Raw genomic sequence first — 72089 nt, forward strand, 5'->3', positions numbered from 1 at the left:
TACAGCCCTGCAGAAGGCCACATCTCCTCCAAAGCAAATCACGGTTCAGCCTTTGAATTTGGAGCCTACTGTATCTCCAGAGCCCATTCCAGAAGTCCAACATACTACAGCCCTGCAGGAGACCACACCTCCTCCAAAGCGAGTTACAGTTAAACCTTTGGATCTAGAACTTACTGTATCCCCAGAACCCACTGTGGAGGTCACACATTCTACAGCCCTGCAGAAGGCCACATCTCCTCCAAAGCGAGTTACAGTTCAACCTTTGGACCTAGAGCTTACTGTGTCCCCAGAACCCCCTGTGGAGGTCACACATTCTACAGCCCTGCAGAAGGCCACACCTCCTCCAAAGCGAGTTACAGTTAAACCTTTGGACCTAGAGCTTACTGTGTCCCCAGAACCCACTGTGGAGGTCACACATTCTACAGCCCTGCAGAAGACCACACCTCCTCCAAAGCGAGTTACAGTTAAACCTTTGGACCTAGAGCTTGCAGTAACTCAGCAGCCAGGGTCATCTGAGGCGGTTGTTTTTCCCCCAGCGACTCAGCGATTATTGGTGCCTTCTGTAAATTACACCCCTGAAAGGGTTCAGAAAGCTCTAACAGAGCAACAGGAACAGAAGGCCATCACGCATCCCCCCCTAGAAAGGACAGAAATGTCTCTAGATGAGCTACAGGAACAGAATGCTGTTATACATTACACCCCAAAAAGGGCACCAATGCCTTTCACTGTGCAGTGGGAACAGAACGCCACCAACGGAATGAGCATATGCGAGCTCTGTGTCTGCCAAGACGAAACGCTGTCCTGTACTGGCCTCCGCCCAGAGAAGAGGCTCCACAGAGTGCCTGTGCCAGAGCCCAACGAGTACAATGGCACCTTCACGGTCTTGTAAGCATTGCCTTCCTCATTTGTCCTCTGCACTCTGCTTAACATGACAGCCTTTTCCTTCAGGCCTTCCTGGGCTCCCTCATCTTCCCAAGCCATGTTGAACGACTTTGGTTTTGACCTTTTCTTTGTCAACTTTTCCTTATCCTCGTTCTTCTCCTTACTATTGTGCCCACTTCCCCAGGCTTTTGCTTGTGATTGCCCTTATTATTTTTCCTTACCAATTCTTCTTTAGCCCCATCATTTCATGCCTCAACCTCTGCTCTATTCCCAGTTTTGCTCCACCCTCTTTGTAGGATTGTCATAGAGAGATAGTATTTTTGGTAATGATACAACAAAGTGGTTAAAGAGAGAGCTCCTGGAGCCAAAATGCCTGGGTTTGAACCCAGCTCTGTGACTCAGTTTCCTGATCTGTAAAATTACTATCCCATAGGATTATTGTGAAATTTCAATAAGTTCACACATGCTAAGCATTTATATCAGCACCTAGCATATATGACTGTTACCTATTATTATTTCCTTCAGGTCCAGACTTGATCTTTGTCCCTGGCTTTTCCATATATAGCACGTGTTGTATGCCCAGTCCAGGGCTAGGCACTGTAGGAGCCACAGAATCTCAGACATTAGCTTGGGAAGATAACAACGATAGATAGGAGAAAAAGAGTATACGTGAAAAGGGAAGTGGTGCATAACTATGTACTAAAAGAGATGCAGACCACAGGTGCCATAATTCACCAGAATCCGTAACCACCTGCCTGTGGAGGACAGAGAAAGCTGCATGGGCAAGATAAAACTTTAGCCGAAAGAGTGACCGAAACCAAAACCTGCTGCCATTGAGTCAATTCCGACTCGTAGAGATCCTGTAGGACAAAGTAGAACTGCCCTATAGGATTTCCAAGGAGTGGCTGGTGGATTCGAACCTCTGACCTTTTGGTTAGCATGCAAGCTCTTAACGACTGCGCCACCAGGGCTCCAAAAAGTGCTAAATAGAGAAAAATAGGGAATACAGCCTAGGGAAAGGTGTGGATGCAGGAATGGTCAGGACTTAATAGACCAGCCTGGCTGCAAAGAATTGGGTTAGGAAGCAATGCAAGATGAGATTGTGAAAAACCCTTGACTATCAGCTATAGAAGTTTGGAAGTTACACTGTGAGATATGGAGAGCCATTGAAAGTTTTCAAGCAAGAGGGATAAATGATTAAAACAGGAAAATTATTTTAGAATCCATATGTAGGGCCGCCTGGAAAAGAAAGCTTGATTCAGGGAGACCAAATAGAAAGGTCTATGGGCTGAATGAGAGCAGTTGTGATAGGAATGGAAGGAGAATCCTGGGAGCACTTCAAAAAAAGGACAGGATTTGATGATGGACTAGAGAGTTGGGGAAGCAGTGTACAGGAAAGAGAAAAACTCAAATACGACTCCAAAGTTTCTGCCCTGCATGATTAGCAAACTGATGGTGGTAGAACACACAGATGGAGATCCACCAGTCAGGAAGGAGAGCCAATCTGGGAAGATGAGTTCAGTTTCAGCCATCTTTTGTTGGTGAGCATAAAGCAATCAGGAAGTTTCTGGTGGAGTGGAAATGTCCGCCAGGCAGATGGGCAGGCAACTTAACTGTTTTGACTTAATTTCAAATATCACCTATTTGACTTTATAAACTGAGTAGTTAAGCTGTTGCTGAGGGAAAAGGACAGAGTTGAAGGAAAGAGGTCAAAGTTATTTACAGAGTTAGTGGTTGAAACCACACCGCGGGAATTTAACAACTGATTTTAAATGCATGTCATTCGTGGATACATTTCCACAGTATAATAATTTTAAAAAGTGTCACAGAAGAATATGGCATAAAATGTGAAAGTCCCCTCCCCTTCCCCTTCCCACCCTCCTCCCTATCACCTGCAAAATAACCCTGTCACCATTGAGTATGCGCCCTTCCTTCCAGTCTCTTCCCTTTGCGTTTACATACATATACGTGTTTACATACATATTCCTGTTTTTTCTAACAAGGTAGGACTGTACTTCTTGCTCAGCAGTGATCCGCAGTTTTTCGTTAAGCAGTATGCCTGAGAGATCTTTCCACTCCAGTCCATTGGTCCTTCTAGTTTCTAATGGCCTTTATCCTTCCACCATCTGGAGAGGTTTCAACAGCAGGCCCTCCGCCCAAGCTGTGGCATTGCCGGGCACGCATTATCTGTGTACATATTTGCTGATAAGGATAAAGGAGGAGAATTGGGCAGATAGGAAGTTCAGGTTCTGAGCAGTTGGCCTTATCATTTGTGCCACTGCCCCCCACAGTCTGTCTGAATTGAACCAATTTGGCAGCTGACAGCCATGGAAGTTAGAAAACTGGTGTTTCTCTGCATCTGAATATTTCCGGTAAGGTTGCCATGATTCTTTAGAGTTACTCTGTTCATTCGTATTCCTACATATTCAAAAATATGAACTGTGTTTCTTCACAGAAATTTCCAAGGAAACTCCATTTCTTATATTGAGGAAAATATTTGGAAGGCATAACCGTTGGACTGAGAAACTGTGAGTATATCTTCTCCAAATACAAATACAGAAAGCTAAGTGCATTATAAGATCCTTCTTGGTCCAGAATTTTGACGTCAATACCTCTGAGAAAAGATATTTTCCTCTCTCCATATCCGAAACTGACTTCCTTTGATTACCTCTGTGGTGATTTTTAAAATTAAAATTGGTGGATTCTCTTTAAAACAAGTAAGATGCAATTTAAATTTATCTTTCATTTGATAAATAATATGTGATACTATTCTCAGTGTATAAAACTGAATTAACAGGTATCATGAAAACCCTCCTTGTTCGCTAACCCCCTACCCCTGAGTGACCACTTCTCTGAGTTCTGTGTACATCTTTCTGGATCATATGCCACGCATTTGCCTACAGCCATATTGACATAAAGCAGAATAGGTTATTGTGTGTATGTTTTCTTTTCGTCTTTTTCTTTTTATAGACTTTTTTTTTTTTTTTAAGGGCTAGGATGTTTATTGGAGCATTCTTGAGGGAGGGGTTCATTTTGGTTTTTTTGAGAGTACAAAGGAACTTTATCTTATATGTATAAAAATACAATCTGAGGACTTCACAGTCCTGTGGATGGAATCCCATGGATGAAGTCGGGAAGCCCTATAGCTTTTCCGGTCACTGAGATAAAAAAATTTCTCTGATCACTTTCAGTCCAAGAACAGTGCTAGTTCCAGTCCAGTGTCTCAGTCACCTAAGTCTATACTCTCAAAGAATTGAAAACTTCTCCCTTCCCCCAGCCTGAGCCTTTCTTTAAACCTAGACACTTACAATGTGAAGAGGGGTCCTGGCTGGCTTCTTCTCTATTTCCTTGCCCTATATCTCTCATTCTCCATCCCTCCATTCAGCTGGCTGCCTCTGGCTTCTTAGAAGTTGTTGAGGAGAGTGGTGGAGAGGAAGGGGCTGATGTCCTCTGGTAGTGGTGCCCTCTGGGTGTTGCATCTCCCATGAGGGATTCCTTACTTCCTGGGTTTCTCAAAAATAGCACCACTGGAGTTGTCTAGCTGTCACTCCCTTGCCCTGGTGGTGCTTCTTCTCCAGCTGGCTTCTCATGAAGACCTCTCACCTTCCACATACAATTGTATGATGCCAGCTTCTTTCTGCTGAGGCTGTCCTTACTTCCAGGAGGAACCAATAACAACAGCGCCCTTTTTAAAGGTCCATCGGTGGAGTCCATTTCTGGCCCATAGAACACGAGGAGATTTGTCAACATTTTTATAAAATTATTATATCATATCATATGCTCTAAGTATATGTTAATTGTATAACTCATTCAGCTTGTAGAAAATGGCATATAATCTAATCAGCAAAGCTAGTCCTCACTGTCAAACACATCAGCCAAATGAGATTTGCTTTCTTTTAGGAAAAAGTGCAATTTCATTTTTTTTAAAACAGACTTTTTTCTTTTTGGAGCAGTTTTAGGTTTACAGAGAAATGGCACAGAAAGTACAGCATTCCCAAACAGCCGCTACCCCCTGCTCATTGTTTCTCCTACTAACACCTTGTATGCCTGTGATACTCTTGTTACAATTGAGGAATCCCTACTGATGCATCACTATTAACTAAAGTCCACATTTTACATTAAGGTTCACTCTTCCTGTTGTGCAGTCTTGTAGTTTTCACAAATGCCTAATGCCCTCTGTGCATCATTATAGTATCACACAGAATAGTTTCATTGCCCTAAAAATGCCCTGTGGTCCACCTGTTCATCCTCTCACCCTCCCCTGAACCTCGGAACCATGGATCTTTTTATTATCTCTCTAGTTTTTCTTTTCTAGAACATCATAAAGTTGAAATCGTACAGCATATAGCTTTTTCAGACTGGCTGCTTCCTTCACCTAGCAGTGTGCAGTTAAGTTTCCTCCATGTCTTTTCATTAGCTTGCTAGCTCATTTCATAACTGAATAATACCCCATTGTAAGGATGCACCACAATTTGTTTATTAATTCATCTATTGGAGGACATCTTGGTTGCTTTCAAGTTTTAGCAATGATTAATAAAGCTGCTATAAACATTCTTGTTCAGTTTTTTCTGTGGACATAAGCTTTTCAATTTATTTGGGTAAATACCCAGAAGCATGTTAGCTGGGTTGTACGACAGGCCCGTGTTTAGCTTTCTAAGAAACTGCAGGCTGTCTTCCAAAGGGGACATATCATTGTGCACTCCCACCAGCAATGACTGAGAGTTCCTGTTGCTCCATATGCTCGCCAGCATTTGGTGTTATCAGTGTTTTGGATTTTAGCTATTCTAATACGTGTGTAGTGGTGTCTGATTGTTTTAATTTGCAATTCCTTGATGATATATGATGATGAGCTTCGGCCAGCTGTATAACCTCTTTGCTGAGGTATCTGTTCAGATCTTATGGTGGATTGTTTGTTTTCTTATTGTTGAGTGTTAAGAGTTCTTTGTATGTTTTGGATACAAGTCCTTTATCAGATATGTGTTTTGCAAATACTTTCTCCCAGTCTCTGGCTTGACTTTTCACTCTCCTAGAGTGTCTTTTCAGAAGCAAAGCTAGATAACTGGGAGCTCCTAAAAATCAAACACCTATGCTCATCTAAAGACTTTACCAAAAGAGTAAAAAGATTACCTACAGACCGGGAAAAAGTTTTTAGCTATGATGTTTCCGATCAGTGTCTGATCTCTAAAATCTACATGATACTGCAAAAACTCAACTACAAAAAGACAAGTAACCCAATTAAAAAATGGGCAAAGGATATGAACAGACACTTCACTAAAGCAGACATTCAGGTAGCTAACAGATACACGAGGAAATGCTCATGATCATTAGGCATTAGAGAAATCCAAATCAAAACTACAGTGAGATTCCATCTCACTCCACCGAGGCTGGTATTAATCCAAAAAACCCAAAATGATAAATGTTAGAGAGGTTGTGGAGAGAGTGGAACACTTATACACTGCTGGTGAGAATGTAAAATAGAACAACCAGTTTGGAAATTGTTTTGGCGCTTCCTTAAAAAGCTAGAAATACAACTGCCATACGTTCCAGCAGTTGCGCTCCCTGGAATATATTCTAGAGAAATAAGAGCCTTTACAGAGCCAGATACATGCACAGCCATGTTCATTGCAGCACTGTTTCCAATAGCAAAAAGATGGAAGCAACCAAGGTGCCCATCAATGGATGAATGGATAAATAAATTATGTATATTCACACAATGGAATACAACAAATTGATAAAGAACAATGATGAATCTGTGAAATGTTTCATAACATGGAGGAATCTGGAAGGCATTATGCTGAGTGAAATGAGTCAGTTACAAAAGGACAAATATTGTAAAAATAGGAGACCACTATTTTAAAACTCAAAAAATAGTTAAAAGAAAGAAGAAAATATTCTTTGATGGCTACGAGGGTAGAGAGGGAGGAAGGAAGAGGGGTTTTCACGAATTAGATAGTGGATAAGAACTATTTTAGATGAAGGAAAAGACAACACACAATACAGGACAGGTCAGCACAACTGGACTAAAACAAAAGCAACGAAGTTTCCTGAATAAACTGAATGCTTCGAAGGCCAGCATAGTAGAGGTGGGTGTTTGGGGACTATGGTTTCAGGGGACATCTAAACCAATTGGCATAACAAAACCTATCAAGAAAACATTCTGCATCCCACTTTGGAAAGTGGCGTCTGGGGTCTGAAACACTAGCAAGCGGCCCTCTAAGATGCATCATTTGGTCTTAACCGACCTGGAGCAAAGGGGAATGAAGAACACCAAAGACACAAGGTAATTATAAGCCCAAGAGACGGAGAGGACCAAATAAACCAGAGACTACATGAGCCTGAGACCAGAAGAACTAGATGGTGCCTGGCTACAACCGATGACCCCCTCAACGGGGAACACAAGAGAGAACCCCTGAGGGAGCAGGAGAGCAGTGGGGGGAAAAAAAAAAAAAGTGGGATGCAGACCTCAAATTCTCCAAAAAAGACCAGACTTAATGGTCTGACTGAGACTAGAAGGACCCCCGAGATCATGGTCCCCAGGCCTTCTGTTAGCCCAAGACAGGAACCATCCCCAAATTCAACTCTTCAGACAGGGATTGGACTGCACTATGGGACAGAAAATGATACTGCTGAGGAGTGAGATTCTTGGATCAAGTAGACACATGAGGCTATGTGGGCAGGTCCTGCCTGGAGGGGAGATGAGAAGGCGGAGGGGGTCAGAAGCTGGCCAAACGGACACGATAATAGTGAATAGGGGGAAGGAATGTGCTGCCTCATTAGGGGGAGAGCAACTAGGAGTAAACAGCAAGGTGTTTATACATTTTTGTATGAGAACCTGACTTGATTTGTAAACTTTCACTTAAAGCACAATAAAAATTTTTTTTAAAATGTCTTTTGTAGAGCGGAAGTTTTTAATTTTAATGAAGTCCAACTTGTCAATTGTTTCTTTTATCAATCATACTTTTGATGCTGTATCTAAAAAGCTATCTCCAAACCCAAATCACCTAGACTTTTTCCTGTGTTATCTTCTACAATTTGTAACGTTTTGCATCTTATATTTAGGCCTGTGATTCATTTTGAGTTAATTTTTGGGAGAGTTGTAGGCTGTGTCATATTCATGCTTTTGCATGTGGATGTTCAGCTGTCCCAGTACCATTTGTTAAAAAGACTATCCTTTCACTGTTGAGTTGCCTTTGCCCTTTTGTTGAAGATCAGTTGACTAAATTTGCGTGGGTCAATTTATGGACCCTATTCTGTTTCACTGATCTGTTTTCCTATTCTTCATTAATACCACACTGTCTTGATCACTATAACTTTAGAGTAACTCTTGAAGTAGGATAATGCCAGTCCTCCAATTCTATTTCTCATTATTTGTTGGCCATTTCTTGGTCTCCTGCCTTGGTAAATCAGTTTGACAATATCCACAAAATAGCTTGCTGAGATTTTTGACTGGTATTGCATTGAATCTGTAGATGAAGTTGAGAAGAATTGCAATCTTAATAATACTAAGTCTTCCTATCCGTAAATGCCCTGGTGGCACAAAGGTTAAGAGCTCAGCTGCTAACCAAAAGGTCAGCGGTTCAAATCCATGAGCTGTTCCTTGGGAACCCTATGGGGCAGTTCTACTCTGTCCTATAGAGTTGCTGTGAGTAGGAATCAACTCGACAACAATGGGTTGGGTTTGGCTTTGTTGTCCATGAGTGTGGAATATTTCTCCATTTATTTCAAACTTGCATTTCTTTCACCAGAGCCTTGTAGTTGTCCTCGTATAGATCTTGTATAAATTTTGTTAGATTTGTACCCAAGCATGTCATTTCTTTTAGTGTTAATGTAAATGGTATGCTTTTACTTTAAAATTCCAGTTCTTTATTGCTGGTATATAGGGAAGTAATTGACTTTTGTATATTAACTTTGTACCCTGCAACCCTGCTATAATCACTTATTAGTTCCAAGTATTTTTTTTTTTCAATTCTTTGGGATTTCCTAGATAGACAATCATATCATCTGTGGACGAAGACAGTTTTATTTCTTCCTTCTCAATCTGTATACCTTTTATTTCCTTTTCTTTACATTAGCTAGAACTTACAATACAATGTTGATAGGAGTGATGAGAGGGGACATCCTTGTCTTGTTCCTGATTTTAGGAGTAAGCATCTCGTTTCTCCCCACTAAGTATTATGTTAGCTGTAGGGTTTTTGTAGATGTTCTTTATTCAGTTTAAAAGTTCTCTTCTATTGGTAGTTCGCTGAGAGTCTTCATCATGGATGGGTGCTGGATCTTGTCAAATGATTTTTTTGCATCTATTAATATGATCATATGATTTTTCTTTAGCCTGTTGATATGATGAGTTATATTAATCAATTTCCAAATGTTGAACCGACCTTGCATACCTAGGATAAACCCCACTAGGTCATGGTGTATAGTTCTTTTTCTACATTGTTGGATTCAATTTGCTAATATTTTGCTGAGGATCTTTGCATCTATGTTCATGGGAGATATTGGTGTGTAATTTTCCTTCCTAGTAATGTCTTTGGTTTTGGTATTAGGGCAATACTGGCCTCATAGAATGAGTTAAGAAGTGTTGCTTCCTCTTCTATTTTTTGGAAGAGTTTTAGAAGGATTGGTGTTAATTATTCTTTAAATATTTATAGAATTCACCAATGAAACCATCTGGGCCTGGTGCTTTCTATTTTGGAAGGTTATTAGTTGTTGATTAATTTTCTTTAATGGATATAGGACTGCTCAGACTGTCTATTTCTCCTTGTATGAGTGTTGGTAGCTTGTGTCTTTCGAGAGACTGCTTCATTTCATCTAAGTTGTCAAATTTATGGGCATAGAGTTGTTCACAGTATTCCTTTATGATTCTTTTAATGTCCATAGGGAGTTCTGAGGGCACAGTAGTGAAGAGCTCAGCTGCTAACTAAAAGGTCAGCAGTTCAAATCCACCAGCCACTCCTCGAAAACACTATGGGGCAGTTCTGCTCTGTCTTGTGGAGTTACTGTGAGTTGGAATCGACTCAACAGCAATAGGTTTGTTTTGTTTTTGGTTTAATGTTCATGGGATCTGTTGTGATGGCCCCTCTTTCATTTCTAATATTAATAATTTGTGTCTTCTTTCTTTTTTTCCTGTTAGTCTGCCTAGAGGCTTATCAATTTTGCTGATCTTTTCAAAGAACCAGCTTACAGTTTCATTGATTTTCCCTATTCTTGTTTCTATTTCATTGGTTTCTGCTCTGATTTTTATTATTTATTTTCTTTGCTTACTTTGGATTTTTTTTTCTTTTCTAATGTATGCATTCAATGCTATACATTTTCCTCTAAGCACTGCTGTCTTAGTTATCTAGGGCTCCTATAACAGAAGTACCATACCTGAATGGCTTTAACAAATGCAAATTTACTCTGTCACAGTCTAGGAGGCTAGAAGTCTGAAGTCAGGGCACAGCTCCCAGGGAATGCTTTGTCTGTCTGTTGGTTCTGTGAGAAGGTCCTTGCTGAGGAGCTTCTCAGCACAGGGACCCTGGGGCCAAAGGATGTGCTCTGCTCCTGGTGTTTCTTTCTTGGTGGCATTCTTGGAGACATGAGGTCTCCTGTCTTTCTGTTTACTTCTCTCTTTTATATCTCAAAAGATATTGACTCAATATACAACCTAATCCTGTAGATTGCGTCCTGCCTCATTAACATAACTGCCTGTAACCCTGCCTCATTCACATTGTAGACGTTACGATTTACAACACATAGGTAATCACATCAGATCACAAAATGGAGGACAACCACACAACACTGGGAATCATGGCCTAGCCAAGTTGACATGCATTTTGCAGGAACACAATTCAATCTAAAACAACTACGTTCACTGCATCTCACAATTTTTAGAAAATTTTATTTATTTTTGTTGTTGTTGATAATATACACAGCAAAACATACAGCAATTCAACAGTTTATACATGCTCCATTTAGTGACAGTGATTACATTTTGAGTTCTACAACCATTCTCACCCTCCTTTTCTGAGTTGTTCCTCCCTCATTAACATAACTTCACTGCCCCTTAATGTTCCTATCTAATCTTTCAAGTTGCTGTTCTCAAATTGATCCCATATAGATAGTGCTTAAAAGAGCAGAATGCTCAAAGCATACATTTTTTATTAGTTAAGCTAAACTATTGTTTTGTTTTAAGGAGACTTCAGGGACATTTCTGACTTAAGGTTTAAAGATTATCTCAGAGTAATATTTTCAGGGGTTCATCCAAACTTCATGGCTCCAGGAAGTCTGGAATCCATAACAATTTGAAATTCTTTTCTGCATTTTCTCCCTTTTGATCAGGATTCTTCTATGGAATCTTTGATCAAAATGTTCAGTAATGTTAGCCAAGCACCATTTAATTCCAGTCGTTTGGCAATGGAGGCAGTTTTTATGGAGGCAATTAGCCACACATTCCATTTCCTCCTTCTTTTCCCGACACTCCTTCTTCTTCTGTTGCTCCAGGTAAATAGAGTCCAATTGCTGTGCCTTGGATGGCTGCTTGCAAGCTTTTAAGACACCAGGCTCTACACAATGAACTAGAAGGTAGAACAGAAGCACTAAACATGTTATTAGGCCAATTAGCTGGAATGTCCTATGAAACCATGATCCTAAGCCACCAAATCCCATGAGGTTTTTGGCTGTGCATAAGCAGCCTCAGTAGCTACTCTTTGTTCGTTTGTTTGTTTGTTTTTTAATCATTGTAAATATATCTATTACACAACTTTTGTCACTTCAACTTTTTCCAGGTGCTCAACTTCTTGACACCAATTACAGTAATTGACTGTGGAAACCTACCCTTAATCAATGGGATATTTCCATCACCATTAACTTCCCTTTTCCCCATCCCTCCCAGTCCTGTTGTTGTTGTTAGGTGTCGTCAAGTCAGTTCTGACTCATAGTGACCCTCTGTACAACAGAACGAAACACTGCTCATTCCTGTACCATCCTCACAATCATTGTTAAGCTTGAGCCTATTGTTGTAGCCACTGTGTCAATTCATCTCATTGAGGATCTTCCCCTTTTTCACTGACCCTGTACTTTACCAAACATGATGTCCTTCTCCAGGGACTGATAACTTGTCCTGATAACATGTCCAAAGTATGTGAGATGCAGTCTCGCCATCCTTGCTTCTAAGGAGCATTCTGGTTGTACTTCTTCCAAGATAGATTTGTTCCTTCTTCTGGCACTCCATCATATACTCTGTATTCTTTGACAGCACCACAATTCAAAGGCATCAATTCTTCTCTAGTCTTCGTTATTCATCGTCCAGCTTTCATATACACATGAGGCGATTGAAAATACCATGGCTTGGGTCAGGTTCACCTTAGTCTTCAAGGGGACATCTTTGCTTTTTAACGCTTTAAAGAGCTCTTTTGCAGCAGATTTGCCTAATGCAACGTGTCTTTTGATTTTTTGACTTCTGCTTCCATGGATGTTGATTGTGGATCCAAGTAAAACGAAATCCTTGGCAACTTCAACCTTTTTCCATTGATCATGGTGTTGCTTATTGGTGTAGTCGTGAGCATTTTTGTTCTCTATATGTTGAGGTGTAATCCATACTGAAGGTTATGGTCTTTGATCTTCATCAGTAAGTGCTTCAAGTCCTCTTCACTTTCAGCAAGCAAGGTTTTTTCATCTGTATAACACAGGTTGTGAATGAGTCTTCTTCCAGTCCTGATGCCACATTCTTCTTCATATACTGCAGCTCCTGGGACTATTGTGCTCAGTATATAGACTGAATAGTTATGGTGAAGGATTACAACCCTGACGTACACCTCTCCTGATTTTAAATCACACTTTTTTTTTTTAATGTCTAGCATTTTTTTAATGCTGTCTGCTTACATTACTCATCTCACATGTCATCCACTTTTTCCACTAGAGCCATTAGCATATTAATCATAACCACCAAAAACCAAACCTAGTGCCATCGAGTCGATTCCGACTCATAGCGACCCTATAGGACAGAGTAGAACTGCTCCATAGAGTTTCCAAGGAGGACCTGGCGTATTTGAACTGCTGACCTCTTGGTTAGCAGTCGTAGCACTTAACCACTATGTCACCAGGGTTTCCATATTAATCATAGTTATTTTAAATCTCCGGGTTGATAAGCCCAAATATCAGCTATATCTGAATGTGGCTCTGATGCTTGTCCTGCTTCTTCAGACTGTGTTTTTTGCTTTTTAGCATACCTTGTAATTTTTGCTGAAAACTAGATATGATATATCAGGTAAAAGGAATGGAGATTCTTTGAGCTGCAATTTCCTGTAAAACCCTGTTGATGTTCATGTGGTGGTAAGGTGTGAGGGAAGAGGAAGTGTTCTCTAATTTTATGATTAGGTCTCAGTTTCTTAGTGAGCCAGTGCCCCTGGGTTGTGACCTTCACAAGTGCTTCTCAGCTTTTTTCCTTCAGCCTTCAGATGAACCAAGAGGGCTAGAGGGGGCTACAGTTGGGTATTTTCCTTTTCCCATTTCAAAGGCTAGAAGGCAACTGGAGTTGCTAATCCCTTTTGTTCACATGGAAAAGGCTAGAGGGAGTTGGAGTTGAGTATTTCCCTTCATCTATTTTGATTAACCAGTACCAGTTGTCCTGAAGTCACTTCTGACTCATGGTGATTCCGTGTGTGTCGGGGTAGAGCTGTGCTCCGCAAGTTGTTTTCCAGTGGCCGATTCTACGTTTTGAAGTAGATCACCATGCCTTTCTTTTATGATGCCTCTGGGTGGACTAGAACCTCCAACATTTTAGTTAGTTTTAAGCTTTTACACCACCCAGGGACTCTCCACTTTGGTTAGGCTCTGATAGAACCCACATTGATTAGTCTGTGGTAAAGTAATAGCCTTGAAGGCAGGTTGTTGTTAAGGAGACCAGAGCCGTATTTCATCATGGCAGCTTTTCCCCTCTTTTTTTGGAATCATGAGGGGATTTTCCTGAGATTCACAGTGAGAACCTGGTAGGGCTTCTGGAATTAAAACTCCCTAAAAACGTGCCCCCCTCTCTCCCTAAGGCTGGGCCTCCAGGAGTTGTCTATCTTTCAAGTTTGTCTACACGAGTCTCCAGCAATTAGTCAATTACTCTTGAACTATTTCTACCTGATGCTGGGTTCAGCAGAAACTAGGACCCAGCATCGGGTAGAAAGTGATTCTCTGTATCAGCCTGTCTTTCTCTCCAGTTCTCTCTGCTGATCTAAGAAACTTATAAGAGCTCAGCAGTCACATGTGGCTAGTGGCTCCCTTATTGGACTTCCAGCAGTAAGGCATTAAAATGAACCAACCTCAGCTACATGCAACAACATAATGAATTTTACAAACATAGCGCTGAGTGAAAGAAACAAAATAGAAATACGTGTAATATGATTCCATTTCAAGTTCAAGAAGAAGTAAAATGAAACCATGTGGTTTGTGGTTGACATATATCAGGTAGGACTGTATTTCAAAAGCAAGGAAATTATTATCATCAAAGTCAGGACAGTGGTTACCTATAGGGATCAGAGAGAGGGTTGTGATTGGAAAAGAGCACACTGGGGGCTTCTGGGATGCTGACAGTGTTCTCTCCTGACATGAATGGTGTTATATGGTGTTTGCTTTATAATCATTAAACTGAACATTTATGTTTTATGTACTTTATGCACATTTCAGTTCTCAAAAAAATGAATGGGAAAGGGTCAAATGGCTTCACTTGCAGCCCTGACATAGCTCCATGTGGGGCTTTCATAACGAGGTTTCGGAAGAGAGACTGGGAAATGGCAGTTCTGCCAATCTTGGTGCCACCCAGAATTGAATTCTAACAGGGACTTTGTGATCTAGAGAGGAAGCATTAAGTTTATGACTTGGTGTGTGGGGTGGGTGTACAGGAGGGAGAAGCAGGGAGGTGGACACAAAGAGGATAGCAGAAGAAAGGTTTGAATGAAAACAAAAGAGGTCACATCCCTAAATTAAATAGAAATTAGAGTATTCAGGTGGACCATTACCTGGTTCCTCCCACATAGAATAGTCCTAGGTAGCAAATAGTTGTAGTTAATTTGCATTAGATCCACAAATAACCTTTTCATTTTCCAGAATTCTCAGTGAAAATTCTTTGACCGAATTACGTAAGGATTCATTTGAAGGCCTGCTATCCCTCCAGCATTTGTAAGTTAGTCAGTTAATCATATTTACTTCTCAGTTTTTAGTTATATATAAAAATGTAGATATTATCTTCTCCAAGCTCCTTATATATAAAATGAATAAGGAGCTTGGAGAAGATAATATCTACATTTTTCTTCCAGCAATATAATTCTGCAATTCTGTAAGTCTGTGGGGTCCCAGCCCATCTCTAGCATTAAATATCTCCTGTCCATTTCCAATTTTTAATCATAGAGACAAAAGACAGATAAAAAAAAAGTCTTCAGTTACAGAGGAAAAGTGGCAATAAGGTCTGAGTAATTATAGACACCCATATGAACTTTCTTTTATAAGCATCCATATACTATCTGTTTATATTTAGTCTGTAGCCTGTGGTCTGTTTTTATCGAGCCCATAAGCTAAGAATGATTTTTTGCATTTTTAAAGAATTTGAAGAAAAAAAAAAAAACTATGAGACAGAGGTTGTCTGTTGCCAGCAAAGCCTAAAATATTTATTATCTGGCCTTACAGAAAACATTCGAAAAAGTTGGTTTAATAGAACAAGAGGAATTAAGATTAACCTCTGTTTGTTGCCTAAAGGACAAGAAAATATAGAATACCTACATTAATTTGAAGACTGTTAACCCAAAATATTTTGATAATTGAATTGTTACCATTTAAATATTAAATATGTAACTAAACAGTTGAATTATATAAACAACACTATAAATGACATAGTTAGCTACAAAGGACTGCTGTTAAGGATTTCAAGGTAGGAATTATTCTACCATATTACAAATAAATGTTTCAAATGATGGTTAATTAGTACCCTAAGTAAACATATCAAATGCCCCTAACCGTTTACTAAATACAAAATTAAAAAATCTCTCCAGCCCTTCTGCCAAGGAGGGAATAATTGCATGGTATTTATATCTGTTTAGAGATAGCGAGATACTATGTCCTTTGCTATAAAAGCTTGATTTTTATCCTTTGTCCATGAAGCCTAGAGTTGTTTGTGTCATGAATCCTTATTAAGCTATTTTGATGATGTTCTTTAGCAAATGGGTTCTTCTTACAAGTTCAGAAGGCTTAAGAGAATTGGGGATAAAAAGCCTGACATGATACTAAAAGTAGTCCTTTAAATTATCAGACCTTTAGGCCTTAGTGGGACCACCAGTTTTGCATTGGTCTTCTTGGGCACCTCTGGCATCTGGGCTCCCAAGCCTTATAAACACAATTTGGAGAAAAACAAATGAGTTAACTGCTCAATGGAGCAAGCCCTTCCTTACTTCTACTTTGAAATACTTTGTAAGCTAGTTACTTCCTGTTAGTGTATGTATTCTCATCCATTAAAAAACTGTGAATCAGTATAAAAGTTAAAAACATATGTCAAGCCCTGTGCCTAGGGTTGGTGGTACAAAGATGTGCAAGACAGCGTTCCTAACCTTCTAGAAACTCTTGATGTGGCAGGGGAAGCAAAGGCATAAACTCGAACCATAACACAATAGGCTCTAAGTAGAGGGTTAGTGCTGCAGAGGCACAGAAGAGCCATGAACTAATAAAAGTAAACTTCTTTCTAAATAGTCATTTTCCTTTGTCACTCCTTAGCTACTCCGTAAAAAATAGCTATTGGTAAATAATTGAGTTTGCTTTATGTCCATCTATCAGTTTTAACATCGTAGGCAATACAGATAAGCAAGACGTAGTCCATGCTTTCAAGGAGAAAATGGATTACAAAGATAACTATGTTAAAAAAAGAAATAAATGTGGGCACTGAGACGTATAAATTATTTCTGGAGCACAGAGGAGGGAGCAAAGACTTCCAATTGGATCAGGGAAGATGTTTCTAGAGAAATGCCATTTGAACAGGACCTTGAAGGCCATTGGGTATCATCAGACAGACATGTTGGGCAGATTATTCTAAGATTGCAAAAGGAGGGTGGGAAAAAGGCAAAAGAAAGGAAGTGGAATGTGGGTTTGAAGAACGTCATGAGTACCTTTGGGTGAAAATAGGGAGAGTAGGAGATTGGAGCCAGATCATCTAGGCTTTGCATGCCAAAGTAAGGAGTCATCATGGAGAACCATATTAACACAGCAATGCTGTAGGACAAATGGTTCTCAAACTTTAGTGTGCATAACAATTAGGGCCTGTTAAAGCACAGATCCTGGGCTTTACCCCCATAATTTCTGACTCAGTGGTCTAGAGTAGGGCCAAGAATTTGCTTCTTCAATAAGTTCCCAGACAATGCTGGTCTTTCAGAACCACTGCTGCAGAGTTAATCTGTGTGCAGGATGGATTAGAAAGGGAGAGACTAGAGCTGAAACACCAGTCAGAAGATAGTTACACCCACCCAATAAAAAGTGAGGGACTAATGTGGGCTAAAGGGAAATAAGAAGGTTAACTACAGTCAGGAATGGGAGTTTTCACATGAAAATCCACTTCTATGTTGTTTTTTTCCTGAGTCACCACTTTACAACTGCAGCAATTGCATTCATGGAACATTAAAAAAAAAAAAAAAAAAAGAATCCTTTGCCATTGAGTTGATCCTGACTCACAGCAACCCTACACGACAGAGTAGAACTGCCCGTTAGGGTTTCCAAGGAGTGGCTGCTGGATTCAAGCTGCTGATCTTTTGCATAGCAACCATAGCTTGCTGTAGCTCTTAACCACTGCCACCAGGGCTCCCATGGAACATGAAGGCAATAGAAAACCAAACATAGATTTCTATTAATATGATAAAAGCATTATTCTAAATTCGTCCAAAGTTATGTGTTTATTAGAGGAATAACTCCCTTTCAAATCATGTCAAATTATATTATTTCTTCTGGTATTGGGCTGCCCAGCAAAAGGGAACTAAGCCAGGGAGGTGTAAATGTGAGAACATTCCTTTTAATATTATAAATTACAATAATAACAAGGAATAAAACTTTAAGCTCACTGAATCTAATCAGTTGTCCTACTCTCAGGAAAGAGTACCTCTAGAATCTATCGAAATCCGTGGTTGTATGTTTTATTTGTGAAGGTGAGACTCCTAAGAGAGGTGAGGGCAGGGTTAGGTGCCTTGGAAGGTTTAGAGAACAATTACTAAGGTTTGGAGTTTAGATAACAGCTTATTCAATATTATTCTGAACTCTGCCATTTATTTCTACTAATTTAATATCAAATAGCTAATTGAGGCAATATTTTTCTTTTACTTTTCCTAGAGATTTATCCTGCAATAAAATACAGTCTATTGAAAGACGTACATTTGAACCACTACCTTTTTTACGGTCTATGTAAGTTACAAATAAGACTTAATTCTATTTAGAATCTTTATAAAATCTAATTGTAAATCTTTTTGCTGTTCATTTGGAAGTCTTAAACTTGTGTTAGTGGAAAGCTACTAAAGTTATGTAGCAAATCCTTTTCCACTGTGGCAAAGATTAGTGTGAGGATTATTACACAGATAAGAGGGAATCATTCTAGAGCAGTGGTTCCCAACTGGGGCAATTTTGCACCGAGGGGACATTTGGTAATGTCTAGAGGCATTTTTGGTTATCGCCAACTGTGAGTGTGCTACTGGCATCCTAGTGGGAAGATGCCAGGAATGCTGCTAAACATCCTACAACGCACAGAACAGCCCTCACAACAACAAGTTTGTTGTTGTTATTTGTGAATTCCTGTTGAGATGGCCATGATTCATGGTGACCCCATGTACAACAGAACAAAGTGTTGCCTGGCCCCATGCTATCTTCATAATTATTGCAAGAAAACTTTACCTAGCCCCAAATGTCAATAGTGCTAAGGTTGAGAAACCCTGTTCTAGAGAAGTAAAGATCACTTAATCTAGGTACTTACTATTTACTGTTTTGTACCTAAGATGTGTAAATAGGAAGGAATAAATCATAAGCAAATATCTTCCATAATGAGATTTCCTTAGTGTCTGGAGGGAGTGTTGCAGTTAGTGTTCATCATATATAAATTAGAATCGTTGCCAAAGGAGGGGTGTTCTGAAAGAATACCTTTATTTATTTATTTATTTATTTTCTCTTGTTTGTGTCTGTTTGTAGAAACCTTGGTTGCAATTTAATCACAGAACTTGGCTTTGGAACGTTTCAGGCCTGGCACGGAATGCAGTTTTTACAGACGTTGTAAGTGGGAGAGAAGATGGACACATGGGAAGAGATTATGTGTGAAAACATCGAACTGTATCAGTTAGCTGGGTGTATGAGCAAGTAGAAATTCTGAAACATGTATGTCTTAAGATCGATTTTTTCAAATGAGGAAACTAAGGCACAAAGAGGCCAAGAGAGCTGTCTAACTCATATGTGGCACATTCTGCTTGCCCTAGTACTGACCTTTGGCGCGGGCACTGAATTCACCGAGCAAGTAACACGCAAACTAGCCCTGTCGTGGGGATCCCAGTGCTGCTGCTCGGGTGTGTGGATGGTCCTAGGAATTCCACTTTTGAATTTAACTTTCATTCCAGCTCACGTGTAAAGTTCCTCCCTGCTCAAATGTATGCAATGTGTAGCCACACAGCACAAGGCTTAGCACAGAGTCCTCCAGAGAGCGAAGGGTTGGGGTGCTTTTTCAGCCATCAGCTTCTTTTAGACTGTACAGTAAAAAGAATTCTGGAAACACGCCAGAGTGTGCTTCTCTCCCTAGCCACCATTATTTTTCAGACAGTATATATCCTTTTCAAAAAGTTACGAATTATCTATGCATAGAAAGAATCTCTGAGGGATGAAGAAAAACAGTGTTTGTTAAGGGATAGTGTGAAAAGTGTTAATAAGGAAAACACATTGCTCTAACCTAATTCCAAATGCCTTCTTTCCTGACTACTCTTCAAACAAGAAGTGTGGGTTTTATTCTCTTTCAGCTTGAAAATTCTGTGATTTCTCTTTGATTCCAGCCAATGATAGTGGGTATGTTCACTGACCTTAAGGGAAATTTGGACAAAAGATGGAGCTTGTCCTCTAAACCTGACTTTGGAAAAGACTGCCTGATGGTTCAGCAATCCATGTCACACAGTTCATGTCAGGTGTGCCTGGAACCAAATTAACATCCTGCGGATGCCAACCTGTAGCCACCTGCCCCACCGTTAATTTGCTGATGCTGAACTTGGGGAAAGGAAGCTTAAGGGTCTCTTTTTCTTTTGTTGGCACCGGAGACTCTTATGAAGAGTCTATGATAAGAGACCAGAGAGCTGGGTGGTTAGCTCCCACACCAAGAAACTTTGGTAGCTTCAATAACAAGGTCGTAATGTCCCTGGTAAGAATTGTTTTCACTGTAATTATGTAGGCAACATAGGGGGAAAAGTGGATATCACACTTTAATTAATGAGATCAATGAAAAACGTTCACTGACCACTGTGTGTCAGGCACTGTACTAAGTGCTGGGTGTACAAAGAGGAATGGGGCAGGACTTTGTCCCCAAGAGACTTTCAGAATGGAAGAAGGAAGTGGAGGTTGATGAGAAAACATAGAAGAGCCATGCTAGGATCCGTGCATAGGGTAACAAGGTAGGGGGATGACAAAGGAGGGGAAAGGGCTGAGCACTTAACCACTGTGCCACCAGGGCTCCTTTTTAGCGGCATACCTCGATTCAAATCACATTTTTATTCATTTATTTCCAATACTAAAAAAAAAACAGGGCGGAGCCAAGATGGCGGACTAGGCAGACGTTACCTCGGATCCCTCTTACAACAAAGACACGGAAAAACAAGTGAATCGATCACATACATAACAATCTATGAACCCTGAACAACAAACACGGATTTAGAGACGGAGAACGAACTAATACGGGGAAGCAGCGATAGTTTCCAGAGCCTGGAGCCAGCGTACCAGTCAGGTACGGCACAAGCACAGAGACCTGCTCCACCCCCCTGAACTAACCCCGGGAGGGGGACCAGCCGGTTCCACGGGCGGCGTGGGACGCAGCCGGTAGGAGAAGTCCCCGGGAGGCAGTGACTGATCTTGGAGCAGAAAGAGCAGCATCCGAGCCGGGGAACCGTCCCGCAGGGATTTGGACTGCTCGCAGGTACGCCATAAACACGGAGAGTTGCTCCACCCCCTGAACTAACCCCGGGAAGGGAACCAGCCGGGTCGCGCGGGCGGCGTGGGACGCAGCCGGTAGGAGAAGTCCCCGGGAGGCAGCGACTAGTATTGGAGTGGGGAGAACAGCGTTCCAGCCGGGACACTTGGTCGCGTCACAAGCACGGGGAGCTACTCCACCCATCTGAACTAACCCCGGGAGGGGGCCCACCTGGTTCACGGGAGCGGCACGGCCACGCGGCTGGAGGGACGAGAAGTCCCCGGGAGGCAGCGACTGATTTTGGAGTTGAGAGTGCACCGTCCCAGTAGGGGAGCCTTGACGCTGGGCGTGGGGCTGGAAGCGGAGGATCTGACCGTGACTCCAGCAGGCCAGACCCCCTGGGGGCAATCTCCACACAGCCAGCACACATAGGCGACGCGCCCGCGGGAATCTCAGATATAACAGTCATTCCAAGCAAGACAAGCAACTCTGGCTATATTCTGAGGTGCTACTCTCCTATCTCTCTGTTCCCTCCCCCACCCTCCCCAGGCGGCTTCATTAACATCTGAATAGCCTGAGCCAGAGGGAGAACTCTGATAGGGATCTGACTGCAGTTTTTTTTTAGCGGATTTTCTGGAAAAACTAGTTTCCCAGTGATGGCTCGGAGACAACAATCCATATCAAACCACTTAAAGAAGCAGACCGTGACAGCTTCTCCAACCCCCCAAACAAAAGAATCAAAATCTTTCCCAAATGAAGATACAATTTTGGAATTATCAGATACAGAATATAAAAAACTAATTTACAGAATGCTTAATGATATCACAAATGAAATTAGGATATCTGCAGAAAAAGCCAAGGAACACACTGATAAAACTGTTGAAGAACTCAAAAAGATTATTCAAGAACATACTGGAAAAATTAATAAGTTGCAAGAATCCATAGAGAGACAACATGTAGAAATCCAAAAGATTAACAATAAAATTACAGAATTAGACAACGCAATAGGAAGTCAGAGGAGCAGACTCGAGCAATTAGAATGCAGACTGGGACATCTGGAGGACCAGGGAATCAACACCAACATAGCTGAAAAAAAATCAGATAAAAGAATTAAAAAAAATGAAGAAACCCTAAGAATTATGTGGGACTCTATCAAGAAGGATAACCTGCGGGTGATTGGAGTCCCAGAACAGGGAGGGGGGACAGAAAACACAGAGAAAATAGTTGAAGAACTTCTGACAGAAAACTTCCCTGACATCATGAAAGACGAAAGGATATCTATCCAAGATGCTCATCGAACCCCATTTAAGATTGATACAAAAAGAAAAACACCAAGACATATTATCATCAAACTCACCAAAACCAAAGATAAACAGAAAATTTTAAAAGCAGCCAGGGAGAAAAGAAAGGTTTCCTTCAAGGGAGAATCAATAAGAATATGTTCTGACTACTCAGCAGAAACCATGCAGGCAAGAAGGGAATGGGACGACATATACAGAACACTGAAGGAGAAAAACTGCCAACCAAGGATCATATATCCAGCAAAACTCTCTCTGAAATATGAAGGCGAAATTAAGATATTTACAGACAAACACAAGTTTAGAGAATTTGCAAAAACCAAACCAAAGCTACAAGAAATACTAAAGGATATTGTTTGGTCACAGAACCAATAATATCAGATATCAGCACAACACAAGGTCACAAAACAGAACGTCCTGATATCAACTCAAATAGGGAAATCACAAAAACAAACAAATTAAGATTAATTAAAAAAAAAAATACACATAACAGGGAATTACGGAAGTCAATAGGTAAGAGATCACAATAATCAAAAAGAGGGACTAAATACAGGAGGCATTGAACTGCCATATGGAGAGTGATACAAGGCGATATAGAACAATACAAGTTAGGTTTTTACTTAGAAAAATAGGGGTATATAATGAGGTAACCACAAAAAGGCATAACAACTCTATAACTCAAGACAAAAACCAAGAAAAACGTAACGACTCAACTAACATAAAGTCAAACACTATGAAAATGAGGATCTCACAATTTACTAAGAAAAACGCCTCAGCACAAAAAAGTGTGTGGAAAAATGAAATTGTCAACAACACACATAAAAAGGCATCAAAATGACAGCACTAAAAACTTATTTATCTATAATTACCCTGAATGTAAATGGACTAAATGCACCAATAAAGAGACAGAGAGTCACAGACTGGATAAAGAAACACGATCCATCTATATGCTGCCTACAAGAGACACACCTTAGACTTAGAGACACAAACAAACTAAAACTCAAAGGATGGAAAAAAGTATATCAAGCAAACAATAAGCAAAAAAGAAGAGGAGTAGCAATATTAATTTCTGACAAAATAGACTTTAGACTTAAATCCACCACAAAGGATAAAGAAGGACACTATATAATGATAAAAGGGACAATTGATCAGGAAGACATAACCATATTAAATATTCATGCACCCAATGACAGGGCTGCAAGATACATAAATCAAATTTTAACAGAACTGAAAAGCGAGATAGATACCTCCACAATTATAGTAGGAGACTTCAACACACCACTTTCGGAGAAGGACAGGACATCCAGTAAAAAGCTAAACAGAGACACGGAAGATCTAATTACAACAATCAACCAACTTGACCTCATTGACTTATACAGAACTCTCCACCCAACTGCTGCAAAGTATACTTTTTTTTCTAGTGCACATGGAACATTCTCTAGAATAGACCACATATTAGGTCATAAAACAAACCTTTGCAGAGTCCAAAACATCGAAATATTACAAAGCATCTTCTCAGACCACAAGGCAATAAAACTAGAGATCAATAACAGAAAAACGAGGGAAAAGAAATCAAATACTTGGAAAATGAACAATACCCTCCTGAAAAAAGACTGGGTTATAGAAGACATCAAGGAGGGAATAAGGAAATTCATAGAAAGCAACGAGAATGAAAATACTTCCTATCAAAACCTCTGGGACACAGCAAAAGCAGTGCTCAGAGGCCAATTTATATCAATAAATGCACACATACAAAAAGAAGAAAGAGCCAAAATCAGAGAACTGTCCCTACAACTTGAACAAATAGAAAGTGAGCAACAAAAGAATCCATCAGGCTCCAGAAGAAAACAAATAATAAAAATTAGAGCTGAACTAAATGAATTAGAGAACAGAAAAACAATCGAAAGAATTAACAAAGCCAAAAGCTGGTTCTTTGAAAAAATTAACAAAATTGATAAACCATTGGCTAGACTGACTAAAGAAATACAGGAAAGGAAACAAATAACCCGAATAAGAAATGAGAAGGACCACATCACAACAGAACCAAATGAAATTAAAAGAATCATTTCAGATTATTATGAAAAATTGTACTCTAACAAATTTGAAAACCTAGAAGAAATGGATGAATTCCTGGAAAAACACTACCTACCTAAACTAACACATTCAGAAGTAGAACAACTAAATAGACCCATAACAAAAAAAGAGATTGAAACGGTAATCAAAAAACTCCCAACAAAAAAAAGTCCTGGCCCGGACGGCTTCACTGCAGAGTTCTACCAAATTTTCAGAGAAGAGTTAACACCACTACTACTAAAGGTATTCCAAAGCATAGAAAGTGACGGAATACTACCCAACTCATTCTATGAAGCCACCATCTCCCTGATACCAAAACCAGGTAAAGACATTACAAAAAAAGAAAATTATAGACCTATATCCCTCATGAACATTGATGCAAAAATCCTCAACAAAATTCTAGGCAATAGAATCCAACGACACATCAAAAAAATAATTCACCCTGATCAAGTGGGATTTATACCAGGTATGCAAGGCTGGTTTAATATCAGAAAAACCATTAATGTAATCCATCACATAAATAAAACAAAAGACAAAAACCACATGATCTTATCAATTGATGCAGAAAAGGCATTTGACAAAGTCCAACACCCATTCATGATAAAAACTCTTACCAAAATAGGAATTGAAGGAAAATTCCTCAACATAATAAAGGGCATCTATGCAAAGCCAACAGCCAATATCACTCTAAATGGAGAGAACCTGAAAGCATTTCCCTTGAGAACGGGAACCAGACAAGGATGCCCTTTATCACCACTCTTATTCAACATCGTGTTGGAAGTCTTAGCCAGGGCAATCAGGCTAGACAAAGAAATAAAAGGTATCTGGATTGGCAAGGAAGAAGTAAAGTTATCACTATTTGCAGATGACATGATTATATACACAGAAAACCCTAAGGAATCCTCCAGAAAACTACTGAAACTAATAGAAGAGTTTGGCAGAGTCTCAGGTTATAAAATAAACATACAAAAATCACTTGGATTCCTCTACATCAACAAAAAGAACACCGAAGAGGAAATAACCAAATCAATACCATTCACAGTAGCCCCCAAGAAGATAAGATACTTAGGAATAAATCTTACCAAGGATGTAAAAGACCTATACAAAGAAAACTACAAAGCTCTACTACAAGAAATTCAAAAGGACATACTTAAGTGGAAAAACATACCTTGCTCATGGATAGGAAGACTTAACATAGTAAAAATGTCTATTCTACCAAAAGCCATCTATACATTTAACGCACTTCCGATCCAAATTCCAATGTCATATTTTAAGGGGATAGAGAAACAAATCACCAATTTCATATGGAAGGGAAAGAAGCCCCGGATAAGCAAAGCACTACTGAAAAAGAAGAAGAAAGTGGGAGGCCTCACCTTACCTGACTTCAGAACCTATTATACAGCCACAGTAGTCAAAACAGCCTGGTATTGGTACAACAACAGACACATAGACCAATGGAACAGAATTGAGAACCCAGACATAGATCCATCCACGTATGAGCAGCTGATATTTGACAAAGGACCTGTGTCAATTAACTGGGGAAAAGACAGCCTTTTTAACAAATGGTGCTGGCATAACTGGATATCCATTTGCAAAAAAATGAAACAGGACCCATACCTCACACCATGCACAAAAACTAACTCCAAGTGGATCAAAGACCTAAACATAAAGACTAAAACGATAAAGAGCATGGAAGAAAAAATTGGGACAACCCTAGGAGCCCTAATACAAGGTATAAACAGAATACAAAACATTACCAAAAATGATGAAGAGAAACCCGATAACTGGGAGCTCCTAAAAATCAAACACCTATGCTCATCTAAAGACTTCACCAAAAGAGTAAAAAGACCACCTACAGATTGGGAAAGAATTTTCAGCTATGACATCTCCGACCAGCGCCTGATCTCTAAAATCTACATGATTCTGTCAAAACTCAACCCCAAAAAGACAAACAACCCAATCAAGAAGTGGGCAAAGGATATGAACACACATTTCTCTAAAGAAGATATTCAGGCAGCCAACAGATACATGAGAAAATGCTCTCGATCATTAGCCATTAGAGAAATGCAAATTAAAACTACGATGAGATTCCATCTCACACCAGCAAGGCTGGCATTAATCCAAAAAACACAAAATAATAAATGTTGGAGAGGCTGCGGAGAGATTGGAACTCTCATACACTGCTGGTGGGAATGTAAAATGGTACAACCACTTTGGAAATCTATCTGGCGTTATCTTAAACAGTTAGAAGTAGAACTACCATACAACCCAGAAATCCCACTCCTAGGAATATACCCTAGAGATACAAGAGCCTTCATACAAACAGATATATGCACACCCATGTTTATTGCAGCTCTGTTTACAATAGCAAAAAGTTGGAAGCAACCAAGGTGTCCATCAACGGATGAATGGTTAAATAAATTGTGGTATATTCACACAATGGAATACTACGCATCGATAAAGAACAGTGACGAGTCTCTGAAACATTTCATAACATGGAGGAACCTGGAAGGCTTTATGCTGAGCGAAATTAGTCAGAGGCAAAAGGACAAATATTGTATAAGACCACTATTATAAGATCTTGAGAAACAGTAAACCCGAGAAGAACACATACTTTTGTGGTTACGAGGGGGGGAGGGAGGGAGGGTGGGAGAGGGTTTTTTTTATTGATTAATCAGTAGATAAGAACTGCTTTAGGTGAAGGGAAAGACAACACTCAATACATGGAAGGTCAGCTCAATTGGACTGGACCAAAAGCAAAGAAGTTTCCGGGATAAAATGAATGCTTCAAAGGTCAGCGGAGCAAGCGCGGGGGTCTGGGGAGCATGGTTTGTGGGGACTTCTAAGTCAATTGGCAAAATAATTCTATTATGAAATCATTCTGCATCCCACTTTGAAATGTGGCGTCTGGGGTCTTAAATGCTAACAAGCAGCCATCTAAGATGCAGCAATTGGTCTCGACCCACCTGGAGCAAAGAAAAATGAAGAACACCAAGCCCACATGACAACTAAGAGCCCAAGAGACAGAAAGGGCCGCATGAACCAGAGACCTACATCATCCTGAGACCAGAAGAACTAGTTGGTGCCCGGCCACAATTGATGACTGCCCTGACAGGGAGCTCAGCAGAGGACCCCTGAGGGAGCAGGAGATCAGTGGGATGCAGACCCCAAATTCTCATAAGAAGACCAAACTTAATGGTCTGACTGAGACTGGAGGAATCCCGGCGGCCATGCTCCCCAGACCTTCAGTTGACACAGGACAGGAACCATCCCCGAAGACAACTCATCAGAAATGAAAGGGACTGGTCAGCGGGTGGGAGAGAGATGCTGATGAAGAGTGAGCTAATTATATCAGGTGGACACTTGAGATTGTGTTGGCAACTCTTGTCTGGAGGGGGGATGGGAGGATAGAGAGAGAGGGAAGCCGGCAAAATTGTCAAGAAAGGAGAGACTGAAAGGGCTGACTCAAGACGGGGAGAGTAAGTGGGAGTAGGGAGTGAGATGTATGTAAACTTATATGTGACAGACTGATTGGATTTGTAAACGTTCACTTGAAGCTTAATAAAAGTTATTATAAAAAAAAAAAAAAAACAAACACAGTGCCGTCAAGTCGATTCCAACTCACAGCACGTAGGACAGAGTAGAACTGCCCCATAGGGTTTCCAAGGCTGTAATCTTTACAGAAGCAGAACGCCTCATCTTCCTCCAGTGGAGTGGCTGATGGGCTCCCACCGCCGATCTGTAAGTTAGTGCTTAACCACTGTGCCAACACAGGGCTCCAGAGGAAGGGTAGGAGATTAGACAAAATTCATAGAAAAAAGTGGATAGAGGAGAGACCAACTTTCGTATCTCAAATTTCTGTGTTCATCTTAAAAAACAGAGAAGGGCATTTGCTAAATAGTAATGAAAGAATTAGAGCTAGCTAGTATTGGAAAGAAAACCCTGGTGGCGTCGTGGTTAAGGGCTACAGCTGCTAACCAAAGGGTCTGCAGTTCACATCCACCAGGTGCTCCTTGGAAACTCTATGGGGCAGTTCTACTCTGTCCTCTAGGGTCGCTATGAGTAGGAATGGACTCGACAGCACTGTGTTTGGTTTTTTTTAGTATTGGAAATAAATGAATAAAAATGTGATTTGAATCGAGGTATGCTGCTGAAAAGGAGCCCTGGTGGCACAGTGGTTAAGTGCTCAGCTGCTAACTAAAAGGTCGGCCATTCGAACCTACCAGCCACTCCAAGGGAGAAAGACGTAGCAGTCTGCTTCCAGGAAGACTACAGCCTTGGAAACCCCACGGGGCATTTCTGCTCTGCCCTATAGGGTCCCTTTGAGTTGGAATTAACTCGACAGCAACGAGTATACTCCTAAAACTAATACAGAGGCATGTTGAAAAGATTGGCACAATTGCCACAATGTGGGTTGGAAGCTGGGCTCCTTCTTTGTTTTGGATCAAATTTTTCTAATAGGTAGTTTGCCATAGGTGAAATATAAGCTTTATTGCAACTGTTTCCAAAGGCAAATTGCCAAGAGAAGATGCTACCTCTGAAAAGCTAAGTAATTTTATAACCTGTGTGGCACAGCACTGGAGCGTTTACAAGTTGGAACAGTGTTTTTCCTGCATTAAAAACATTTTTATAAAAAGGTCCCAGCGGAGGTGGGTTTATCTTGAATTGAACAAAGCTTAAACCTCAGGGTCCCTTACTTCCAGAGAAACCTTCCAAGGTCCTAGGACGGGCCCTAGGGGTTTTTGTACTTACACTTTTGCACTGTTCTATTAAAGAGAATTTACAAATTAGATAAGCTTCAGACTGAACAAAACCTAGGTTCCAGCTAATTATAACCCAGTAAATCTCCTGAGAAGGAGCCCTGGTGCCTCAGTGGTTAAACGCTTGGCTGCTAACGGAAAGGACAGCAGTTCAAACCCACCAGCGCTCTGCGGGAGAAAGATGTGGCGGTCTGCGTCTGTAAAGATGACAGCCTTGGAAACCCTATGGGGCAGTTCTGCTCTGTCCGGTAGGGTCACTGTGAGTTGGAAACAACTCGACAGCAGCCGTAGCAACAGCAGCAGCAGCAGCAGGTCTCCTGAGTGAAGCCTCTGTGTTGTTACAAACCCCAGCTGAACACATTAGAAGTGTAAAGAGTCAGTCTTCTCTGAATCTGAAATCCGCCTCAAAGACGTGCCAAGACCTTATTAGTTAAGCAGCGCTCTTTGAATAGTAGTAGTAATTATATCTCTTTCAGATGAAATCAGGGATGAAATACATTGTGGAAAACAAGCAGGGGTGGATAATCCTAAATGTTAAGTATGCCTTTTATTTCTGACTTTAAAGTGCTTCTCCTTTATTCACCTAAACAGGTCCAGACTGGTGGCTAATTAAAAAAAAAATTCTTTTAGTCAAGTTTATTGGTTCTAACCATACAAGCTCCATGATTTTAAAAACGGACAGATTCTACAACATAGAGAGGCTATACCTTATTCAGATAGAGCATGTTTACATGCTGACTTGTCTGTGACACATCAAGAGAGAATAAGTTGAAAATCCAAGCCTAATTCCTACTGAATTATTTGCCCCACTACTGACAATATCAATGAGGTAGGTGAGGCCACACTCTGAAGGCCAGTTGAGCTTCATCACAGAGATTACCTACCACTCCCACAGTCAACTAGCATCGGTTCCCTTTAGATAGAGGTAGACACACAAAAGATAACACACTTCGGGATGTTGTCATCACTTTTTGGTGTGTACTGGAATCCTGGCAGCTTCTTCTTAGAAAGGCATGAACATTAAAGATGAAAAGAAACAACTTGGGTCTGTTCCTTGGAGTAATTTAGGGTAGCTGTTTAATTTGTAATGGTTCAAAAGTGTTTAGACTGTCACACCCAGCAAGTATGACACTTGTCTTTTTCCATCTTTATGTTGTTCTTCCCACTCAAGCTATCTTCTTTTCTCTCTGAAGCTTAGTAGTTCTTCCTCTGCCCCATGATATTTCTTTAAAACCTATACTTGTTAGGTATTTCTTATTATACTCCACACACTACACTAAGTAGTTTTACCTATTATACCAAGTAAGATGGCATGCATAACGGTCTTACCATTACGCCTGGCACATAGGAAATGCTCAATGCATGTTAGCTCATGATGTATCTCATTTTCGTTTTCTCAGTAAGTCTTGTGATATAGATATTATTATCCCCATTTTACAGATGAGGAAATTGAAACTCAGAGATGTTGGGTAGCTTGCCTGGGTACACACTGTTAATAAGTGGGCCGAGCCACTGAGGAGATTCACAGCAATTCTCTATGCAGCTCTCCACTCCTTGTAATGTGAGTGTATGAGGGCAGTTTGACTTTTTGTGCATTGTGTCTTGAAGTTGCTTTCTTACTTGGACAGGACCGTTAGAGCAGAGAGCTTCATTTTCCTATGAAAACCCCATGGAGCCCCTCGCCATGCCATCCCGGGGTAGGCCTAGGATTTGTGCTCACTGGCCAGTGCAGATATGACATCGTTACCTCTGAGCACCTACTCTGTGCCCAGCCCATGCTAGGTGCTTTACACATGTGCTTTCATTAAATCTTCAAACTACCTTGTGTGATAAATGATGCTACATAAGGCTCAGAGAAGTGAATTACTCAAGTCACTTCACCAGAAGGTGGCGGAGTCAGAATTCAAACCCAGCTCTGCCTGATTCCAGGGCTCTTGCTCCTTCCACTGTTCCTCTCTGCTTCTTTGTACACCCAGTCAGAGAGTCTTCTTCCAGGCTATTCTCCGAACTTCAATTCAAGGATAGGCTAACCATTTCAGGTTCTTTAGGCTTTGCCCCTGAGAAAGTTTCTGTGATGTCATCAGAGGTCTTGTATTGAGGAGCTTCATGTGGGCAGTCATGTTCTCACGGCTCATGGATCTATGTGATGAGTAAAGGAAAGGGGTCACTCCATCCCCAAGTACTTTCAGACATATCGGAACAAGGTCTAGGTCACTCTGCTTATTTTTTTGATTACCTTCCTCCAAGGAATCGTTTTTTCCCTGCTTGTCTTGAAATTCTAGAATAGATAGTTTGGGAATTTGTCCTATTTTTAATTTATTTTCACTGCCTGCTTTGGATATTTTTTCAGCTAATACTGTTAGAATTTCAGGACACTCAGGACAGTGATGACAGGCTTCGGTCCTCAATTCTTCTCTGTGTATTCAGTTAATAGAAAGGACACATAACCCATCTGTCTGGACCTGTGTAGAAGAATTGGGAGAAAAAAATATAAGAGGTAAGAAATGTTCCCTTATGTTGTGAGCCCCCTTTCATCTGTACCTTTGTTCTATAGCAAAAGGCCTATGCAAAATATTTGTATTTTCTACCAAAGACACAAGGGAACAATTAGACCAAATGACTAATGGACCATGAGTACTACAGCCTCCACCAGACAGAGTCCAGCACAACTATATGTTGCCTGGCTACCACCATCAACTGCTCTGACAGGGATAATGATAGAGCGTTCCAGACAGGGCTGGAGAAAAATGTGGAACAAAATTCTAACTCACACACACACACACAAAAACAGACTTACTGATCTGATAGAGACTGAAGAAATTCCAAGAGTATGGCTCCTGGATACCCTTTTAGCTCAGTAACAAAGTCAGTCCTGAGGTTCACCCTTCAGCCAAAGATTAGACAGGCCCATAAAGCAAAATGAGATTAAATGGGCACACCAGCCCAGGGGCAAGGAAAAGAAGGCAGGAGGGGAAAGGAAAGCTGGTAATAGGGAATCCAGGGTTGAGAAGGAGAGAGGGTTAGTATGTCATGGGGTTGATAACCAATGTCACAAAGCAATATGTGTATTAATTGTTTAATGAAAAGCTAGTTTGTCTGTAACCCTTCATCTAAAGTACAATGAAAATAGATTTTAAAAAATTTAAAAGAAAAAATCCTTTGGAATTTATGTATATATATACATATATATATAATCTTTCATACATAATTATTAAATATCAACAGTAAACTTTATTGGAAATGTATCTCCTAAAAAATATATTTGTATTTTATTCTTCTAATAAGATACACTTTAAAAAATAATTTAGAAAAATATTTCTTGAACTTTGACTTTGGGACAGGCTCTGAGCTAATAAAAAGTATTGCCACATTTTTCTCCGATAAAGATAAGCCCATGAATATCAAATAGGCAATAGGCTAGGAGTCAGGAGTTCTCGTCTCTGAACTCTTTAACTAGCTAGCTGTGGGACCCTAAACCTATTCTGCAACCCCACTGCACCTTAGTTCATCTCTAAAATGAAGGGACTGAACCAGAAATGGAAATGATCTCTAGTGCATCGTCCACTGTAATTCTGTAAAACCATTAGCCTCATTTAGTTTGTCCAAAAGACTTGCAGAGGCCCCCAAACGTGAGCTGTTAAGTCATTTCTCTCAACCAAGCACAAGCTTGGTGAAGGGAAGAATGCTGTAAAGGCAGGAGGAGGAAAGAGGATAATAGAGAGTGTCCCCATATTTTGATTTCATTAGGGGCAAATTTGAGCATCCTAATGCCAGTTGCAGAAGGGCTGTTTAATTAAGAGGAAACACTAAGCTGATGGCTGTGAGGTCACGGATGATCTGTTAGGAAAGATCAGAGGCTGAGCGGGACCACAGTAGTAGGTTATGGACAGAGTGGGAGGGAAAAGTAGAACAAAATTCAGACTCATAAATAAACCAGACTTACTGGTCTGATAGAGACCGGTGGATCCCCTGAGAATTTGGCCCTTAGACACCCTTCAAACTTGGAACTGAAATCACTCCCGGAGATCACATTACAGCCAAACAGTAGACAGGCCTGTAAAATAAACAGTAACACCAGTGAGGAATGTACACCTCAGAACAATCAGCTACATAAGACCTAAAGGGCAGCATTTGCCCAAAAGCAAAGTTCAGAAGGATGGTAGGGGCAGGAAAGCTGGGCGAATGGACATGGGGAACCCAGGAAGAAGGGAGAGAGTGCTGACACATTCAGGGGTTTGCAACCAATGTCATGAAACAAGCTGTGTAGAAACTGTTGAATGAGAAACTACTTCGCTCTGTAAACTCTCACCTAAACGAAAACAATGTGTTCAAAAAAAAAGGAAGGAAAGAGCAGAGGTTTGGAGAACTGAGGTAATCTGGGAGGAAGAATACAAAACTTTGGTACACTGTGTTGGCTGTATATTGCTTTAGGAACCCTGGTGATACAGCGGTTGAGACGTCAGCTGCTACCTGAAAGGTCGGCGGTTCAAACCCACCAGCTGCTCCTCGGGAGAAAGAAGTGATAGTCTGCTTCTGTAAAGAAGCAGAAGATCAAATACAGCCTTGGAAACCCTATTGGGCATTTCTACTGTGTTCTGTAGGTTTGCTATGAGTCAGAATCTCCTCCAGGACAATGGTTTTTTAATATATATTCTCTAATTGTCATTCTTAATGGCTGGGGGAAAAGTAGGCAGGGAGAGATCCAAAGCTGGGTGGGCTCACTTCCACAGTGCCCATCAGTGAACTTAAAGATTTTAAAAAGACAAGGAAAAGGAGCCCTTGTTTGGGGAACCATGCTCAACCAGACATGTGACACATTCTTTCCCTTTATAACATCTTCCTGAATATTAACTACTGTTTTAAATCAAACTCATTAATACTACTAAAATAAATCTGGAAGAATGCACTAGACTAGAAAGACTAGGGGAGATCACAAGGCAAGAACAAGCTAAGTGGCTCCCAGACACACCACTTACTAACTCTGACTTTGGGTGAGGAAGAGTCTTCGTCCCCCTTTTCTCCATCTACCAACACACCTGATCTCTGGACACTGACACTCTGTGTACTGCAAGATGGTTCTTTTTTTCAAGGAGATATAATTTGCCTACCACAAAATTCACCATTTTAAAGTGTGCAGTTGAGGGGTATGTTGACAAAATTGTGTAACCATCACTACTACCTAATTCTGGAATACTTCATCACCCCAATAAGAAATCCCATACCCTCCCTCCAACCTCTGGCAACCACTGTTCTACTTTCTTTTCTGTCTCCATAGATTTGCCTGTTGTGGACATTTTGTATAAATGGAATCATAAAATATATGGCATTTTATGTCCAGCTTCTCTCAGTGTAATAGGACAAAGTAGAACCGCCCTATGGAGTTTCCCAAGAGTGGCTGGTGGATTCAAACTGCCAACCGTTTGCTTAGCAGCTGAGCTCTTAACCACTGTGCCACCAGGGCTCCATGTATCAGTACTTCTTTCCTTTTGATGGCCAAATGATGTTCTACTGTATGGGTATGCCACCTTTCGTTATTCCACTCATCATTTAATAGCCATTTGGATTGTTTCCACGTTTGGGCTGTTATGAACAATGCTGCTGTGAACATTTGTGTATAAGCTTCTGTGTGAACTACAGCTTTTAATTCCCTGGGGCACATGCCAAGAAGTGGAATTGCTGAGTCACACTGTGACTCTGTGTCTACATGTTGAGGACCTGCCAACTTTTCCACTGTGATTGCCCTTTTTTACATTTTTACTACCAATGTATGAAGATTCCATTTTCTCAGCATCTTTGCCAATCCTTGTTATCTTCTTTTTTTCAATAACTTTATTTCATTTTTTGTTGTTGTTGATATTATCTGTCTTTAAAGCCATCCTAGGAAATGCGAAATGGTACCTCATTGTGGTTTTGATTGGCATTTCCTTGATGGGTAAATGATATTGAGCAACTTTTCATCTGCTTATTGGCCATTTATATATCTCTTTGGAGAAATTTCTATTCAAATCCTTTTCCCATATTTCAACTGTGTTATTTGTCTTTTTATTGTAGAGTTGTAAAAGTTCTTTATATATTGTGGATATAAAAACAAACACACCAAACCAGTTGCCTTCAACTGTAGGGTTTCCAAGGAGCAGCTCGGGGATTCAAACTGGTGACCTTTTAGTCAGCAGCTGAGCTCCTAACCATTGTGGCACCAGGGCTCCGTACTGTGGATACTAGACCCTTATTCCCCGGATGGTGCCAATGGTTAATGCACTTGGCTACAAACTAAAAGGCTGGAGGTTCAAGTCCACCCAGAGGCACTTGGGAAGAAAGGCCTGATGATCTCTGTCTGAAAAATCAGGAATGGAAGACCCTTTGGAGCCTAGTTTTACCCTGACATACATGAACATAGATGAACGAAATATTTAGTCATGAGAGACAATTAGGGAAGAGAAATTAGAAGAGAAAGTGTAGTTCTCATGAGGCTCTCCCAGATGAGGAGATGAAATTCGAAAAGGTTTATACCTATGTTTAATGCTCTCAAAATTGAGGATAAAAACAGCTGCTGTTTTCAACCTCATTTTCTTCATACAGATTAAACACAGGGTTTGGAGTCAGACAGGACTGAGTTCAAATCCTAAATCTGCTTCTTATTAGCTTGGTGACCTAGGACCAATTAGATAATCTCTCTGTACCTCAGTTTCCTCATCTGTAAAATGGGGTAATGATAATGTCGACCATATAAGGTTATTGTGAGTTTCCAGTGTGAAATGCTGGTCATAATACCTGCAAGTTCAGTTGGTAATACATGTAATAATTATTATTCCATAATGTTCTGCAAAAGTACCCTAATGACTCTTGAACAGAGTTAACCTAAGGGCAGTTTCTTTTCTTTCTTATTTTTTTTTTTAAGAATTGAGGAAAAATTCAATTCTACATTTTGGAATAAAAATTTGTGTAAAAATGAATATTCATTTTATTGATGTGTAAGCAAAATGTTATTTATTTATTCAACATATTTACTAACGACCTGGTAAACATCAGGCACTATGCCAGGTACAAGGATGACACCAATGGCAGGTTGTGGTCCCTGCCCTCAAGAAGCTGGCAGTCCAGGGGACTGACAAGTAAAGGTGATGCCATCAGTGGAACAAGGGCTGGGATACAAGAATGCACCTGGAGTGTGTGACAGAACTGTGGCTTCCCCAAGTTCCTCTTCTTAGATTTACCCTCTTCCCCTTTGGTACCAAGGCCAAAGTATTGGTCCTTTTTTTAAAATTGGGCGAATTATGCCATGGAATTGTTTGAAGTTGTGAACACTGAAATGAAAGCACCTTGAATTATGGAGGACACTGGAAATAGTATTTCCTATGGAGCAAAGGCTTCCTCCCAGCATAGTCACTTCCAGGCTTTTCTGGCCGAATGAGGTTACAGGTTTCTTCCTGAAGTTCTTTGGTGTATTTTTTCTTTGTTATCCACCTTTCTTTTCTCACTCGCTCTCTTTCTTTTCTCCACTTATCTTCTAATTCCCAAAGGAAGAGTGCTTTATGGATTTCAAAGGGTGATTTATAGCTTAAGGCAGAAAATGATTTTTGGTTTTTTTTACCTGCAATTTCCGTACAAAAAAAAAAAGAAAAGAGTATAAACTTTCATGGAAGTCATTGAAAATGCAGATAATTTTAACTCCATTGCATTTTTCCAGAGTTCTCAATCGTAATCCTCTGACAGCCATCGAAGACTCGTATCTTTTTAAATTGCCAGCATTAAAATATTTGTAAGTATTGCAACAATCTCATGGGTTATGAGATGATTTTGATTCTTCATTTTTACTTTCATCAAAAATTAAGTATTTTGCATTTAGGCTAAAAAGACATAATTTTCATTTGGTTATTGAAAAAAGTTATTGGCGAAGAAAAGGATTAAGAAAGGATGTATACTGGGCAAGACAGCAACAGGGGAAGAGAGCAATGTTGAAGAACACATAAGGATATGGTATATGCAGACAAATGTAGAACTGTTATTTATTCAAAAAAGCAAAGAGGTTAGGGTGTACATTATAAAAAGAGCAAGGAATCAGGAGAGCTTAATACAATAGGGGAATGAGAAGTGGGATAATGGTAAAAGACTCCAGGTTCTACTGTTCTGTGCCGACATGATCCATTTGATGATGCAAATAAACTTGAAGAGTTTTCTGGAGCTATCTTCTGTGGCAAATAAACTCAAGCTAGCTTGTTTTACAGAGAAGCCAAAATTGAAGTAATTACCTGTCCTTCAGTATCTTTTGCAGTATAGAATTTTTGTCTTTGGGTTCATATCATGAACGTTTGGTCTTTCTCCTTCAGAGACATGGGAACAACACAAGTGTCACTTACAACAGTTGAGAACATCCTCATAATGACACTCAAGTTGGAAAAACTGTAAGTCATGTTTTTCTTAGATTTTTTTTCAGGTTTATTTTATCATTTTAAAGTCTGTTTATTGAGGTCTAATTACATGTTATCAAATTCACCCTTTTTAAGTGTACACTTCGAGTTTTGACAAATAAATACACTTACATAACCACCACCACAATCAAGGTTAGAATATTTCTTTCATCCCAAAAAGGCCCTCTGTGCCCTTTGCCATCAATCACTTTCTGCCGCCAGCAGCCCCTGGCAACCACATATCTCGTTTCTATCGCTGTTGTTTTCCTTTTTGCAAAATATCTTATAAATGTATTCATATAGTATGGAACCTTTAATGTTTGGCTTCTTTCACTTAGTGTAATCCTTCTGAGATTTGTCCGTGTTGTTGCATCTTTCAGTAGTTCATTCCTTTGTTTTGCTGAGTAGTATTCCAGTAGTATGGATGTATCACAGTTTGTTCATCCATTCATCAGTTGACGGACAGTTCGATTGTTTCCACCTTTGGCTATTGTGAATAAAGCTGCTGAAAACACTCGCAGGTCTTTGTGTAAACACAGGATTTCATTTCTTCGAGGTAAATACCTAGGAGAGGGATAGCTATATCACATGCTAAGGGCATATTTGGCTGTATAGGAAACTGCTAAACTGTTTTCCAAAGTGGCTGACCATTTTGTTTTCCCACCTGCAGTGGATGAGAGTTGCTATTGCTCTGCATTTTACCTAATGTTTATATTTCAGAAACCCTGGTTGGCGTAGTGGTTAAGTGCCACAGCTGCTAGCCAAAGGGTCAATAGTTCAAATCCGCCAGGCGCTCCTTGGAAACTCTATGGGGCAGTTCTACTCTGTCCTATAGGGTCGCTATGAGTTGGAATCGACTCAATGGCACTGGGTTTGGTTTTTGGTTTTTATGTATATTTCGGTCTTCGAAAAAGTTGTCACCTTTTCTGTACATTTGCAAATAAAAAGGTTGTTACAAATAAGATTTAAAAAAAAGTAAAGACAGCTCAGTACAAATATATCAATACTGTCTATTAATACCTGTACACTAGTAGTTGTGTAAAGTATTTCACTGTGGTTTGAATTTGCATTTCTCTAATACTCAGTGATGGTGAGTGTCTGTTTATGTTCCTATTTGCCATTTGTATCTTCTTTAATGAAGTGCTCACATCTGTTAGAATTTTGTACTGGATACTTTTCTTATATTATTCAGTTGTAAAAGTGCTTTATATCTTCTGGATTATATATCCCTTCTCTCAAATGTGTGTTTTGTCAATATTTTCTCCCAGCCTGTGGCTGCCTTTTCATTCTCTTGAAAGTGTCTTTTGAAGAGCAGAAGTTTTTAATTTTGATGAAGTCTAATTTAGCAATTTTTTTTTTTGTATATGGCTTGTGCTTCTTTTGTGTCTTATCTAAGAAATGTTTGTATAACTCAAAGTCACAAAGATTTTCTCCTGTGTTTTTTTTCCAGAAGTTGTATAGTTGTGTAGCTCTTCCAATTAGGTCTATGATCCATTTTGAGTTAATTTTCATATATGCTATGAGCTAAGGGTCGAATTTATGTATTACTATTTGTTGCATTAAAAAATGTTTTTGTAGGGCCCTGCTATAACAGTTGATTACACAGTTTACTGAAGCTTATTTGTGCCATCCCCCTCCAATAAAAAAAAAAAAAAAACAGGCTAAATAGAAATCTGCTGTTACGCTAAAGCTATTTGAGGGGACTCCGTGAGATGAGTACGGAAACAGGCCCTGCATTTAGCCAACTGCTCTAGATGCTTTTGTCAGGTCACCTCCTTGATTCTTCTTACCACATCAGATCCTACGGGTCAGTGCTCTGGCCTCGTCTTCCTCAACCACCTGCAGCATCTGCCACAGTTGATCCCTCGCTTGTCAGCGAGATGCCATCCTCTCCAGATATTCAAAGTTCCCATCTGCAAACCAGCTTTCTCACTTAGTTTATACTAGGAAGGAGGGTTCAGTCTTCTCTTTTCATGACCATAAGTAGATGAGGAGAATGCTATCATTCTCTGTAGCCATGTGCCACCAAGGCCATGAAGAGATTAGAGAAACTGCCATCCTTGAGTTCATTATGGAAATGCCTTAGGAGTTTAGGTTGGGAGGAGATACTTCTGAATTAAACTGGAGATCAGTGTCAACCAATTCTAATCCCTATCCCCTTTATTCTAGGCATACCATACCCACTGCCGTCCTTACCCTTCTGTTGGGCACCTCTATCCTCCTGTTTATTTACCATATTCAAGAGCAGCAGTTGACCAATTGGTCCCCATCCAAGCGGCCAAGCCATATGCCCCAAGAACTCCTTCATGGAACTGGACAGCAGGTCTAACTGCTTCCATGTACTACTGCTCTCTTTACCAGGGGGCCAGAAGAACTGGATGGTAGCTGGCTACCATTACTGAATATTTTGATCAAGGAATCTGTAGGGGAATCATGATCAAAAGGGGAAAAAATTTGGAACAGAATTTTAAATTCTTATGGAATGCAAACCAGACCTCTTGAGACTGGAAGAACCCCAGAATCTATCACTCTCAGAAAATCTTCAAACCATGACCCAAAATTATTCCCTGAAGTTATCTTTAAACTAAACAACGGTTTAGCTACATCAGTAAAGAATGTTCACCATGAGTATAGCACTCTTTTAAAGAATTATCTGTATGTGATCAAATTGACAACAGTAACTATAAAGCATAGATAAGAAGTATAGGGGGTGGTGAATCTAAGTCCATGGTGGTGAAACAATATGGGTAGAGATAGCAAAAATGGTGATGCACTTGAAGAATGTAACCAATGTTATTGAACTGTACATGTACAATTTGAATGGATATATGTTCTGCTATATAGATTTTCACCAAGATTAAAAAAAAAAAAAAAAAAAGAACTCCTCCTTACACAGCCCTGTGGCCTTGGCCTGCTTCTACTACTTAAGTAATCCCATTAACATTTGTTTAATTCTCCTTATTTCCGTTTACAGGATCTTACCTAGCCATATGGCATGCTGCCTGTGCCAGTTTAAAAGTACCATTGAAGTTGTCTGCAAGACAGTGAAGCTGCATTGTGACAGTGAATGTCTGATAAACAGCACACGTTGCAGTGAGTCTGAAATGCTTCATGATAAATTTTAGACTAGCAATGTAAATGCTTTATTTTTATTCCTTCATTCATTCAGAGTCCCAGTGTAACTAGCTGGAAGAACTACTCCATTGCTGAAAGTCAGATTCTCAGTTTGGTCAGTCAGTTAATAATGCTACTGATCCACATGCATTAAGGAACAAGAGAAAGGAAAGCAAAGGGGAGGGGAATGACCTTAGTGGGCCGCATGCTCTGTACCCTGCTCTGTGCTTGGGCGTTACCCCAAAATGGTAACTTATTCAGGTAGCGTATTGTGGCTTGTAAACTGATTTCATGTGGATTATGTCTCAAGTACGCCCTGCCTTAGGACACGTATAGATTCGTTTTTGTTTGTTTTCTTTCTGCGTTTGCAATTTCATAAAAGAGTACAAGTAATAATGCTTTATAAAAGTTGTATTTGAAGTCTCAGAGTTTCTGGTCCTATAACCAGAAGCTGCTACCCGGATCTCATAATGGATGAGAGGGCGCTTCCATTCTTAGACTGTCCAACTCTAAACTTGCTCTGAATCTCAAGCTTTTCTATTCCCAGGACAAAAAAGCAGGTGCTTTGAAGTGTTTTTTTTTTTCTGTATATTAGTTTATCGGCACTAACTTCATGAGTTCCAAAATGTGATCACCTCCACATGAGAGAGCCCGAATATGGGCCACTAACCGTGACCTGGAACAAATAATAAACAATAACACTTTGCTGTTATTGTTAGGTGCTGTTGAGTCAGTTCTGACTCCTAGCAACTATACGTACAAGGGAACAAAACACTGCCCAGTCCTACACCATCCCCATAATCATTGCAGTGTCGGAGCCCCTTGTTGCATTCATTGTGTCAGTCCATCTCATTGAGGGTCTTCCTCTTTTTCCCTGACCCTCTACTTTACCAAGTATGATGTCTTTCTTCAGAGACTGGTCCCTGCTGGTAACATATCCAAAGTATATGAGATGAAGTCTCACAATTCTCCCTTCTAAGGATCATTCTGCCTATACTTCTTCCAAGACAGATTTGTTGGTTCTTCTGGCAGTCCATGGTATATTCAGTATTCTTCAGCGACACCATAATTCAAAGGTGTTGATTCCTCTTCAGTCTTCCTTATTCATTGTCCAGCTTTTGCATGCATATGAGGTGATTGAAAATACTGTGGCTTCGGTCAGGTGCACCTTAGTCCTCAAAGTGAAAGTTCGCTCTTGAACACTTCATAGAGGTCTTTTGCAGCAGATTTACCCAGTGAAATGCATCATTTGATTTCTTGACTGCTGCCTCCATGGGCATTGATTGTGGATCCAAGTAAAAAGAAGTCCTTGAAAATTTCAACCTTTTTTCCATTTATCATGATGTTGCTTATTGGTCCAGTTGTGAGAATTTTTGTTTTCTTATGTTGAGGTGTAACCCATACTGAAGGCTGTGGTCTTTGATCTTCATCAGTAAGTGCTTCAAATCCTCTTCACTTTAGTAAGCAAAGTTGTATCATCTCCACATCGAAGATTGTTAATGTCTTCCACGAATCCTGATGCTGTGTTCTTCTTCATATAGTTCAGCTTCTCTGATTATTTGCGCAGCATAGAGATCGAATAAGTATGGTGAAAGGATATAACCCTGACACACACCTTTCCTGATTTTAAACCATGCAGTATCCCTTTGTTCTATTCGAACAACTGCATCTTGGTCTATGTACAGTTTCTGCATGAACGTAATTAAGTGTTGTCACTTGGTCATACTGTGGTGTTGCTGTGATGCTGGAAGCCATGTCACCAGTCTTTCAAATACTAACAGGGTCACCTATTGTGGACAGGTTTCAGTAGATCTTCCAGACCAAGACAAACTGGAAAGAAGGACCTGGTGATCTACTTCTGGAAAAACTGGCCAGTGAAAAACCTTATGAAGAGAGCAAAACATTGTTTGTTATAGTGCTGAAAGATGAGCTCCTCAGGTTGGAAGGCATTCAAAATATGACTGGGGAAGAGCTGCCTCCTTAAAGTAGAGTCAACCTTAATCATATGAAGGGGATAAAGCTTTCGGGACCTTCATTTCCTGATGCGACACAACTCAAAATGAGAAAAAACAGCTGCAAGCACCCGTTAATAATCTGAATGTGGAATGCACAAAGTATGAATCAAAGAAAATTGAAAGTCATCAAAAATGAAATGGAAGACTTAAAGATTGATATCGTAGGTATTGGTAACCTGAAGTGGACTGGTGTTGGTCATTTTGAATCGGACAATCATATGGTCTACTATGCCAGGAATGACAAATTTAGAGGAACAGTGTCACATCCATCGTCAAAAAGAACATTTCAAGATGTATCCTGAAATACAACACTGTCAGTAATAGGATAATATCCATATGCCTACAAGGAATACCTGTTGATACAACTATTACTCAAATTTGCACACCAAGCACTAATGCCAAAGATGAAGATTTTCCCTAACTTCTGCAGTCTGAAATTGATCACACATAAAATCAGGTTGCATTGATAATTACTGGTGATTGGAATGTGAAAGTTGGAAACAAAGAAGAAGGATCAGTAATTGGAAAATATGGCCTTAGTGATAGAAACGACAGCAGACATCACATGGTAGAATTTCACAAGACCAACAACTTATTCATTGGAAATACCTTTTTTCAACAATGTAAATGGTGACTATATATGTGGACTTTGCCAGATGGAATACACAGGAATCAAATCAACTACACCTGTGGAAAGAGACCATGGAAAAGCTCAATATCAGCAGACAGTACAAGGCCAGGGGCCAACTGTGGAACCGACCATCAATTGCTTATACACAAGTCCAAGCTGAAGCTGAAGAAAGTTAAAACAAGTCTACGATAGCCAAAGTACAACTTTAATTATATTCCACCTGAATTTAGAGACCATCTCAAAAATAGTTTTGACGTATTGAACACTAATAACCGAAGACCAGACAAGTTGTGGGATGACATCAAGGACATCATACATGAAGAAATCTAAAAGATCATTAAAAAAACAGAAAAGAAAAAGGGCACTTTGCTGCTTAAATAAAAACAGTATTGCTTATTTCAAAACATTTCTATTATTCCCTTCCTCCCCAGAGGTGGGCAGAAGAGGCACTGTTAATCTTTTACAGATGAGGAACAAGATTAGAGGTGTTCGTGCTATAGCCTGGTGGCCAGGTGTCCTGTCCCCAGTTCTGAGCTCTCCACAAGCCCATACTCCTCCTTTCCGTTGATCTCCTAGTCCTCGTTTGACTCTCGCTACCAACAGAAATACTTTTAATTCTTGTGGAAAAGAAACACAAGTGCACAATGGTACATTTGACCTTCATGCAGTCAGAAGCTTTGGGTGGTTCCTCAAGTAAAGTATTAGACATGAAATACAATGAAAGGAAAGTAGTCACCTGACAAAAGTTGCCTTTTCTCTTTTAGCATGTAGGACTTCATGTTACGTTTATCCAGAAATTGCTGTAATCCCATACATTTATTACACATTCCAGCTAGGCACGCAGAATGACATGGTGCCCGGCTAGCCTTACTGAACATTTTGATCAAAGATTCAATAGAAGAATCCTGATAAAAAGGGCAAAAATGCAGAGTTTCAAATTGTAATGGATGCCAGCCTTTCTGGAGCCGTTGAGGCCGGCTGAACCCCTGGAACTATTGCCCCCAGATTATCTTTAAACCTTAAACCAAAAAAATACCCTGAAGTCTTCTTGAAACCAAACAATGGCTTAGCCTAACTGGTAAAGAATATCTGCCTTGAGCATGTGCTCTTTTAAGAACTATCTATATGGGATCAAATTGACAACAGCAACTTGCAAGATTAGATAGGAAATTTAGGAGGCAGTGCGTTTATGTTAGTGGGAGAGAAACAATTCAGGAAAGGAGGGTGACAATGGTTGCACAACTTGAAGAACGTAATCAGTGTCACTGAATTGCTCATGTAGAAATTGTTGAATTGGTGTTTGTTCTGCTGTGTGTATTCCCAACAACAACAACGACAAAATAAAATAAATTTTTTAAGTGTCTTAGCAGACCCAAGGGGAGGAAAATTTCTTAACCTATTATACCCCAGATCTCTGCCCAATTTCAGAAACGAACCAGGTGGACATAGTGGACACATTCTGTACAGAGCCTTCTGTTAGGGGGACTAGGATATATGGCAGGAGGGACCCAGGGAAGGAGTTGGGCAGGTGGGTGGAGAAGGGCGTGTCCAGATGAGGAGCTGTGAGCAGTGGGATTTGGAGGCTCAACTTTAACACCTGTGCCCCTGCTCCCCTCAGAGGTCTGTCTTTCAAGGTAGTCACCTGTGTTGCCAACAAGAATGTGAACACACGGAAAAGGTGGAGAGAGGAAGCTTTGCCCTCTCTCTCTGCGTCTGAGGCAGGACAGTTTGTGGCATATGAATGTGAGGAAAAATTACAGATGGATCTACCTGAGTGGGGGAATCTTTGTCTTCTACCCTTGGGTTTAATAGTTCTGGGCAATTTGTCTTTGGGGACCAAAAGAATATTCCTAAATATAACTGTTACAAGGAAAGGCTCCCCAGCTCGGGACTAAGACCTGCCTAGGCTATTGCCGTCTTTTGACCAAGAATGACCAGGAGAGGCTCAGAGTTTCCACAGGAACAAAGGTTTCTTAGGGACAGACAGAAAGTAAAAGCCTCGGGAAGGAGAGAGAGAGGGGTTTGCCCCTACGCTAGCCTCCAGTCTCTCAGTGAACAAAAGATTTTTTAGGGCTTATAATAGTTTTTAGATGGGAAAAAGGCATTATTTTTATTCGTTTGATGGGAGGATATTTCTAAGGAGAAGGAGAGGGATTATGAAAAACAAGTGCACACACAGTTAGAATTCAGTCAAGGTGGACTTCCTTGCAGAGGTGGCTGGAACCGAGAAGGAGTCTGTCACAAGGCTGCCAGGATGTTGAACAGGACTTATTCTGGGGTGTTGTACATGCGTGATGCCTCTGGATCTTGCTTTGAGCCCTTGCAGTGGGTCCCTGTTTATCTTTGTCTCATGTGGAAGGTCATTCATAGGCCACATTGATCTTTATTGTGCACACTCCGCACCTGGTGAGGCCTTGAAAAACAACTCAGAAGGATTATCGTTAATTTATAGCTGGTCAAGCACAAAGGGCCTTGAAAAGTAGCCCCTTAACTTGTCTAAGCACTTAGTTTGTTAATCACAAGCAGTTTTCAGGTGCCAGCAGCAAAAGTTATACCGTGGTCTGCACATAGGTTTAGATTCAGAGACTGTTTAAGTATAGCTGGCCAAGCACACAGGACCTTGAAGTGTAGCCCTCCTTTAATTCAGCCAGCCCGATCTCTTCCGTGTCTCATAACCTGTTGCTGTCGAGTCGATTCTAACTCGTGGTGACTCTATAGGACAGGGTAGAACTGCCCCACAGGGTTTTCAAGGCTGCAAATCTTTACAGAAGCAGGCTGCCACATCTTCCTGCCGTGGAGAGGCTGGTAGGTTTGAACTGCCAACCTTTTGGTTAGCAGCTGAGCACTTAACTACTGTGTCACCAGAGCTCCATAATCTAAATATAGTTACTATGTTTCACACTATGGAATGTTCTCAGTAGGTTGCCAATTTTTGAAGAGAACCAGGGTGGACATAGTGGACATATTCATAGTGGAACATTGTTGTCCCTAGTCATAAACTTCAGTTCGGGTTTATTTTTCTCCTCTCTAAATGGCGCTCAAATCTTTGTTGACTTCTCATTTCTTTGACTGGGGCGTATGGCTATGAACTGACAAAAAGCTGTCCCATCCGTCTTTCATTATCAATCACAGTCTTTCTGTTTTGGCAGGTGAAGAAGCATCTCTGGGGGCCGCAGAAGGAACATTTATGAAGGCATTACAAGCCCGGAAAAAGAACACCAGCACTGAGCTCACTATTGAGCCAGAAGAAGCATCCTCAGACAGAAGTAGTGTCAACTTGTCAACTGTCCTGAATGAGCCTCTAGGCTTTAATGATGAAAGTGATGTTACTAGCGCACTAAATTACGTACTGCCTTATTTCTCGGCGGGAAATCTGGAAGACATAGAATTGACATTATTACCATTCATTAAACTGCTTTTTTCCAAGGTACAAGATAGAGAAAAGGCCCTGAGTGATTTGCAGAACAACACAGGGAATCCCCCTCTTAAGCCTGAAAACAACAATGCAACTTACAGAAGTAAATTGAGGAAGCTCTATTTTCTGGAGAATTTGTTAGATGCAGAAATTCAAGAAAAAATTAATGAGGTTAAAAAGAAGGAAAAAACTGCCATGCTTACGTATCCCAATTTTTTGGGTACCAAATTTAAACGCCAAATCTTTCAAAAGGAATTGGAAACTGCTCAACCCCAGGAAAACCACCTGGCAAAGATCCGGAGAACAGGTGTCGGGAAAAGGCTGCAAAAGATGAACAGAGTCCTCAAGAGGCCAAGGGGCATAAAGAAAAGGCACTTCAAAGGAATGGAAGATCTGAGCATCAAGAGGAAACAAGGGGCCAAGCCATTTATGGAGAACACGACCAAAGCAAGAAGGCCCCTAAGGCCACTCTCAAAGAAGGTGGAACGACTTCTCAAGGTGCGGAGGCAAAGGAAGTTAGGGGGAATCTCCTTCAACACAGAGCCTTCATCCAGCAAGGAACGTAAGGCAGCAGTCTCTTCTTCCCTGAAACAATACTCCATGGGCAGGCCTTCTACCTCTCCTCCTTCAAAAGGGCCGCCTGAGGTTAGAATCCTTTCAAAAGATTTGTCCTACACCTTTTTTGTCTTAGAAGAGGCAAATGCTAGAGTTAAAAATATAGAGACTCCTAAATCAGTATCACATTCCAGAAAAAATTACATCTATCATAAATCTCGCTCTCGTGTGGTTCACAGGAGACCAAATGCCAAAACGAGTCGAAGGTTCAGAAAGGTCCGTAAACTGATGCTTAGAAATAGACCTCCTTCCTCTGCAGTGAGGAGCCTCATAAATTCCCCTCCTCGAGAGGCTTTTTCATCTTCAGGAGAACTGAGTTCTCCAGAAAATCCTTTTCAAGAATGGTTTCCTTTTTCAGGGCCATTTCCAGAAACCACTACTGTACACAATGCTACTATGCTAGGTGAGGCTACCCCTGAAATCACTGCCCATAAGGATCCTTCCACTGCAGATTCTGCTGTGACTGCAGACAACTTCATGGCACCTGTTAAACAAACAAATGAAACACAGTGGCAATACCAGAACATGGGCCCTGACTTACCCTCCAAGCCCCATGGCTCCTCTCTCCCATTGCTCTCATCCCTGGGGGATCAATTTGAAACTCAGCTAAACCAGCAGCTACGGTCCCTCATCCCCAACAACGATGTGAGAAGGCTCATTGCTCATGTTATGCGGACATTGAAACTGGACTGCTCAGAGCTCCAGGTACAACTGGCCTGTGCCAAGCTCCTCTCCAGAACAGGCCTCCTAATGAAGCTTCTCAGTGAGCACCAAGAAGTCAAGGTGTCCAAGTCAGACTGGGATACAGACCAATGGAAAACTGAGAACTACATCAACGAGAGCACAGACGTCCAGAGTGAGCAAAAAGAGCAAGAGTTAAGTGAGGTGAGAACAACTCCAGAAACATGAGGCTCAGACTTTTCCATCAGAGTTCAGGACATGCCTTTAGAGTATCAAAGCTCCTACTCCGTATCTCATCTTGGCCAAGTAATTTGGGCCAAGAAAATCATCTCCCACTTTGTTCATTTAGAGAATGGTGCCACTATTCCTAGTGTAGAGGAGAAGACTTAATACACAAATTGTACAAGAAGACTGCCTAATAGTAAGATTATTCAATTTGGTATGTTCTTTATGAACCTATAAGCTAGATTCACCTGGAAGAATTGAGTTTTGAAACCGAACAGTTAGCTTTTATTCTTTTCATCTCTTTCTTCTACAAAAAAAAAAATTTTTTCTTCCTATTTTTTAGCTCACAAAAGAAGTTCCAGGATATGGATATAACCACAGACTCATCTTGGCGATATCTGTTACTGTGGTTGTAATGATTTTAATTTTCTGCCTCATTAAGGTAAGGACAACAATTATTTCAAGTTTCCAGAATAATATTTTGTCTTTGTAATAGATTCAAAAGCCGCAAACTGAAAATTAAAGCCACTTTCCCACCTGCTACTACTTGATATTCCTCTTCAGTCCTAAGGGCTGGGATGTGCTTGGTTCTTTTATTACAAACTGTATTCCAGGGATTTTGAAAGGAACCCTACTCCCAGGAGATCTTGGTGGAGTTGAAACCAAGATAGCAAGCCATTAGACTATTCTGAGAAGCTAAATTTAAGAAGGCCAGTGTTGACATGATTGCAAAATTTCTTCAACCCAAAACTGTGGCAGTGATTTGATGTAGACACCAGTCACTTTCATTTGATCCCTGATTTCTTTCCCTGTTGGTTGAAATGATGAGAAAAAGAAAATGTCCACTCTTAGGAAGTGATCAATCAACCTGGGAAGAAAGGACACAACAAAAGGATAAAAGTGTTACCTTGTAGATTCCTTAGATTTACTCAGCATCTTTTTTTCTCCAGTGAGTAAACTAAAAAAAAAAAAAACCCTAGCCATTGAGTAGATTCCAAATCATAGAGACCCTATAGGCATTGTCTAAATAGGCTCAGTGAAAATATTGCAGTAAGAAGTTTGGTTCTGCTTGCTTTTTGTTCAATTATTAATGGTTTATTAATTTCCTGAACACACAACCACTAGCGAATTTAACAAACTGACAACCCTACTCTGCCAATTCACCCTAATTTCCCTATTCACCTTTTTTACTGTTCAGAGCAGTCTTACATTCCAGCTCCTCACCCTAACATTTGTCCTCTCCAGAGAAGTTAAAACTGTGGCAAACAGTTTTTAAAAAGATGGCCACTCAGGAGGGAAGGTTTAAGATCAACACATAATGGAGCAGAGCAGAGATATATAAAGACCAGATGGCCTCCTGATCTATCGGAAGGAAAATAGGTGTATCAGCAGGAGGGTTGGTCAGTTCATTGTAGAAAAGGCAAGGAACAGGTCAACCTGGGCAGTGCCCGTCCTAACATTGCACAAAAGTAGGGATGGAGCCCAGGGCAGCAGATGTGAAGTGTCAGGGCCACCAGCAGGGCTGTCCCTGAAGACGAGATAGATGGATGAGGCTCCCTCAGATCTTTCCATGAAACCCTGGATTCAGCTGGTTCCTTACGTTCTATTCTGTTCTCAGGAAGTAGCCTTCTGATTGTGCTTTAGTGCACACACAGGCCTGTCTCCTCAGAGACACAGCTCCCTCATCCCGTAGGCACAGAAGTCCTGTCTGTGGAACAGGTGTCTTTCTCACTGTCAAGTCATAATTTGACATTCTGATTTTTGGTCAGTCCTGCAATATTGATAAGGTGAGACTGCCCCCAAAAGGAGGAAGCTGATTCTCTCTTACTGGCAATAGAGTCTGATTTCTAAGCCTGGGAGGCTGAGGACCAGCATGGGGTCAGTTTGCCAAAACACCTGGAAAGACAGTCATTGGCCATTGCCCAAACAGTTCCCTCTGCTTCTCCGAGCAGCCTGTGGGTGTCTCCTTTTTAGACATTTCTATAAATCCTGTGCTGCTTTTAATTCCTATGTTCAGTTTAGCCTTACATTTGTATTCATTTCTGTGTTCTCCTTGTATCCTCTCCCCCACTTAGATCATAAGATTTATGAGGACTGAAACCATGCAGTGTTTTACAAATAGTAGACAATAATGGTGCTCAAGGGAAGAAAGATAAGGCGCTCTAACAATTCTACAATGAGAAATAGTACAACCTAATATTTATTTTGAAGTAGCAGACAGAGCCCAGTAATAGACAGACCTATGTATTCTTAACACTTTCGAAATGTCAACTGTTAAAGTTCCAGTCACTGGGGGGAAGTGGGTACATGGTAGTAGAACAGTGGCCTAACTATTGGGGGAAGGGGGGATAACGGCAGATCCATATTTCTCACCTTAAACAAACATATTTCAGTAAATGTAAAAAGAGAAACCATAAAAGTATTAGAAGGAAATAGAAGCCATATTTTTATTGTCTTGTGGAGGGAAAGAGCTTCTAAGCCTGATACCACAGGCAGAAAGCTTTGATACATTTGACTACCGTTAGCAAATTTAGGGTGTCCCGGGGTGGTGCTGGACTATTAACCGAAAGGTTGGCAGGTCACGCCCACCCAGGGGTGCCTTGGTAGTAAGGCCTGGTGATCTGCTTCTCAAAGATCACAGCCTTGAAAACCCTATGGAGCAGTTCTGTTCTGCACACATGGAGTCGTCATGAGTGGGAATCAACCTGAAGGAACCTAACAACAAAACAGCAAATTTAGCATTGACTTAAATCCCAAGCTTTGGACAGCGTATATTGTCTGACAGAACTCTTGGGGAAAGACGTTATGATCCCTCCTCTACAGAGGAAGGAGATCAAATTAAGGCCCCAGGGCAAAACCAAAAGCAGAACTGATAATCCCCTGACTACAAAGCCTTGTCTTTTTTGCCTCCTGAAAGAGAAAAACAAGTGCCAGCTATTTGAAGCCTAGGGATACAACGGAAAGCGTTGAAAGGATTGATATGTTGGATATAAGAGGAGCTTTTATAAATAAACAAGACGAAGACAAAGAATCCAGGGGAAAAGGGGGCAAGGGCTGGGAAGAGCAGGAGGTGCTTGCACTCTTGGAATCACGTCCGTCACCCTGTCCTCGTGGCGTATGGGGTGCGGGTCTTGTTAGGGAGGCCTTTGCCACCTCACGGCATAAAGACAGTCTCCTGTATTTTCTTCTATTACTTTTGTAAGATTGTGATATGTGTTATATGTTTTAGTCCATGTGGAATTTATTTTCTTTGTTTGGTTTTGGGATAGCTGACTTCAGAATCTTTTCCCCCTATCTGAATATCCAGTTGTTTTATAATCTCCTAGTGAATGGTTCCTTCTTTCCACGCTGATCTAAAATACTGCCTTTGTCTGGACTCTGTGCTGTCCCACTGATTGACTTCTGTTTTCCTCTACCGGTATCTCCTACTTAATTCCAGTTGCTGTACAACATAATTTGATATTTGGTAGGGCAAGCTCCTGCTCTTTGATCTTCTTTTTCATCCTTTTCAAGCTGTTGTTGCATATTTTCTCTACCAAATGTCAACTGGTCAGTTTTGTAAAAAAAAGAAAAGAAAAGCTATGTTGGCATTAGAATGGAATTGCATTGAATTTGTAGATTAATTTGAGGAGAACTGGCATCTTTACAATGTTGAGACTTCCTTTCTAAGAACGTGGTATCTCATTCCACATAATCAGTTCTTATTAATGTCCTTCAGAAGAATTATAGGGTTTCCTTCACAGAGGTCTTTCACATCTTTTGTTTATTCCTAGGTACTTTATACATTTTTGTTGCTATTGTGAATGAAATCCTTCTTCCATTACATTTTCTAATTGGGTATTGGTGGTACATAGGAAAACTGTTGAGGTTTGTGTGATTTTGTATCTAGCCACCTCACTAAATCCTAATGTTACCTGTACCCATTGCTATTGAGTGGATTCCAACTCATAGCGACCCTACAGTACACAGTAGAACTGCTCCATGGGGTTTCCAAGGCTGTAAATCTTTGCAGAAGTTTACAGCCACATCTTTCTCCCATGGAGTGGCTGCTGGGTTTGAACCATCAACCTTTGATTTAACAGCCAAGCACTTAAGCACTGTCATATCGGGGCTCCTTCTGAATTCTCATATTACTTTCAAAAATTTTTAGTTGATCTCTTGTGCTTTTTAGGTTGTCCATCTGTTATGCATTGAATCGTGTCCCCCCAAAATGTGTATCAATATGGCTAGGCCATGATTCCCAGTACTGTGTGATTGCCCACCATTTTGTCACCTGATGTGATTTTCCTATGTGTTGTAAAACCTTCCTCTATGATGTTAATGAGGTGGGAATAGAGGCAGTTATGTTAATGAAGGGGGACTCAAATCTACAAGATTAGATTCTATTTTAAGTCAATCTCTTTTGAGATATGAAAGAGAGAAGTGAACAGATAGACAGGGGAACCTCATACCACCAAGAAACAAGAGCCAGGAGAACAGCACACCCTTTGGACCCAGGGACGCTGCGCTGAGAAGTTCCTAGACTGGGAACATTGAGGACAAGGACCTTCCCTCAGAGCTGACAGAGAGAGAAAGCCTTGCCCTGGAGCTGGCACCCTGAATTCGGACTTCTAGCCTCCTAGACTGTGAGATAATAAAATTCTCTTTGTTACAACCATCCATTTGTGGTGTTTCTCTTACAGTGGCACTAGATAACTGAGACACCATCATTTCACATGCAAGTAATGATGGTTTTGTCTCTATCTTTCCAATACTTACATCCCATTCATTTTTCTTATTGCCTTGATTAGTACCTTCAAGCAATGTTGAATAGCAGCAGTGGTAACACGCATCCTTATTCCTAACTTTAAAGCAATGCTCTTGTCTAAGTTTATGGTACGTACTTTTATTAAGTTTAAGATATTTCCTTCCTTTCCTACTTTTACAAGTTTTTATTAGGAATTATTTGTTGAGTGTTACCTAAAACCATCGATAAAATACATTAAAATAAATGCTAGATCCTAAACCAGGTACTGTGGAAGAATACTGAGGGGTAAGTGAGGGTAGAATCCTTCTGCTCAAAAAGATCATCATCTGGCAGTGGAGATGAGCCTTCAAATCAATAAAAGGAAGGAATAAAGGTTTGAAGATACTGGCCATTGTGGTGGATAACCACAATCATGCTTTCTTCCAAAACAGATTTATGCTCATCGAGCAACATCAGAGGAAGACAAAGAAGGATCCTCACGGTAAATATTAGTCCAGCAATTTTGTTTTAATGTTTATTGTGGTTCAAATAGCTATAACAAAACATTCATAGACTGACAATTTTTAAAAGAGAATTTTAGAACTAGGAGAGAACGTAGAGGGCCTCTATTTCAATCCCCTCAGTGTTCAGTGAGGAAACTACCAAAGGCAGGAAGAACATACTCACCTTAATACTTTGGCTCCAGCAAAATTAGCTCCCAGGCCAAGCTGGGCTTCATGGGACTAGCACAGAGGCGCCTGCTGTTGCCAGTCCTTTCAGGGGAAGAGCTAGGCTATACCTGTTTCTTCCTGCAGTTGGTGGGCATAAAGCTGGGCCAGAGGCCTTCCCTGGAGGCTCTAGGGAAAGGGTAGGAAAGGCCACATGGTCTCGGGTAAGAAGACTGTTCTCATTCAAGGCTGATGGAAGGTAGAATATACGTGTTTTTCCTCTAAAGTGTCAGGAAAACGTCACTTCTCATCCTGACAGTTGTTAAGCCCCCACTCTGTATTCCCCTTATCCAAACCTCATAGAATTTTAACTCTAAAGAGTTTCAGACAGTAGCTTGTCTCAGAGAGGGAGAAAGGGAAAATATTTTCCTCCATGGTCTCACTACTGGGCATGTCAGAAAGAGGATGACTCCTTCCCATGTGGGTACTTCTCCACTGATGACATTGTGCTTGGACTGTGAGCTACACTTTATGTCATGACTCAGTCCATGCAAACTTCATAGACGTGGCTGCTGATAGAGGCAGAAATAGTTTCTGAGCACACTTGGGGTCCCTGGGTGGTGCATAGGGTTAACGCGCTCAGTTCCTACCTGAAAGGTTGGAGGTTTGAGTCCACCTGGAGGCCTCAGAAAAAGGCCTGGCTATCCACTTCCAAAAAATCAGCCAGTGAAAACCCCGTGGAGCACAGTTTTACTCTGACACGCATGAGAACATCACGAGTTGGAGTCGACCTGATGGGAACTTTTTTCATTAAACTTATTGCCCACTATGCACTCTGATATTTTCTGTTCTGTTCAGATTATTCTTAATGCTATTCATGACCTTTAACTTGACTTCATAATCAATGACCACCTACAGTTAGCACTCACTAATCAGTAACCACCTACAGTATGAAAATCAGTGAGCTAACCTGGGTACTTAGACTCAGGCATTTATTTGGTGTGATTCGACTTACAGAATAAAGCAGCTAGAAAAATAGAAGCACCTTCTCCTCCACTTACCCCACTCCCCAGAGAATGAAGCACGAGTCCAAATCTGAAGGGGACTGATGTAAATGTTTCTGGACAGGGCTCCTCAGTATGGTTGTGCAGTTGGTTCACTGCACAAAGGTACTTGGCCAAGGAGGTAAGTGGGCCTGAAAATTCTGCCTAGCCTCCATACCAAGCCATGTACAGAGGTCTCCCCAGAGACATCGTGGGGCCCTGTGGACAGATATGGGGAGCTCCTCTAAGTCCAGTATGTATGGAGTTGTTCTCAAACCCCAAGTCTGTACTGATTTTGGTAGTCGTGATTATGGGTGCAGGTAAACTTTGAGTCCTGCTGAAAAAAGAGATATGCGTTACGAGGGACATGGAAAATGACATGGATCTCTAATTGTCTTGTGTGTGTGTTTCCCACCAAGGGGCTTTTTCCGAGGTCTGCTGCACAGGAGATGCCCGTCGGGAAGTGAAAGTCAGGTACATTTGGGGAAGATCCAGTGCTGTGGTGGGAGAAAGCAGGAGAGATTCAGAGTTAATAGTCCCTTTCTCTTTTCTAGGAGGGCTTTTTCTGGAGAAGGCAGCCACTTTGGCTCAGGGATATGTATAGGCCTCTCAGTGACACCCGCAAGAGAAACATGGCACAGAAGCTACACGACAAGGATTCTTTTGATGAGGATGAGGTTTTTAACAAAGATGCCGGGTAAATGATTGGGGACAATTTAAACTTCTTATGTAAAATGAGGAGATATCAAAAGTGCAGAAATGCAGAACAGAATTTCAAATTCTCAGGAACTCCATACTTTCTGGAGCCATGGAGGCTGTATGAACCCTAAAACTATTACCCTGAGATAATCTTTAAAGCTTCAACCAAATATATCACCTAAAGCCTTCTTAAAACCAAACAGTACTTTAGCTTAACTAGTAAAGAATGTCTTCCTTAGAGCGTTGTGCTCTTTTAAGGTCTACCTGTATGGGTCAAACTGACCACAACAACAGCAAGGGCCCCTAAGGCTTAGTGGGCAATGAGTTTATGTTAAAGGCAGATGAACAACTCAGGAAAGGAGGGTAAGAATGGTTGCACAGCTCGAAGAAGGAAATCAATGTCACTGAATTGTACATGTAGAAAATGTCGATTTGGTATATATTTTGCTGTGTATATTCTCAACAACAACAAAATCGATAGAATGTTTTAAAAAAGAAAAATAATAAAATGAGGAGGTAATGAAAAGTTTAATTGCTCCTTTCAAGAATAAGAGCCATTGGCATTGTTCTTCTTATCCCAGGGAGACCAGAGAAGTCACAACAGAGAAGGCTGAGCCTACAGAGACTACTACAGAGGCCGGTGAGGAAAGCGAACTGCTTGAAGTCAAGACCACAGTGTGAACCCCATCCTGCCTCAGGCTACCCACAAATTTTATTTTCTGATATTGGCTTCTCACCATTGCTTGTAAACTACTTGTTTTTCTCATATTAAAATATATGAATTCTGTAACCAATTCTAGCCATGTGGTAAGGAATTGAAATATAAATATTAAATATTGACATAAAAGCAACAGGGTGTTGATCAAGGGCCATAGGCAAAAAAAGCAGGGCTGAAACTAGAATCCTTCGTGGTAGCCATTCCATAAGAGGCCATGTGGACAAAGAAGCACAAATAGGGGCTTCACTCTCCTGTTTCCCCAATATAATCCATCCCAGGGAAATGGAGAACATATCAGCCACAAGGGGCATAGATTATTAAATCAAGTACCCATTTATTCTGGCTCTCTCTCCTCTGTGCTTCATTCAAGCCTGAGTTCACCAGCACACTTGAGGCCCTGTCCATAGGGGATCATCCACCTTCTGCACCCTCTCATAAGTACTTTGAAGTTGCTAGAATATTTGGATCTCCACTGCGCAGCCAAGTCCTTCTTTTTTCCCAAGGCCTCAAACTCATGCAAAAATGTGTGTCGTATTTTGGTAGGGGATCCTCTGCCCTTACAAGCTGGTGGAAAATTCATATTCTTCTTTTTAAACTATCCCAACCCTTGTTGTTTGGATTGAATTGTGTCCCCAAAAAATGTATGTCAACTTGGCTAGGCTACGATTGCCAGTTTTATGTGATTGTTCACCATTTTGTCATCTGATGGGCTTTTCCTATATGTTGTAAATCCTATCTCCATGATAAGGCAGGATTAGAGGCAGTTACGTCAATGAGGCAAGACAATGCACGAGATTAGGTTGTGTCTTAAGTCAATCTCTTTTGAGGCGTAAAAGTGAAAAACGAGCAGATAGATGGGGCAACCTCATACCACCAGGAAAGATGCACCAGGAGCATAGCGTGTTCTTTGGACTCGGGGCTCCTGCGCTGAGAAGCTCCTCAATCGGGATGTTTGATAACAATCACCTTCCCCCAGCGCCAAAAGAGAAGGAAAGCCGTCCCCTGGGGCTGGCACCCTGAATCCTGACTTCTAGCCTCCTAGACTGTGAGAGAATAAATTTCGTTAAAGCGGTGCATTTCTGTTATAGCACCGCTAGATAACTCAGACGCTTGGGTAGCTAACAGGAAGGTACAAGAGGATCAGGGTAAAGGAAGAATATGTGACAGCAGTAATTGCCCAAGATAGCCCTCTTCAGGCCTGGGATGGCGCTGATTCAGAAAGTATTTTGGGTGGGGGGGGGTCACTTCTCTGCTCAGGTGTACTGCCCTAGACCCTCGGGAACCCTACTAGTGATCAAATATGTGCTGCTCAGCCCCCTCCAGCTCAGCCCAGCACCAAACCTACCTGTTTCCTTCCTTATCCACCAGTCTGTGTGATTGCAAGTGATAACACAAGTAAATATTGCAGAAGATGCAAGGGTTCCTGCACATCTTCTGCTCATCCATGTGGGAATCACACATGTTAAGAGCGCAAAGAGGGGATACCTACCACTATTGAAGTATTTTAGTAAAAGCAAAGAAAAAGCCTTTAATTCCCATTTGTAAGTCAGCGAGAGCTAAACACATAGGTGAGTAAAAGAGATTCTGAATGAGCAAGATTTGCTAATCGACCTCCATGACCACAAATAAGTGCTGGCAGCTCAGTAATCTGAGATGGAGAATGATGCCAACCAAGGAGTCACAGCACAGGGTCCCCCAAAAGAGCAACGCAACTGGGCAACGGCCTCCTGGCATATTTTGCTGGTTAGGGTTCCGAGCAAAATGAACAGCCCATCTGCACCTCATTTGGTCCGTCAGTTTGCCAGTGCTGGGCAAGAGACACCTGTTCTCTTGATACTGGCCTGAGTCAGTTACCTGAGGATAAAAAGCAAGCATTTGTCCCTGCGTGGTGACATCTGCGAGCCAACAAATATTTACTGTGTTTAAAGCACACGACTAAATAATAATAGGAAGCAGCAGCAGCTAGCATTTACACTTGCTTACTTGGTCCCAAGCTCTGGGTTAAGCATTTCGCAGTCTTATCTCATTTAGTCCAACAATCCCTGGAAGGATATTTTGTTATTCTCATTTGACAGATAAAGAAACAGGGCTCAAAGAATGTAAGTAACCAGCCCAGGTGCCCTAGGGCACACATTCAAAATGGACGAGTTAGGGTTTCAAGTGTCCATAGGAAAATACAATTTCTCAAAGTATATTCTGCCAAACTCTTCCCTCAAACATCACTGAGATGCTTATTTAAAAAGCCAATTCCTGGACACCTCCCCTCCATACCTGCATGCCTGCCCCACGTGAATCCATCTCCAGGATAGACAGGCCCATTTTAGGAACCATTGAGCTATGACAAGAAGGGCAGGGAGTTAGAGAAAGCAGAGGTTCGGTGGTTTCTTCCGGGCTGGAGGCAGCAGGGAGATGACTGTGGGGAGGCAGGGCAGAGCAGTGGGAGGTGAGAGGACTGGTGTCTGGTTAAGTCTGAGAATGGGAGACTTGCCTGAGCCTTACCTGAGACTATGAAAATAGATAACCTTGGTCTACTGCTCACCTCCAAGGAGATTAAGGCCTCCTGGAAAATACCAGAGTCAACCAGCTCTGGCTCCCAAGGACCTGGCGGTAGTGAAGTGCTGTTGCTGAGGCCTGGACCTGGTGGGAGTGAGATGCTGTTGTTTAGCACCATTGGTGCCCAGAGAAGCACACATTCAAGAAGAGAAAAAAATCCTGAGGCCTGAAGCAGAAGTGGGAAGTGGTTCAAGCTGAGAGTCTACGTGTTAGAGGGTAGTTTGGTGTCATGCTGTGGAGTGTCTTCACTTGCAGGGCTGAAGGAAATTAAGACTTAAACTGCATCCTTATGAAGACTTCATGTGGATTAGGGCCATACCTCAAGGTTGGTGGAGCAATAAGATAGGAGAAGCCTAGACCCTGACAAGGTAGCCCCTAAACTAGCCCTGACTTCCTAACCAGATTGTCACATGAAAGATCGAGAAACTTCCCTCTTGTTTAACCTACTTTTCTTTGGTTCTCTATTGCAGCAGCTGACCCTATAGCCTAACAAAGGAGTCAGTGTACATATGGGTTAGCTATTGCCACGACATTACTGTGTAATAAACCATTCCGAAACTCGGTGAGTTGACCTAACAGTTCCCACAGATCTGCAGGTTGGCTGGGGCACTGTGCTTTAACTCTGTGCTGGTTCAGCTCTGCTTCTTACTCTAAGGCTACAAATCAGCTGTGGTGGCTCTGTCCCAGGAGTTTTAATTCCAGGGCCCAGGCTGAAGAGTCAGCAGTGACCCAGGAAGAGCTCTTCTCATGGAGAAGGCAGAGGCATAAAAAGGCCAGTAGAAAATATATGGCCTCTTAAAGCTTGGACTTAGAACTGGCACATTTTCATTTCTGCCCCATTCTATGAGTCAAAGCAGGTCACATGGTATCATTGATTGAATTATGCCCCCCCAAAAATGTGTGTATTAACTTGGTTAGCTCATGATTCCCAGTATTGTATGGTTATCCTCCATTTTGTGATTGTAATTTTATGTTAAGAGGATTGGGGTGGGATTGTAACACCACCCTTACTCAGGTCACCTTCCTGACCCAAGCAAGGTAAAGGGAGTTTCCCTGGGGTATGGCCTGCACCACCTTTTATCTGTCAAGAGATAAAAGGAAAGGGAAGCAAGCAGAGAGTTGGGGACCTCATACCACCAAGAAGGCAACACCAGGAACAGAGTACGTCCTTTGGACATGGTGTCCCTGTGCCTGAAAAGCTCCTCGACCAGGGGAAGACTAAGGATCTTCCTCCAGAGAAAAAGCCCTCCCATGGAGCTGATGCTCTGAATTTGGACTCGTAACCTACTAACGGTGAGAAAATAAATTTCTCTTTGTTAAAGCCATCCACTTGTGGTATCTCTGTTATGCCAGCACTAGATGACTAAGACACATGGCCAAGGCCAAAAACAGGAAACAAGAAAGTACATTCCGCTCACAAGGAGACAAGAGTGTGTGGATGTAGGGAAGGGTGAAGTATTGGGGCCAATAATTCTACATACCCTAGTATGTGAATGAGCCCTGGTTTGGTGTTTACACCCCCTGGTTCCACTCTTCTAGGAGTTTCCTATAAATGGAACATAATGACAGGTAAAGCCCTTCAATGTAAAGACTTAGCCACTGTTCTCTATTAGGTCAGGAACCCTGACAAGGCAAGAATCAGATCTTCTTTATCTCCACTGCTCCCTCTTCCCTTCGATGCCTAGTACAGGCCCTGACCTTAGTGATGACTCAAGGAATATTACTGAGTGAATTTTAGGTCATTCCTTCATTTTCCTCACGTGATTGCCCATGAAATACAGACAGACCTCTTAAAGGTCAGTGCATAGTATGTATTTGCCCCATAAACTACAAAGGGACTGTGCCATTTGGAGCTGGAATCTGTACTCAGATCTGTCTGACACTAAATTCTGTGCCTGCCTCCCACAGAAAACACCAGAAGAAAAGGTGTATACAGGGTTAAACATCAAAGCAGGTGATATGGATTGAACTATGTCCCCCTAAAATGTGTTGTATATCCTAACCTCCGTGCCTGTGGTTATGATCCCATTTGGTTACCTTTGTTATATTAAGACAGGATTAGTGTAGGGTGTGCCTTCAGTCAGTCTCTTTTGAGATATAAAAAGAGATTAAACAGACGAGCAGAGAGAGACACAGAGAGATGGGGTAAGGCAGGTGCTAAGACACATGGAGATCTCCATGGAACCAGGAAGCAGAAGCTGAAGAGACCAGGACATTCCTCTAGAGCTGACACACAGAGAAAGCCTTGCGCTCAAGCCAGCGCTCTGAATTCAGACCTCTGGCCTCCTAAACTTTGAGAAAATAAATTTCTGTGTCAGCCATCCACTCGTGGTATTTGTTACAGCAGCACTCGGTAACTAAGACAGCAGGTTAGTGAAGTTTCTTTCTCTACAGGCCATTTAAAACTAGAAATACTTTTAAAACCTGAAATACCCTAAGAGGAAGGCCGTCTAAAGGCAAAAACTAGCCAGCGATCCACATGGATTTAAGGACAATTTAAGAACAGTGAGATTCACCATCAGAGGCTCCACCGTTCCATAAAGTCCATTGGCCCCTCTCATAAGGGCAAAAGCCAAATCGGCTCCAGATGCTTGACCTTAATTGCTGCCTGTCCCAGGAGACTTTTCACTTTGGTGGAGAGCTGAGAGAGCCATGATTAACCCTAAAGAATGGCATAGTCACCACTGAATGTCAGGCCCAGGGGCGCATGGCTGGAAAGTGTATTTTAGGGCAGTAATTCATAGTAAATCGTTTTCCCATCTGGCAAGAGGGACTGTTCAATGTCACGCTGTCTCAACCTTAGGCTGATCAAAGTAGAGGGGTGGAGAAACTAGAGTTGGTGCAAGGTCTCTTGGTTTCGATATATGTGGAAGACTTTGGAGTCCTTAGGGTTCTCCAGGTGGTTAATAAAGGGTTACCTTAGTGGAGTGTAAGAAAAGGATATTATGCAGCAGTTTGTTTGTTCTAATGAGGCAGACTGGAACAATCTCTTTCCAAGATACATAGGAGTTACTAAGTGAAGAAAAAGGAGCTCTGGTACCCCAATGTTTAAGCACTCAGCTGCTAACCAAAAGTTGGCAGCTCAAACCCACCAGCGGCTGCACAGGAGAAAGGTGTGCCAGTCTGTTTCCATAAAGATCACAGCCTTGGAAACCCTATAGGGTAGCTCTACCCTGTCCTATAGGGCTGCTATGAATTGGAGTCAACTCAACGGCACAGAACAAGTGAACAAAGCAAGCAGTAGTATGGTGTACATAGTACCTGCGGTGCAGTGAATTACTTAATATGATCCTTCTAGTCATGTATGGTCTTGTGACTCCCACAAAATGGCTGGGTGGTACTATGCAAATAAGGTGCTTGTGGCCCACCAAGGGGATTGGACAGCCTGATAATAATGCAAACATGGTGCATAGAAACCTCGGAGTGGGAATATGCAAATAAGGTATATGGAACTCTTGTAGGAGATTTGTCAGTTTTGCCATCCTACCAGGCTTAAAATGAGCCAATCCCAGGAGTGGGGGAAACCTCAGTATCACCAAGAAGAAGAGCCAAGAGTAGAGTATGTCCTTTAGGCCCAGACACCCTACAGAGAGAGCCTCCTAGACTCAGGAGACAGACAGAGCTGTAACATCACAGAAGGTGTGAGATGGTGAGAGGTGGCAGTAGCAAGCGAGGTGGAGAAACGGCAGCAGCAGAACCAGGAGGCTGGCACTGGACAGTCCAGTGGGCTTCCCATTCCACTGAGCAAGACAGCTACAGTCGGTGTGCTGACCCACAGAGCTAGAGAGCACAGCCCCTTTGGTAGGAGGCTTCCTGGCCGAGTGGGGTATCTCCGGGCACTTATTGGCAGAGCTAAAGAGCTTGCCCAAGCAGGGAAGGGCCCGACTGAGGGGCCAAGGGGCTGAGAGAGGAGAGAGAAGCCTGCCTGCAGGCACGGCTGAGAAGCTGTCCTGACCAAAGAACTGTATCTTGAGTTGTTCCTGATCCTGAATTGTAACCTGTTACTTCCCTAATAAATCCCATAACTATGAGTATGGTCTGTGAGTTCCGTGTGGCCATTGCATCGAATTATTGAACCCAGCAGAGTAGAGAATGCTGTGGGAGGGACGGCTGGTGTCAGAATTGGTAAAAAGTTTGGGGGATAGAGGTATGTTTGACCTCTGCCTCATAGGAATCAGCCTTGGGCTGATGCTCATGGTGATTTTCTTCCCCCCACAAAGTTAGACTAGGTCTAATGCCACCACGCCATTTTGACAGTATGCTACTAGGTGTTATGTGGCATATGTATAAATCTGTGGCTATTTAAATTTAAATTAATACAAATAAAATTAAACAGCAGCTCCTAAGTCACACTAGTCATCTCAAGTGCTCACGAGCTATTTCTAGTGATGGCTACCAAATGGGACAATGCAGATATAAACTATTTCCATCTTTACAGAAAGTTCTGTCGGAAAACACTGGTGGAGAATAACTCTGGAAGGACACACAAGGAACTGGTAATGGTGGTTGCCTTCAGGGAGGGAAACTGGGAGACTGCAGCACCACGTACCCTTTGGTAACTTTGGAATTTGAGAGCGTGTGTTCGTGCTGTGCGTTTAAAAATACATTTTAATAAACAAATTGGGATTTAGGTGTCCCCATGTAGGGTTACGGCATTCGGGTAGTCGTAACCAGATTACTCTGCAATTTGCCTAAAATCAAACAAATTAGTAGATATTAAGACTTCACATTATCATACCCTCAGTTCCCCGGGAATGCTCTGCCACAGCAGTTAGTCTGCATTTTCCCCAGGGCTCTCTCTCCCAGAGATTTACCCTCCAGTGTGCTCTAGTTCCTGCCTAGACCTGTCACACAGCTGTCACCCCCAACTTCCTCTCACTGTTTCCTGGGTTGGGACCTTCATTTCCTACCTGCCTTTTCTTCTTTCTTGATTTACCCTTCTTCTGGAGCACAAACTCAGCTAAGAATTCCTTTCTAATGTTAAAAAAAACAAAACGAAACTGTGGGCCTCCTCATGATAGTAATTGCACCCATTAAATGAAATAATATATATACATGGGAATTACACCACTGATGTTTTTCTTTGTCTCTTTTCACAGATGCAGTCAATTTAATTCCTGTGTTTTCTACCCAGTGGGGTCCACATACGCACCGTTTACATTGTTGAAAAAAGGTATTTTGCAATGAAGAAGTCGTTGGCCTTGCAAAATTCTATTATGCAATCCTCAGTATCGTTTCTATCACCAAGCTCATATTTTCCAACCAGCAATCCTTCTTCTTTGTTTCCAACTTTCCCATTGCAATCACTAGTAGTTATCAATGCATCTTGATTCCATGTTTGATCAATTTCAGACTGCAGAAGCTGCTAAAAGTCATCCATTTCCTCATTTTTGGCCTTAGCGGTTGGTTGATACATACATTTGAATCATAGATGCGTTAACTGGTCTTCCTGGTAGCTGTCTGGATATTATCCTATCACTGACAGTGTTGTACTTCAGGGTAGATCTTGAAATGCTTTTTGACAATGAATGCCATCCTATTCCTCTTCAATTTCTCCTTCTTAGCATAATAGACCATATGATTGTCTGATTCAAAATGTCCAATACCAGTCCGTTTCAGCTCACTAATGCCTAGGACTTCACGCATTCCATTTAATTTTTGACAACCTCCAATTTTCCTAGATTCATACTTCAGACATTTCACGTTCTCATTATTAATGGCTATTTGCAGCTGTTTCTTCTCATTTTGAATCATGCCACATGAGGAAATGAAGGCCCTGAAAGGTTACTCCATTATCATCATTAAGGTTGACTCTGCTTTGAGGAGGCAGCTCTTCCCCTGTCGCATTTTGAGTGCCTTCCAACCTGAGGGGCTCATCTTCCAGCGCTATATCAGACAATGTTCCTATGCTATTCATAGGGTTTTCACTGGTCAAGTTTTTCAGAAGTAGACCACCAGGTCCTTCTTCCTCGTCTGTCTCAGTCTGGAAGCTCCACTGAAACCTGTCCACCATGGACTACCCTGCTGGTATTGGAAATACTGGTGGCATAGCTACAGCATCACAGCAACGTGCAAGCCACCACATTATGGCAAACCGACAGGTGCATGGGAAAGACATGATGGAAAAGCTGAATATCATCAGTCAGAACAAAGCCAGGGGCCGACTGTGGAACAGACCATCAATTGCTCGTTTGAAAGTCCAAGACGAAAATTAGAGCAAGTCCAAGGAAACCAAATTATGATCTTGAGTATATTCCACCTGAATTTGGAGACCGTCTCAAGGATAGATTTGACTAATTGAACACTAATGACTGAAGATCAGATGACTTGTGGAACGACATCAAGAACATCATACATAAAGACCACAAAAGGTCATTAAAAAGGCAGGGAAAGAAAGAAAAGACCAAAATGGATGTCAGAAGAGATTCTGAAACTTGCTCTTGAACATAGAGTAGATAGAGTAAATGGAAGAAATGACGATGGAAAAGCTGGAGAGAAGATTTCGAAGGGCAGCTTGAGAGGACAAAGTGAAGTATTAGGACATGTGCAAAGACCTGGAGTTAGAAAAACAAAAGGGAAGACACTCTGGGCATTTCTCAAGCTGAAAGAACTGAAGTAAAAATTCAGTCCTCGAGTTGCAATTTTGAAGGATTCTATGGGCAAAATACTGAACGATGAATCAAAAGAAGATGGCTCATCTAGCTTGGTGGTAGTGAGCCCCTCTGTCTCTCTGCTTGCTTCTCTCTTTTATGTCGCAAAAGAGATTGACTCAAGATAAAACCTAATCTTCTAGACTGAGTCCTGCCTAGCTAACATAACTGCCTCTAATCCCACCTCATTAACATCAAAGAGGTAAGATTTACAACACATACGAAAATCACATCAGATAACAAAATTGTGGACAATCACACCATAGTGGGGATCATGGCCTAGCCAAGATGACACACACTTTTGGGGTACACAGTTCAATCCATCACAGTAACATAATGGCCCCACCACTTACAAGTTGTGTGCCTTAACTTCCCACAGCCTATGAAATGGAAATAGTAATAGTGCCCTCTGCCTTATTTTTATTTCATTCATCGATTCATTCATCAAGCATTTATTGAGCACATTGTGCGTGGCAAAGTACAGGGTCAGCAGAAAAGAGGAAGACTCTCAACAAGGTGGATTGATACAGTGGCTGCAACAATGAGCTCAAGCATAACAATGATCTTAAGTATGGTGCAGGACCGGGCAGTGTTTCCCTCTGTTATGCATAGGGTCTCTATGAGTCAGAATCGACTCAACGACACCTAACAACAACAACTAACAACTGTGTGCCAGGCACTGTTCTAGGCACTGGAAATGCAATGATGAATGAGTCAGGCAAAGTTTCTGTTTTCATTTATTTGGAATTTGGTCCTATCTATAATCCTACAGGATATTGGTCAGGAATATGGGGGAGATGGGATTACTGCACGGAAGGGAGAAGGCAAGAAAGAAAGATATGCAGTGTTCACCAGCTTCACAGGTCTGCCCTAGCCCACTAGTTCTTGGTCTGGGAATCACAAGCTTCTAGAAGTTTCTTGCCTTATACCCGGCATTGCATTGCATCAGAGTCCACCCTCATCCCCATTCCGCACAGGACAATTGTCTAGAAACCCAACTTGGATTTCTTCAGGTGGAAGGAAGGTGCTGTTTCCTTATTCAGCACACCCATATCTGAAAGATCAACTGCCTTTCTGACTCGGAAGCTAACCTTGTCATTCTTTTCCATACTGACAACTTTGTCATTCTTTTCCAAATGAAAAAAACATGAGTCATCTGTCGGTACAGCAGCTGGGTGTCGTATGCCAGGCTCTTCTGAACAGCCAGGAGCTGGATCAGATTCACCCGGTGCTGGAAAGGCCATTGGGAGTGGCTGAGAAGCCCAATGAGAACAGCTTGCTATTTACTGATTTGCTTTGAAAGCAGCGAAGCCAGTTTATCCATTGCATCTGTTAATGTAAGTCTTCGTCTAAGCCATTCAGTTTTCTCTGGTCTCCAGAGGAAGTGAGATTGAACATATACAGAAAGCCAGGCAGGATAACGAAGGAAGGAAGCAGGACAACTCCTTCCTAACTGTGTGCTACAACATTTAAGAAAGGCAGCTCTGAAACTTGGGCACTGTGGAATGGACCTTGGCTCAGGTGCTCGGGGCTACAGATCTGACCAGCAAGACTGTTATTGGTTTTAGGGCTTGTTTGACTGTAGATAAGATGGAACTTCTGCATATCTCCTAAAAAATCTGTAAGTAACGTTTGCCCAGGTGGTTAGAGGCAAAGTGAAATTAGAACCCTCATTGGCCCCGTTTAAACGAGTCCAGCACTGCTGAACCCAGACTGTCAGAGCCCAAAAGGAAAGCAGAAGTGTAGCAGGCAAGTCCTCCTCTTTTGAAGCCATTTCAGTTATAATTATCAGTGCTGAGCTGGCAGGCACTGGAGTGGAGCAGGAGTTAGGAGGCAGCTCCAGAGCCCTGAATAAATTGAGCACCTGCTTCCTGGTCCCAAGGGGGCACTTCTGCTGCAGCATTCCCCTGGCACCCTCATCATATTTGTATCTAAATCAGCCTGTCATTCTCTGCCCCCTGCAAAGTAAAAAATCGCACGAACACTGACACTCTGCCAGTGTTTGGTGTAAAGAGCCCTCACTGCCCATTCCTTGGGGTGGATCCTCCCATGGTGTGCAGGGTTCCACACCTCCCAAGATCCGAGCCCTCTGACTTTTTCCTTCCTTGTTTACTTCTTTAGAATCCACTCTCTGGTTTTTATTTTTGTACTGAAAAGGCCTTTCAGTTGCCATTTGAGTACGATTCTTTTCCTCCGGCTGCCTGCTGGGGACTCTGGCTGGGAAAGGGAGTGACTTGGGAGCCTGTTCATCTGGCCCTCACCTTTCTCTGCAGGTGTCATGTGATTCTCTGTGGGCGCTGCTGCACAAGTGGAAATGGTCAGTGGTGCAGAATGGACAGGACCCCCGGGCTGCCATCCCAGTAGGCGAGCAAGGGAGGGTCAGGGTGGGAAAGGAGAGAACGCCATTTCATCAGCTTTTCTTACTTTTAAATGAATGGGCAGTATCCAGAATAAGGCGTCCAGCTGAAAAAAGTTATAGGAGAAGTAGGGCCTGAGGAGATCCTGCCCTTTCTGGATCATCTTATTGGTGATGAAGCAGAACTTTACAAAGAATGGATTTAAGATAGGTTGCCTGTGTGGTTGCACACGTATTTGCCAATAGGCAAAGAGTCCCATCCCCTGGGATATTTTCCTAAAGGCCTATGTTAAGTTTGGCACTGCCTAGGTCATCAAGAAGAAGCTGGTGGGATCAGTGAAGGCGTTGCAGAAACAGTACGTGTCCTCAGACACAGTGGTCACCAGTGAAGACGGAGATGCCACCACCATGCGCAGTGCCCTGGAGGCTGTGTTTCTCCATGGCCTGCACGCCAAGCACATCCGAGCTGAGGCTGGAGGAAAGAGGAAGAAAAGTGCCTATCAGAAGCCTCTGCCTCGGCCTGTCTTCTGGCCCCTCCTGAAAGCTGGTACCCACAAGTGAGCTCAGCCTGGAGAGGCTTTGCTTTGGGCAGGAGTTTCTGAGTGTGGGACACTTGGCTCTTCCTCTTCAGCTATGAGGAAAACTTACACAGCCTCTCTATGTTCTAGTGTAGAGATAGTGGATGCATACCATTGAAGGGTTTCTCCTTGAACCAGGATTCCCACCAGTGTGCCATTAGGTTTTGAGCCCCTCAGCCCTCAAAGGATGATCCGGGGCTGCTTTGAACCCCAGGGCTGGCCTCCTCTAGCAGGAATAGCATCTTCTGTTTACTTGAGGGTGCCACACAAACATTTTGTATGTTTGTCATAATGTGAAAACTTTGGGAAACAGTGCATTAGACGACGGTTGGCAGGCTAAGGCTCATGGGCCAAATCTGGTCCACCACCTATTTTTGTAAAAAAGTTTTTTTGGAACACAGCCACACCCATTCATATACATACTGTCCATGACTGTTTTTTCCCAACTGTGGTAGTGCTGAGTAGTTCAACAGAGGCTGTATAGCCCACAAACCCTGAAATATTTACTATCTGGCCCTTTATAAAAAAACTTTGCCAACCCTGCCTTAGAATGTTTGAACATCTATGTTCTAGATGTTATACATTTAAGTAAGGAGAGGATTTTGGAAGAAGTAGAATCTAGGTAGAACATGTGAATATTCATTCAGGAGACCTTTGTCTTTTTGGCCCTGCCCAAAAAGTATCTGGCACCGAGCCTGTAATCAAAAACCAAACCCGTTTGCGACACAGTAGGACAGAGTAGAACTGCCCCGTTTCCAAGGAGCTGCTGGTGGATTCAAACTGCTGACCTTTCAGTTAGCAGCCAAGCTGTTAACCACTGCGCCACCAGGGCTCCCCACTGCGCCACAGGGCTGCACTGTGCCTCTAAGGGCTATTAAATGCTACCTTTAGGTTCGAAGTGCCTTTTCTGTCTCTGATCTTCCCTTCCATGCCTTACTACCACTGTCCTATCTCAGGTTCTTATCTTGCTCCTGGCTGACCACTGGCTTTCGAATTGTCCCTCTTATCTCATTCTGTCTTCCTTTAGGTCAGTCAGCAGGCCAACATTTACTGAACTTAAGCAACTAGGAGCTTAGTTACTGAGCCCAGTAGAGTGTGGTCCGCCCTCAGTACAGTGTGGTCTGCCTGCCCACAGAGGAGACATGCACAGAGGGCTAGGGTAGCTCACAGGAGGGGCATTTCCCTCAAACCGAGGGACTCAGGAACTGAGTTTGGTAGGCTTGGGGTCTTATCTTTCTATTCAGAGAAGTCCACCCTGAAATCCGCATGTTGTCGTTGTTAGGTGCCGTTGAGTCGGTTCCGACTCATAGCGACCCTATGCACAACAGAACGAAACACTGCCCGGTCCTGCACCATCCTCACAATCGTTGTTATGCTTGAGCTCATTGTTGCAGCCACTGTGTCAATCCACCTCGTTGAGGGTCTTCCTCTTTTCTGCTAACCCTGTACTCTGCCAAGCATGATGTTCTTCTCCAGGAACTGATCCCTCCTGACAACATGTCCAAAGTATGTAAAACATATTCTCACCATCCTTGCCTCTAAGGAGCATTCTGGCCGCACTTCTTCCAAGACAGATTTGTTCATTCTTTTCGCAGTCCATGGTCTATTCTGAAATCTGCATAGTTATGGCCAAGTGAAACTTCCTGCAAAAAAACCTGTGGCCAATAGGCTCCCAAATGCCATCCTGGGGTAGCTGCCAGTCCCCTGGATTTCTAATTCACTTTTTTTTTTTTTTTAGGATGGGGGCTCAGAATCTATAACCTGAACAAGTTCCCTATGTGAATCTGATGCACAGCCTGTTGTGGGAACCATTGCCCCACTTTGCCTCATCACTTTGACACTCAAGACCCTTTACTACCCGGCTTTGCAACTGAATTCCCTCCATGTGTTGTAATCTGAGTGCTCACCACTCCTGTTAGAGGTGTGTTGCTTCCCTACCCTTCTGTGCCTTTTTTCTGTCAGTCTCTTGTGCTTAGAAAATTCTCCTTCCATCTTTGTCCCTTGAAATCTCTCAGGGCTGCCTTTTCTATGGCATTTTACTCACTCTAACCCTGAAATGACACCAAAAATAGGGCTTGACTTACATGTGCCCTTGAAAGGCAGTTAGTTGCTGAAGGCGGGGACCATGTCTTTCCCCTGTATCTTCACAGCTCCAAGGAGCTTATACTTAGGGGCTCAGCAAACATGTCTTAATTGAGTAGATCGATGCCAAGGGCCCAAAGTGCACCTGTAATAAACATAGAATTCATGACACCTACCTGGAAACCTTGGGGGTTATAGATTAGATATTTTTGAGTTCCCCTTAAAACACTTTTATCCAGAATTTGTCGTGCCTGTGTATATTTACAATCATTATGATTAATTCTTGCTACCCCATGGATAAAATGACATCTCGGTGATTTGAGGTAGTTACTTGAAAGAAGTCTGTTTTCCCCCTTCCCAGACACATCGTTAGAGAATTAGAGCACCTGGTCTTCGTCAGCATGGATGTGGGCCACTGCCGCCATGGCTCCAACTCAGCCTCGATTTTGGACTGAGGGAGTGCTACCTGAAATTGCTCCTCCGGGAGCAGGCCTGGCTGTGTGAGTACTATCAGCCCATAGCCCTGCTTGGAGATGTCAAGGAAGGCAAGTTTCTCCTTAGCTTCCTGCAGGGACTAGCGTCTTTGTCCTTTGAACTCTCCTACAAGTCTGCCATCTTAAACAAGTGGACACTTACCACACTGGCCCTTTCTGGGCTTTGCCCCCTCTCTGAGCTCGACCCTTTCACTACCTTGGGTGCAGAACTACAGCCGAAGGAGTCCCTGGATTCAGTTCCCCATTCCTTGGGCACAGAGGGCATCAAAGTCCAGCACTCAGGCCATAAGATTCAGCAGAAAAGGAAGCTCACTGCCTCCTCCTTCAGCCTGGACACGGCCAGTTCATCCCAGCTGTCCTGTGGCCTGAACTCTGATAGCTGTCTTCTCCAAGAAAATGGCTCCAAGAGTCCAGACTGTTCTGAGGAGCTCATGTCTATGACTCAGACCTTTGGACAGCAAATGCTGATGGTTCAGATCAGTCTCTGCAAGAGGGACTACCTGCCTCTCTCTTTCCCTCCTTCTTTCTACTTCTTTCCTTCCTTGCCTTCACATGGGATTTGTGATTGTCTGTCGCTGAGCACTGAACTCTATTAGGGTATAAAGCCAGACAAAGGAGACATCATTGCTCTTCTTCAGGGACTGGAGAAGCTGGGGGCTGTAACCTGAAACAATATGGAAGCAGTGGGAAGAAGGGACGTAGGGCTCAGAGCACATTCAAGTCCCAGCTCTGACCCTGGATAGCATGTTACTTTGTCTTACTTGGTCTCTCTGAGGCTCAGTGTGAAATATTTCAGTGTAAAAAATTTTCATCTAGAAGGGAGGAAGCTAACAGTTCAGGCTGATATCTACAACTTCCAAAAAATACAGTGAAGCATAATGTCTAAGAGTGTGATGTAGTGACACAGAAGATATGGAGAACACGAAACTTGAGTGGCCCGTGGAGGCGGTGGTAGACAACTGGGGAGAAGCAAGTGTGTGGAGGAGTGTATGGTGCAGACTAACTAGAGGGGGAAAGCCTGGGAAGGAGCCTTCTTCATACAGCCTTTTTTTTTTTTTTTTTAATTAATTTTTTGAATAGATAATCCATTTTTATGGTTAAAAAAAAAAAAAACAGTAGCCCTGGTGGAGCAGTGGTTAAGTGTTTGGCTGCTGATTGAAAGGTCGGCAGTTTGAACCCACCAGGGCCACTCCACAGGAGAAAGATGTGGCAGTTTGCTTCGTAAAGATTTACAGCCTTGGAAACCCTATGGGGCAATTCTACTCTGTCCTGTA

At 41.8% G+C, this 72089-nt stretch overlaps 1 protein-coding gene across 1 annotated transcript; it reads left to right on the top strand.

Moving 5' to 3' along the window:
* The first annotated feature begins 507 nt into the window (after positions 1-507).
* Positions 508-56049, top strand: LOC111752500 (leucine-rich repeat-containing protein 37A-like). Its single transcript, XM_064271457.1, is given in 15 exon segments — positions 508-885; positions 3338-3389; positions 3391-3410; positions 14953-15024; positions 18202-18273; positions 19048-19128; positions 36832-36903; positions 37472-37546; positions 40527-40645; positions 46462-46739; positions 47004-48227; positions 48592-48690; positions 53427-53476; positions 55105-55159; positions 55240-56049. Coding segments are annotated over 15 exon segments (2649 nt in total). The 5' UTR covers positions 508-652; the 3' UTR covers positions 55387-56049.
* Positions 56050-72089: the final 16040 nt, after the last annotated feature.

The sequence above is a fragment of the Loxodonta africana genome, chromosome 18 (assembly GCF_030014295.1).
Source record: "Loxodonta africana isolate mLoxAfr1 chromosome 18, mLoxAfr1.hap2, whole genome shotgun sequence".
Lineage (NCBI taxonomy): Eukaryota > Metazoa > Chordata > Mammalia > Proboscidea > Elephantidae > Loxodonta > Loxodonta africana.